The sequence below is a fragment of the Camellia sinensis genome, chromosome 3, assembly GCF_055761805.1.
Source record: "Camellia sinensis isolate YWXY chromosome 3, ASM5576180v1, whole genome shotgun sequence".
NCBI lineage: Eukaryota > Viridiplantae > Streptophyta > Magnoliopsida > Ericales > Theaceae > Camellia > Camellia sinensis.
Genome location: NC_138963.1, coordinates 3,504,509 through 3,576,597, shown reverse-complemented (window position 1 = coordinate 3,576,597; position 72,089 = coordinate 3,504,509).

Below are 72,089 nucleotides of genomic sequence, written 5' to 3'. Positions count from 1 at the left end.
CCCTAAAATCCCTCAAGATTTTAGTGGTGAGGAGGCCTTTTAGGGGTGAGGAGGCCCAAACACCAAGGTCTCGGAGCTTACACAAAATAGCACAAAATGGAGCCTTACAAGGCTTAAGAGGGGTCAAACAACCTCAAACCACAAAACACTCTAAACAAACTATTTACAGGGCCTAAAAATAGAACTTTTTTATATTATACACTAAGCTCAAAAATAGTTCTAAGATAGGCAAAAATAGTATGCAAAAATGGGGAATAAAGGAGTAAGATTCTTACCCTTGAAGACCCTCTTCACAAATGGTGGACCAGCCCCTTCTTTGAGCTCAAAACAGCTCCAAAGCTTCAAGAACAAACCTCTGGCCCTTCAAGAACCAAGAAAAGGTGTAACACTATGCGTTTGTGTGCAATAGTAAGACATAAACACACTTATACACACACAAAGGCCAAATGAGAGAGAGGTATAGAGATATAATATGTATGGAACCCTAAACCTAAAACCAGAGCTCTCACACAACTTTTCTCTCTAAAATGTCTAACCTAAAGCCAAGAGAGGAGGGCTCCTCTTATAGAGGAGCCAATCTTGTAAAGCTTACAAGGTAAGCTAACAAGGAAGCCATCCCTCCATACACGTGTATGGAGGGGAACAAAATGCCATACAGCTGTATTAAAATATCTGCAAAAGCAGATGAACAGTAGTCGGCTGCTCAAAATTGCCATTTTGATAAAATGTACTGCTGACCAGCAACAAAGAATGCCGACCGGCAATATACATTGTCGATGGCAACAAAACACCAGCCGGTGGCCTCCGGCCATGGCCGGTGATGTGTGGGGATGCCTCACAAGGCATTCCCTGCCCTTCCAAGGCAAAACACAAGTGTTCGGTGCAAAACCAGACACTGAACAGTCGAGTTCGGAGATCTTGAGGCAAGGCGCGTAGCCGAGACCTCCGGGAACTCCAAACGAACACAAACATGGATGATCACCGGGTGTTCAAACGGTGACGTCCAAGTCTTGAGAACGGTCAAAAATGGGGTGTCTACAGTAAGTGAACACCATAATTACATATCTAACATCATCCAAAGGGGTCCGAATAAGTGTCCGAGTGTTCGAACCGTAATGCACGAGAAATGGTAAGTAAACACCATAATTACATATCTGCCATCGTCCAAGGGGGTCTGAATAAGTGTCTGATTGTTCGAACCATAATGCCTGAGAAATGGTAAGTAAACACCATAATTACATATATGCCATCATGCAGGAGGGTCCGAATAAGTGTTCGAGTGTTCGAACCGTAATGCATGAGAAATGATATGTAAACACCATCATTACATATCTGCCATCACGCAAGGGTGTAGACACCCCAGTTTTGACCGTCCTCAAGGCTTGGACGTCACCGCTTCAACACTCAGTGATCATCCATGTTCGTGTTTATTTTGAGTTCTCGGAGGTCTCGGCTACGCGCCTTGCCTCAAGATCTCTCAACTTGGCTGTTTTGTACTTGATCATGGACCAAAACTTGTGTTTTTGCTTCTGACGGCAGAGAATGGCTTGTTGGTCATCCCCACACCTCACCGGCCTTGGCTTGAGGCCATCGACCCTATTTTGTTGCTAGCGGCCATTGGTGATGGCCGGTCGGCATTATTTTTGGTAGGCCGGCCATTTGTTTGGTCAATCGGCCATATTTTCTGGCCGAGGCTTCTTTTTTGCCTTTTTCTAGGCATTGTGCAGGCCTGCTATGCCAGCTGGAGCACACATACCTGTCCTCCATACACGTGTATGGAGGATTTACACCTTTTGCACCCTTTTGCTCTAGCTTCTTGAGGAAGCTTGAACCCTTTGCTCTAGCTTCCTCAAGAAGCTTGAACCTTTGTTTTAGCTTCCCCAAGAAGCTTGAACCTTTGTTCTAGCTTCTTGAGGAAGCTTGACCCCTTTGTCTTAGCTTCTCCAAGAAGCTTAGGCCCTTGTTTTGTTTTATAAATGAGGGCCTCTCCTTCGTTAGAAAAGGTTCCAGAGGTTCTCATTTTTTAGGTTAGAGATTTTGTATCTATCTATCTCTATAATTTCCTCTCTTTGCATTTGAGTGTGTGATTATAGTGCTCTAAAGGTGTTTTTGTTCTTAGTTTTGCACTAAGACACCTACTGTTACACCATACCTTGGAGCCGAGGTCCCTTGAGGCTGATTTTGGGGCTCTTGGGTTGATTTGAACTCAAAAAATCTGCTAGAGTGGTGTTCTTGAAGAGATTCTTCAAGGGTAAGAAACTTACCCCGTTATTTCCCATTTTTGCACAAGCTTTTAGCCTATCTTGCATACTGTTTTAAGCTTAGTGTATAACTGATAAAAGTTCTGTTTTTAAGTGCTTAAAATAGTTGTTTAGATCACTTTGGTGTTTGGGGTTGTTTACCCCCTCTTAGGCCTTGTTTGGCCTCTTTTTTTGTGCCCTTTTTGTGAGCTTCGGGACCACCTTGTATTGGCATTCTCACCACTAAAATCTAGAGGGATTTCAGTGGTGGGGATGGTATTTTGAGGTCCTAAGAAGGAGAGGGTCATCCCCACTCCTTGTTGTCTTCAACACTTGTCATATTTACCTCATATGTGAGCACCTTTGTTAATTTCATGTTGGCCATGTCTTAGCTGGTATTTGGTGTTATTTTTCCATGATACACCTCTGTTTTGAGTTGGTTTAGACATGCATGCATGCTTTGTTTACTTGTCTTGTAATCCCATAATTTGCCTTAACGTGCACCATGTTGTAGCATGTCTTTTTACCATGATTTTGGCTCAATCTCATGAAGCTTCTAGCTTTGTTTTAACATGCTAAAGCTCTAATTTTGGTTGTTTTGGTCATCCATGACTTGCTTTGTATAGCTACCATGTTATCTTGCTTGTTAGCTTCGAGTGTTGAATCCTCTAGCATGCTCTATTTGGATCATTTCAGTGGTTTGGCACCACTTATAACGCTATTTCAGTCCATATGTTATGCTTGTATGCTTGCATTTACAACTTCTTTAATGCTTTAAAGAGTTAGTGTTGAATGCCTCATGGATGTGTCAATGTGTATGACATGATGTCTAGGCATTTGGGATGCCATCTAAGTGGGTTTTTGGGCTCATTTTAGTGTGTCATATCTCTGATTTTGGTCACCTAAATCATGCCATGTTTGGTTGTCTGCGGTGTAATGTAGCACCTCATTGGTGGCCCTGTATGCCTCATGCCTTGCCCCTTTTGTTTTAGCTTGTTTTAGCTTTGGCCATTGTATGTTTTAGGCTTACTCTGGCATGATTTGGAACTGTTTTGGTCCACTTTGGTCATTTGCTTCATGGGTCACATGACCATGGTTTGAGCCTTTGGGCTAGTTTCAAGCTTTTTTTGGTGCATGACTTGTTTGCATTATTAGGTTAATTTGGCATCATCCTTTGCATGTTTTCAGAGCATTAAAATGCTTGCCATATGTCCATGTTTGTCCCTTTTAATTGTCCTTAAAAGTTTCCCTTTTATGCTTAAGTGTTGGACCATTTAGCATGCTTGTTTGTATGTACTTTTGTCCTTTATTTCATAGCATTTTGGCCGCTGATTTGGACCTATTTGAGGGCTGTCCATATTGGTTTAAGACCATCCTCGCATGTTGTTGCATGCATCTCTTTCTTGTTGTCGCATGCTTCCTCCATTTTGCCTTTTGTTGCATGCCATGCATGGTTGCATTGTTTAGGTCATAAGCTTATTGACATGTTGTAGCATGTTAGTTTAAATGTACCTTGTTGTATACTTGGCCCATGGCATGTTGTTGCATGCTTAAGTTGTGATGCATTTGGCATGCATTCTTCCTTTTGTTTTGATCGCTTAACATGTTGTCCATGTTGCATCTTGTGTGCTTGCATGCTTAAGTTGCATTTTGCATGCTTGTTAGCTTCCATCTTGTCATATGCTTGATATGTTGTCACATATTATTGTATGCTTGTCTATGTTGCATTGCATTTAGCATGCTTGTCGCCTTAACATGATCATGTTACATTAGTCTAGCTTGCATGCATGGATCTCTTGCCTCTTGAATCAAACATGATAGAGGTTGGAGGCCTCTTATTTGTCTTGCGTGCATTTCATTTGACATTGAAATTGCACACTTGGCCTCTTCGGCCATCATGCATCGAAACGCGTGATTGATGGCCCAAGGGTCGAGGACCACACTCCTTTGAGTTCATAACATGATAAGGAGGGTGTTTGTGCATATATTGCATTGGAAATGCTTTGTCATGCTCTGTCTGTCCTTTTCTGCTGTCAAATAGGATTCTACAGGAAGAAATGGCCGGTCGGCAACCTTCAATGCTGGCCAGCTATCCATATTTGTCCGAGAGCTTCATCTGTGGTTGATTACCACTTTTCCATGGCTAGTGACCATTTCTCTTCGCTGGTGATATCCCACAGTGTTCAGGGAGTGTTTCAGAACCAACCTTGGGACTTGTGCAATTTTCAGAGGCATACAACAGTGCAAACAGAGACAGCATGAGTATGGCGTTGGATTTTCGAGCGGAGTCGAGCATGCGTGCATTTATCCCTCTTCCTGAGGCTGCTTTATCGCTGTATTAGCTTAGTTAATTTGCTTAACTAGTTAAGTGGTCTGTAATAATTAATTAGTTAGAGTAGTTAATTATTTATTTGGTTTGTACTATTCTTTCGGACCCTCCGTCGAGAGGGCGAATTTGTAATAAGTGTGCGTGCGTGTGTGAATGTCTTCCAACCCTACGTCTTTCTTCCTTTTATTTCCTAGCTTTTGATTGTTAGTTTAGGACATGTTTCAATTAGCATACTTATGCTCGCATGTTTGCATTATTCATCTATTTTTGAATGCACCGGGCTCGGCGCATCATGCTAACTGCATTGTGTTTCATTTCCAACTTGAATACGTGCATCAAGTTGCCACATTTCACATGTCATTCTTAGAATAGCCGAGCCGATTTTAGTTGCATTTTGCATGTGTTGCATTAGCCATCTTAGCCATCTTGTTTTGGCTCGGAGTACTAGGTAAGTTTTTAGGCTTTAGCATCTTACATGAGTGTGATTTTTGCCATGATAGCATGCTTACCATGAGGCTATCTGCTTACGTGATATAACTGCCTGAATGCTTGTGGGTGAAGGTTGGGTTGCTTGAAATGGAATAATTCGTCGAAACTCGTGTTTTTAGCCTACTTGCGAGTAGCAAACTTCAATCCATTTTCAAAACAAACGGATATGCAATGCCTTGTTCCAAATTAGGCAATCTAGTCTATACTTGTATGTTGTGCGCATCACATAGTAATTCTAGGTTAATAACCGGAATAAGAACGCATAATGTTTTCAAAACTCGATATCATGGTTAGTTGAGGCCGATCTTTGATTGGGTGAGCGGGGGTGCTCACGAAGTGACCTTCCCCAATCGTACCCAAGTTCCCGAGCCGAGGCAACTCTGGTGATGACGGACAGGTGGCCTTAGGCACGAGTCAGGGTTTCCTAAATTCCTCTAAAATAAAATATTTAGGTGGCGACTCTGTATCTGGCAAAAGCAATCCATGTTTGGCACTTCTTTACAAAAAATCTGTTTTCAAAACGATTGGACAGATTTGGACTCTTTGATGATTCATCAGTCTCGCATTGCACTCTGCGAGATTAGATACAGGACCGTGACATTGAGTCCGAGCTGTAATAAGCCCCAATAAACAAAACGGGATTTGTCCCGGGACGTTTGGGGACATCTACAAAGGGCGTCCGAATAAGTGTCCGAGTGCTCGAACCCTAATGCATGAGAAATGGCAAGTAAATACCATAATTACATATATTTCATCATGCAAGATAGTCCGAATAAGTGGCCGAGTGTTCAAACCCTAATGCATGAGAAATGGAAAACAAACACCACAATTACATATCTGCCATGATCCAAGAGGATCCGAATAAGTGTCCGAGTGTTCGAACCCTAATGCATGAGAAAAGGTAAGTAAACACCATAATTACATGTCAGCCATCATGCAACAGAGTCCGAATAAGTGTCCGAGTGTTCAAACCCAAATGCATGAGAAATGGAAAGTAAACGCCATAATTACATATCTTCCTAGATGCAAGAGGGTTTGAATAAGTGTCCGAGTGTTCGAACCCTAATGCATGAGAAATGGTAAGAAAATAACATATTTACATATCTGCCATCATGCAAGAGGATCTGAATATGTATTCGCGTGTTCGAACCCTACTGCATGACAAACGGTAAGTAAACACCATAATTACATATCTACCATCATGCAACAGAATCCGAATTAGTGTCCGAGTGTTCAAACCCTAATGCATGAGAAATGAAAAGTGAGCACCATAGTTACGTATCTGTCATGATGCAAGAGGGTCCGAATAAGTGTCAGAGTGTTCGAACCCTAATGAATGAAAAATGGTAGGTAAACACCATAATTACATGTCTGTCATAATGAAAGAGAGTCTGTATATGTGTCCGAGTGTTAAAACCCTAATGCATGAGAAATGGAAAGTAAACACCATAATTACACATCTGCCATGATGCAAGACGGTCCGAATAAGTGTCCGTGTGTTCGAACCGTAATGCATGAGAAATGGTAAGTATACACCATAATTACATATCTGCTATCATGCAAGAGGGTCCGGATAAGTGTCCGAGTGTTCGAACCCTAATGCATGAGAATTGGTAAGTAAGAATCATCATTACATATCTGCCATGATGCAAGAGGGTCTGAATAAGTGTCCGTGTGTTCAAACCCTAACGCATGAGAAATGGTCAGTAAACACGATAATTACATATCCGCCATCATGCAAGAGTGTCTGAATAAGTGTCCGAGGGTTCGAACCGCAATGCATGAGAAATGGAAATTAAACACCATAATTACATATCTACTATCATCCAAGACGGTCCGAATAAGGGTCTGAGTGTTCGAACCCGAATGCTTGAGAAATGGTAAGTAAACACCATATTTACATATCTGCCACCATGCAAGAGGATTTGAATATGTGTCCAATTGTTCGAACCCTAATGCATGAGAAATGGTAAGTAAACACCATAATTACATATCTGCCATGATGTAAGAGGCTCGGAATAAGTGTCTGTGTGTCCGAACCCTAACGCATGAGAAATGGTAAGTAAACACCATAATTGCATATCGGCATCATGCAAGAGGATCCAAATAAGTGTCCGAGTGTTCGAACCCTAATACATGAGAAATGGATAGTAAACAACATAATTACATATCTCCCATCATCCAAGACGGTCCGAATATGGGTATGAGTGTTCGAACCCGAATGCTTGAGAAATGGTAAGTAAACACCATATTTATATATTTGCCATAATGCAAGAGGATTTGAATATGTTTCCGATTGTTCGAACCCTAATGCATGATAAATGGTAAGTAAACACCAAAATTACATATCTGCCAACATACAAGGGGGTCCGAATAAGTGTCCGAGTGTTCGAACCGTAATGCATGAGAAATGGTAAGTAAACACCATAATTACATATTTGCCATGATCCAAGGGGGTCCGAACAAGTGTCCGAGTGTTCGAACTGTAATGCATGAGAAATGGTTGGTAAACACCATCATTACATATTTGCCATCACGCAAAAGCGTCTGAATAAGTGTCCGAGTGTTCGAACCCGAATGCATGAGAAATGGTAAGTAAATACCATAATTACATATATGTCATCATGCAAGAGAGTCCGAATAAGTGGCCGAGTGTTCAAACCTTAATGCATGAGAAACGGAAAATAAACACCATAATTACATATCTGCCTCGATGCAAGAGGGTCCGAATAAGTGTCCGAGTGTTCGAATCCTAATGCATGAGAAATGGTAATTAAACACCGTCGTTACATGTCAGCCATCATCCCACGAAGTCCGAATAAGTGTCCGAGTGTTCAAACCCAAATGCATGAGAAATGGAAAGTAAACGCCATAATTACATATCTTCCTTGATGCAAGAGGGTTCGAATAAGTGTCCGAGTGTTCGAACCCCAATGCATGAGAAATGGTAAGAAAACAACATATTTACATATCTGCCATCATGGAAGAGGAACAAAATATGTATCCGAGTGTTCGAACCCTACTGCATGACAAACAGTAAGTAAACACCATAACTACAAATCTACCATCATGCTAGAGAATCTGAATTAGTGTCCGAGTGTTCAAACCGTAATGCATGAGAAATGGAAAGTGAACACCATAATTGCATATCTGTCATAACGCAAGACGGTCCAAATAACTGTTAGAGTGTTCGAACCCTAATGAATGAAAAATGGTAAGTAAACAGCATAATTATATATTTGCCGTAACGTAAGAGGATTTGAATATGTGTCCGATTGTTTGAACCCTAATGCATGAGAAATGGAAAGTAAACACCATAATTACATATATGCTATCATACAGGAGGGTCCGAATAAGTGTTCGATTGTTCACCATAATTACATATTTGGCATCATGCAAGAGGGTCCGAATAAGCGTCCGAGTGTTCGAACCCTAATGGTTGAGAGTTGGTAAGTGAACACCATAATTACATATCTGCCGTGATGTAAGACGGTCCGAATAAGTGTCCGTGTGTTCGAACCCTAATGCATGAGAAATGGTACATAAACACTAAAATTACGTATCTACCATCATGCAAGAGGGCCTGAATAAGTGTCCGAGTGTTCGAACCCTAATGCATGAGAATTGGTAAGTAAACATCATAATTAAATATCTGCCATGATAAAAGAGGGTCTGAATACGTGTCCGTGTATTTGAACCCTAATGCATGAGAAATGGCAAGTAAATACCATAATTGCATATATTTCATCATGCGAGAGAGCCCGAATAAGTGGCCGAGTGTTCAAACCCTAATGCATGAGAAATGGAAAATACACACCATAATTACATATCTACCATGATCCAAGAGGGTCCGAATGACTGTCCGAGTGTTCGAACCCTAATGCATGAGAAAAGCTAAGTAAACACCATAATTACATGTCAGCCATCATGCAACTGAGTCCGAATAAGTGTCCGAGTGTTAAAACCCAAATGCGTGAGAAATGGAAAGTAAACGCCATAATTACTTATTTTCCTTGATGAAAGAGGGTTTGAATAAGTGTCCGAATGTTCGAACCCCAATGCATGAGAAATGGTAAGAAAACAACATATCTACATATCTGCCATCATGGAAGAGGATCTGAATATGTATCCGAGTGTTCGAACCCTACTGCATGACAAACGGTAAGTATACACCATAATTGCATATCTACCATCATGCAAGAGAATCCGAATTAGTGTCCGAGTGTTCAAACCCTAATGCATGAGAAATGAAAACTGAACACCATAATTACGTATTTGTCATGATGCAAGACGGTCCGAATAAATGTCAGAGTGTTCGAACCCTATTGAATGAAAAATGGTAAGTAAACACCATAATTACATATCTGCCATAATGGAAGAGAGTCCGAATAAGTGTCCGAGTGTTAAAACCCTAATGCATGAGAAATAGAAAGTAAACAACATAGTTGCATATCGGCCATGATGCAAGACGGTCCGAATAAGTGTCCGTGTGTTCGAAACCTAATGCATGAGAAATGGTAAGTAAACGCCATAATTACATATCTGTCATCATGCAAGAGGGTCCGAATAAGTGTCCGAGTGTTTGAATCCTAATGCATGAGAATTGGTAAGTAAAAATCATCATTACATATCTGCCATGATGCAAGAGGGTCTGAATAAGTGCCACTGTGTTCAACCCCTAATGCATGAGAAATGGTCAGTAAACACGATAATTACATATCCGCCATCATGCTAAAGTGTCTGAAGAAGTGTCCGAGGGTTCGAACCCCACTGCATGAGAAATGAAAATTAAACACCATAATTACATATGTGTTATCATCCAAGACGGTCCGAATAAGGGTCTGAGTGTTCGAACCCGAATGCTTGAGAAATGGTAAGTAACCACCATATTTACATATCTGCCATCATGCAAGAGGATTTGAATATGTGTCCAAATGTTCGAACCCTAATGCTTGAGAAATGGTAAGTGAACACCATAATTACATATCTGCCATGATGTAAGAGGGTCTGAATAAGTGTCTGTGCGTCCAAACCCTAATGCATGAGAAATGGTAAGTAAACACCATAATTGCATATCGGCGTAATGCATGAGGATCCAAATAAGTGTCTGAGTGTTTGAACCTTAATACATGAGAAATGGATAGTAAACACCATAATTACATATCTCCCATCATCCAAGACGGTCTGAATATGCGTATGAGTGTTCGAACCTGAATGTTTGAGAAATGGTAAGTAAACACCATATTTATATATTTGCCATAATGCGAGAAGATTTGAATATGTGTCCAATTGTTCGAACCCTAATGCTTGAGAAATGGAAAGTAAACACCATAATTACATATCTGCCATGATGCAAGATGGTCCGAATAAGTGTCCGTGTGTTTGAACCCTAATGCATGAGAAATGGTACGTAAACACTAAAATTACGTATCTGCCATCGTACAAGAGGGCCGGAATAAGTGTCCGAGTGTTCGACCCTAATGCATGAGAAATGGCAAGTAAACACCATAATTACATATCTGCCATCATCCAAGGGGGTCCGAATAAGTGTCCGAGTGTTCGAACTGTAATGCTTAAGAAATGGTTGGTAGACACCATCATTACATATCTTCCATCACGCAAAAGCGTCTGAATAAGTGTCCGAGTGTTCGAACCCTAATGCATGAGAAATGGTAAGCAAATACCATAATTACATATACGTCATCATGCAAGAGAGTCCGAATAAGTGGCTGAGTGTTGAAACCCTAATGCATGAGAAATGGAAAATAAAAACCATAATTACATATCTGCCTTGATGCAAGAGGGTCCCCATAAGTGTCCGAGTGTTCGAATCCTAATGCATGAGAAAAGGTAATTAAACACCGTCATTACATGTCAGCCATCATGCAACGGAGTCCGAATATGTGTCCGAGTGTTCAAACCCGAATGCATGAGAAATGGAAAGTAAACGCCATAATTACATATCTTCCTTGATGCAAGAGGGTTCGAATAAGTGTCCGAGTGTTCGAACCCTAAAGCATGAGAAATGGTAAGAAAACAACATATTTACATATCGGCCATCATGGAAGAGGATCTGAATATGTATCCGAGTGTTCGAACCCTACTGCATGACAAACGGTAATTAAACTCCATAATTACATATCTACCATCATGCTATAGAATCCGAATTAGTGTGCGAGTGTTCAAACCCTAATGCATGAGAAATGGAAAGTGAACACCATAATTACATATCTGTCACGATGCAAGACGGTCCGAATAACTGTCAGAGTGTTCGAACCCTAATGAATGAAAAACGGTAAGTAAACACCATAATTACATATCTGCCATCACGCAAGAGAGTCCGAATAAGTGTAAGAGTGTTAAAACCGTAATGAATGAGAAATGGAAAGTAAACACCAAAAGTACATATCTGCCATGATGCAAGATGGTTCGAATAAGTGTCAGTGTGTTCGAACCGTAATGCATGAGAAATCGTAAGTGAACACTACAATTACGTATCTACCATCATGCAAGAGGGTCTGAATAAGTGTCCGAGTGTTCAAACCCTAATGCATGAGAATTGGTAAGTAAACATCATAATTACATACCTACCATGATGCAAGAGGGTCTGAATAAGTGTCCGTGTGTTTGAACCCTAATGCTTGAGAATTGGTAAGTAAACACCATAATTATATATCTGCCATGATGCAAGAGGGTCTGAATAAGTGTCCGTGTGTTCGAACACTAATGCATGACAAATGGTAAGTAAACACCACAATTACATATCTGCCATCATGCAAGGGTGTCCGAATAAGTGTCCGAGGGTTCGAACCCTAATGCATGAGAAATGGAAATTAAACACCATAAATACATATCTGCCATCATCCAAGACGGTCTGAGTAAGGGTTTGAGTGTTCGAACCCGAATGCTTGAGAAATGGTAAGTAAACACCATAATTACATGTCGACCATCATGCAACAGAGTCCGAATAAGTGTCCGAGTGTGCAAACCCAAATGTATGAGAAATGGAAAGTAAACGCTATAATTACATATCTTCCATGATGCAAGAGGGTTCCAATAAGTGTCGAGTGTTCGAAACCTAATGCATTAGAAATGGTAAGAAAAAAACATATTTACATATCTGCCGTCATGGAAAAGGATCTGAATATGTATCAGAGTGTTCGAACCCTACTACATGACAAACGGTAAGTAAACACCATAATTACAAATCTACCATCATGCTAGAGAATCCGAATTACTGTCAGAGTGTTCAAACCGTAATGCATGAGAAATGGAAAGTGAACACCATAATTACGTATCTGTCATGACGCAAGACAGTCCGAATAACGGTCAGAGTGTTCAAACCCTAATGAATTAAAAATGATAAGTAAACACCATAATTACATATCCGCCATCACGCAAGAGAGTCTGTATAAGTGTCCGAGTGTTAAAACCGTAATGCATGAGAAATGGAAAGTAAACACCATAATTGCATATCTACCATGATGCAAGACGGTCCGAATAAGTGTCCGTGTGTTCGAACCCTAATGCATGAGAAATGGTAAGTAAACACTAAAACTACGTATCTGCCATCATGGAAGAGGGCCCGAATAAGTGTCCGAGTGTTCGAACCCTAATGCATGGGAATTGGTAAGTAAACACCGTAATTACATATTTGCCATGATGCAAGAGGGTCTGAATAAGTGTCCCTGTGTTCGACACTAATGCATAAGAAATGGTAAGTAAACACCATAATTACATATCTGCCATTATCCAAGACGGTCCGAATAAGGGACTGAGTGTTCGAATCCGAATGCTTGAGAAATGGTAAGTAAACACCATATTTATATATTTGCCATCACGCAAGAGGATTTGAATATGTGTCCAATTGTTCAAACCCTAATGCATGATAAATGGTAAGTAAACACCATAATTACATATCTGTCATCGTGCAAGGGGGTTCGAATAATTGGCCGAGTGTTCGAACCGTAATGCATGAGAAATGGTAAGTAAACACCATAAATACATATCTGCCATCATTCAAGGGGGTCCGAATAAGTGTCCGAGTGTTCGAACTGTAATGCATGAGAAATGGTTTGTAAACACCATCATTACATATCTGCCATCACGCAAAAGCTTCTGAATAAGTGTCCGAGTGTTCGAACCCTAATGCATGAGAAATGGTAAGTAAATACCATAATTACATATATGTCATCATGGAAGAGAGTCCGACTATGTGGCCGAGGGTTCAAACCCAAATGCATGAGAAATGGAAAACAAACACCATAATTACATATCTGCCTTGATGCAAGAGGGTCCGAATAAGTGTCCGAGTGCTCGAATCCTAATGCATGAGAAAAGGTAATTAAACACCGTCATTACATGTCAGCCATCATGTAACGGAGTCCGAATAAGTGTCCGAGTGTTCAAACCAAAATGCATGAGAAATGGAAAGTAAACGCCATAATTACATATCTTTCTGAATGCAAGAGGGCTCGAATAAGTGTTCGAGTGTTTGAACCCTAATGCATGAGAAATGGTAAGAAAACAACATATTTACATATCTTCCATCTTGGAAGAGGATCTGAATATGTATCCGAGTGTTCGAACCCCACTGCATGACAAACGGTAAGTAAACACCATAATTACATATCTACCATCATGCTAGAGAATCCAAATTAGTGTCCGAGTGTTCAAACCCTAATGCATGAGAAATGGAAAGTGAACACCGTAATTACATATCTGTCATGATGCAAGACGGTGTGAATAACTGTCAGAGTGTTCGAACCCTAAAGAATGGAAAATGGTAAGTAAACACCATAATTACATATCTGCCATCACGCAAGAGAGTCCGAATAAGTGTCCGAGTGTTAAAACCCTAATGCATTAGAAATGGAAAGTAAACACCATAATTACATATCTGCCAAGATGCAAGACGGTCCGAATAAGTGTCCGTTTGTTCGAACCCTAATGCATTAGAAATGGTAAGTAAACACTGCAATTACGTATCTGCCATCATGCCAGAGGGTCCGAATAAGTGTCCGAGTGTTCGAACCCTAATACGTGAGAATTGGTAAGTAAACATCATAATTACATATCTACCATGATGAAGAGGGTCTGAATAAGTGTCTGTGTGTTCGAACCCTTTTACATGAGAATTGGTAAGTAAACACCATAATTACATATCTGCCATGATACAAGAGGGTCAGAATAAGTGTCCATGTGTTCGAACCCTGATGCATGAGAAATGGTAAGTAAACACCATAATTACATATCTGCAATCATGCAAAAGTGTCCGAATAAGTGTCCGAGGGTTCGAACCCTACTGCATGAGAAATAGAAATTAAATACCATAATTACATATCTACCATCATCCAAGACGGTCCGAGTAAGGGTCTGAGTGTTCGAACCCCAATGATTGAGAAATGGTAAGTAAACACCATGTTTACATATCTGTCATCATGCAAGAGGATTTGAATACGTGTCCAATTGTTCGAACCCCAATGCTTGAGAAATGGTAAGTAAACACCGTAATTACATATCTGCCATGATGCAAGAGGGTCCAAATAAGTGTCCGTGTATTCGAACTCCAATGCATGAGAAATGGTAAGTAAACACCATAATTACATGGCAGCCATCATGCAACAGAGTCCGAATAAGTGTTCGAGTGTTCAAACCCAAATGCATGAGAAATGGAAAGTAAACGCCATAATTACATATCTTCCATGATGCAAGAGGGTTCGAATAAGTGTCAAGTGTTCGAACCCTAATGCACGAGAAATCGTAAGAAAACAACATATTTACATGTCTGCCACCATGGAAGATGATCTAAATATGTATCCGAGTGTTCGAACTCTACTGCATTACAAACGGTAAGTGAACACTATAATTACATATCTACCATCATGCTAGAGAATCCGAATTAGTGTCCGAGTGTTCATACCCTAATGCATGAGAAATGGAAAGTGAACACCATAATTACGTATCTGTCATAATGCAAGACGGTCCGAATAACTGTCAAAGTGTTCAAGCCCTAATGGATGAAAAATGGTACGTAAACACCATAATTACATATCTGCCATCACGCAAGAGAGTCCGAATAAGTGTCAGAGTGTTAAAACCCTAATGCATGAGAAATGGAAAGTAAACACCATAATTACATATCTGCCAAGATGCAAGACAGTACGAATAAGTGTCCGTGTGTTCGAACCCTAATGCATGAGAAATGGTAAGAAAACACTAAAATTACGTATCTGCCATCATGCTACAGAGTCGGAATAAGTGTCCGAATGTTCAAACCCAAATGCATGAGAAATGGAAAGTAAATCCCATAATTACATATCTTCCTTGATGCAAGAGGGTTCGAATAAGTGTCGAGTGTTCGAACCATGATCTGCCGTCATGCAAGAGGATCTGAATATGTATCTGAGTGTTCGAACCCTACTGCATGACAAAAGGTAAGTAAACACCATAATTACATATCTACCATCATGCAAGAGAATCTGAATTAGTGCCCGAGTGTTCAAACCCTAATGCATGAGAAATGAAAAGTGAACACCATAATTACGTATCTGTCATGATGCAAGACGATCCGAATAAGTGCATAGTGTTCGAACCCTAATCAATGAAAAATGGGAAGTAAACACCATAATTACATATCTGCCATCATGCAAGAGAGTCCGAATAAGTGTCCGAGTGTTAAAACCCTAATGCATGAGAAATGGAAAGTAAACGCCATAATTATATATCTGCCATGATGCAAGACGGTCCGAATAAATGTCTGAGTGCTCGAACCCTAATGCATGAGAATTGCTAAGTAAAAATCATCTTTGCATATCTGCCATGATGCAAGAGGGTCTGAATAAGTGTCCGTGTTTTCAAACCCTAATGCATGAGAAATGGTCAGTAAACACCATAATTACATCTCCGCCATCATGCAAGTGTGTCTGAATAAGTGTCCGAGGGTTCGAACCCCAATGCATGAGAATGGAAATTAAACACCATAATTACATATCTGCCATCATCCAAGACGATCCGAATATGGGTCTGAGTGTTCGAACCCGAATGCTTGAGAAATGGTAAGTAAACACCATATTTACATATCTGCCTTGATGCAAGAGGGTCTGAATAAGTGTCTATGTGTCCGAACCCTAATGCATGAGAAACGGTAAGTAAACACCATAATTGCATATCGACATCGTGCAAGAGGATCCGAATAAGTGTCCGAGTGTTCGAACCCTAATACATGAGAAATGGATAGTAAACACCATAATTACATATCTTCCATCATCCAAGAAGGTCCGAATAAGAGTATGAGTGTTGGAACCCGAATGCTTGAGAAATGTTAAGTAAACACCATATTTATATATTTGCCATAATGCAAGAGCATTTGAATATGTGTCCGATTGTTCGAACCCTAATGCATGGTAAATGGTAAGTAAACACCATAATTACATATCTGCCATGATGCAAGGGGGTCCGAATAAGTGTCCGAGTGTTCGAATCGTAATGCATGAGAAATGGTAAGTAAACACCATAATTACATATCTGCCATCATCCAAGGGGGTCCGGATAAGTGTCCGAGTGTTCAAACTGTAATGCATGAGAAATGGTTGGTAAACACAATCATTACATATTTGCCATCACGCAAAAGCGTCCAAATAAGTGTCCTAGTGGTCGAACCCTAATGCATGAGAAATGGTAAGTAAATACCATAATTACATATATGTCACCATGCAAGAGAGTCTGAATAAGTGGCTGAGTGTTCAAACCCTAATGCATGAGATATGGAAAATAAACACCATAATTACATATCTGCCTTGATGCAAGAGGGTCCGAATAAGTGTCCGAGTGTTCGAACCCTAATGCATGAGAAAAGGTAATTAAACACCGTCATTACATGTCAGCCATCATGCAACGGAGTCCGAATAAGTGTCCGAGTGTTCGAACCCTAATGCATGAGAAGTGGTAAGAAAACAACATATTTGCATATGTACCATCGTGCAAGACGATCTGAATATGTGTCCGAGTGTTCGAACCTTACTGCATGACAAATGGTAAGTAAACACCATAATTACATATCTACCATCATGCAGGAGAATCCGAATTAGTGACCGAGTGTTCAAACCCTAATGCACGAGAAATGGAAACTGAACACCATAATTAAATATCTGCCATGATGTAAGACGGTCCGAATAAGTGTCAGAGTGTTCGAACCCTAATGAATGAAAAATGGTAAGTAAACACCATAATTACAAATCTGCCATCACGCAAGAGAGTCCGAATAAGTGTCCGAGTTTTAAAACCCTAATGCGTGGGAAATGGAAAGTAAACACCATAATGACATACTGCCATGATGCAAGACAGTCTGAATAAGTGTCCGTGTGTTTGAACCCTAATGCATGAGAAATGGTACGTAAACACCATAATTACGTATCTGCCATCATGCAAGAGGGTCCGAATAAGTGTCCGAGTGTTCGAACCATAATGCATGAGAAACGGTAAGAAAATGACATATTTAAATATCTGCCGTCAAGGAAGAGGATCTGAATATGTATCTGAGTGTTCGATCCCTACTGCATGACAAACGACAAGTAAACACCATAATTACATATCTGCCATCACGCAAGAGAGTCCGAATAAGTGTCCGAGTGTTAAAACCCTAATGCCTGAGAAATGGAAAGTAAACACCATAATTACATATCAGCCATCATACAAGACGGTCCGAATATGTGTCCGTGTGATTGAACCCTAATGCATGAGAAATGGTAAGTAAACACTACAATTACGTATCTGCCAGCATGCAAGAGGGTCCGAATAAGTGTCCGAGTGTTCGAACCCTAATACATGAGAATTGGTAAGTAAACATCATAATTACATATCTACCATGATGCAAGAGGGTCTGAATAAGTGTCCGTGTGTTCGAACCCTAATGCATGAGAATTGGTAAGTAAACACCATAATTACATATCTGTCATGATGCAAGAGGGTCTGAATAAGTGTCCATGTGTTTGAAACCCAATGCATGAGAAATGGTAAGTAAACACCATAATTACATATCTGCCATCATGCAAGAGTGTCCGAATAAGTGTCCGAGGGTTCGAACCCTAATGCATGAGAAATGGAAATTAAACACCATAATTACATATCTGCCATCATCCAAGACGGGCCGAGTAAGGGTTTGAGTGTTCGAACCCGAATGCATGAGAAATGGTTAGTAAACACCATATTTACATATCTGCCATCATGCAAGAGGATTTGAATACGTCTCCAATTGTTCGCACCCTAATGCATGAGAAATGGTAAGCAAACACCATAATTATATATCTGCCATCATGCAAGAGGATTTGAATACGTGTCCAATTGTTCGAACTGTAATGCATGAGAAATGGTAAGTAAACACCATAATTACATATCTGCCATGATGCAAGTGGGTCCGAATAAGTGTCCGTGTGTCCGAACCCTAATGCATGGGAAATGGTAAGCAAACACCATAATTACATGTCAGCCATCATGCAACAGAGTCCGAATAAGCGTTCGAGTGTTCAAACCCAAATGCATGAGAAATGGAAAGTAAACGCCAGGATTACATATCTTCCTTGATGCAAGAGGGTTTGAATAAGTGTCGAGTATTCGAACCCTAATGCATGAGAAATGGTAAGAAAACAACATATTTACATATCTGCCCTCATGGAAGAGGATCTGAATATGTATCCGAGTGTTCAAACACTACTGCACGACTAACGGTAAGTAAACACCATAATTACATATCTACCATCATGCCAGAGAATCTGAATTAGTGTCCGAGTGTTCAAACCCTAATGCATGAGAAATGGAAAGTGAACACCATAATTACGCATCTGTCATGATGCAACACGGTTCGAATAATTGTCAGAGTGTTCGAACCCTAATGAATGAAAAATGGTAAGTAAACACCATAATTACATATCTACCATCATGAAAGAGAGTCCGAATAAGTGTCCGAGTGTTAAAAGCCTAATGCATGAGAAATGGAAAGTAAACACCATAATTACATATCTGCCACGATGCAAGACGGTGCGAATAAGTGTCCGTGTGTTCGAACCCTAATGCATGAGAAATGGTAAGTAAACAACACAATTACGCATCTGCCATCATGCAAGAGTGTTCGAATAAGTGTCCGAGTGTTCGAACCATAATGCATGAGAAATGCGAAGAAAACGACATATTTAAATATCTGTCGTCATGGAAGAGGATCTGAATATGTATCCGAGTGTTCGAACCCTACTGCATGACAAACGGTAAGTAAACACCGTAACTAAATATCTACCATCATGCTAGCGAATCCGAATTAGTGTCCGAGTGTTAAAACCCTGATGCATGAGAAATGGAAAGCAAACACCATAATTACTTATCTGCCATGATGCAAGACGGTCCGAATAAGTGTCCGTGTGTTCGAACCCTAATGCATGAGAAACGGTAAGTAAACACCACAATTACGTATCTGCCATCATGAAAGAGGGTCCGAATAAGTGTACGAGTGTTCGAACCCAAATGGATGAGAAATGGTAAGAAAACGACATATTTAAATATCTGCCGTCATGGAAGGGGATCAGAATATGTATCCGAGTGTTCGATCCCTACTGCATGACAAACGATAAGTAAACACCGTAATTACATATCTGCCATCACGCAAGAGAGTCCGAATAAGTGTCCGACTGTTAAAACCCTAATGCATGAGAAATGGAAACTAAACACCATAATTACATATCTGCCATCATACAAGACGGTCCGAATAAGTGTCCGTGTGTTCGAACCCTAATGCATGAGAAATGGTAAGTAAACACTACAATGACATATCTGCCATCATGCAAGAGGGTCCGAATAAGTGTCCGAGTGTTCGAACCCTAATACATGAGAATTGGTAAGTAAACATCATAGTTACGTATCTACCATGATGCAAGAGGGTCTGAATAAGTGTCCGTGTGTTCGAACCCTAATGCATGAGAATTGGTAAGTAAACACCATAACTACATATCTGTCATGATGCAAGAGGGTCTGAATAAATGTCCGTGTGTTCGAACCGTAATGCATGAGAAATGGTAAGTAAACACCATAATTACATATATGCCATCATGCAAGAGTGTCCGAATAAGTGTCTGAGGGTTCGAACCCTAATGCATGAGAAATTGAAATTAAACACCATAATTACATATCAACCATCATCCAAGACGGTCCGAGTAAGGGTCTGAGTGTTCGAACCCGAATGCTTGAGAAATGGTAAGTAAACACCATACTTACATATCTGCCATCATGCAAGAGGATTTGAATAAGTGTCCAATTGTTCGAACCCTAATGCATGAGAAATGGTAAGCAAACACCAAAATTACATATCTGCCATCATGCAAGAGGATTTGAATACGTGTCCAATTGTTCGAACCCTAATGCATGTGAAAGGGTAAGTAAACACCATAATTACATATCTGCCATGATGCAAGAGGGTCCGAATAAGTGTCCGTGTGTCCGAACCCTAATGCATGGGAAATGGTAAGTAAACACCATAATTACATGTCAGCCATCATGCAACAGAGTCCGAATAAGTGTCCGAGTGTTCAAACACAAATGCATGAGAAATGGAAAGTAAACGCCATAATTACGTATCTTCCTTGATGCAAGAGGGTTCGAACAAGTGTCGAGTATTCGAACCCTAATGCATGAGAAATGGTAAGACAACAACATATTTACATATCTGCCCTCATGGAAGAGGATCTGAATATGTATCCGAGTGTTCGAACCATACTGCACGACTAACGGTAAGTAAACACGATAATTACATATCTACCATCATGCTAGAGAATCCGAATTTGTGTCCAAGTGTTCAAACCCTAATGCATGAGAAATGGAAAGTGAACAGCATAATTACGCATCTGTCATGATGCAAGACGGTCCGAATAACTGACAGAGTGTTCGAACCCTAATGAATGAAAAATGGTAAGTAAACACCATAATTACATATCTACCATCACGCAAGTGAGTCTGAATAAGTGTCCGAGTGTTAAAACCCTAATGCATGAGAAATGAAAAGTAAACACCATAATTACATATCTGCCATGATGCAAGACGGTCCGAATAAGTGTCTGTGTGTTCGAACCTTAATGCATGAGAAATAGTCTGTAACACTAAAATTACGTATCTGCCATCATGCGAGAGGGTCCGAATAAGTGTCCCAGTGTTCGAACCCTAATGCATGAGAATTGGCAAGTAAACATCATAATTAAATACCTGCCATGATGTAAGAGGGTCTAAATAAGTGTCCGTGTGCTCGAACCCTAATGCATGAGAAATGGTAAGTACACTCCATAATTACATATCTACCATCATGCAAGATTGTCCGAATAAGTGTCCGAGGGTTCGAACTCGAATGCATGAGAAATGGAAATTAAACACCATAATTACATATCTGCCATCATTCAAGACGGTCCGAATAAGGGTCTGAGGGTTCGAACCCGAATGCTTGAGAAATGGTAAGTAAACACCATATTTACATATCTGCCATCGTGCAAGAGGATTTGAATATGTATCCAATTGTTCGAACCCTAATGCATGAGAAATGGTAGGTAAACACGATAATTACATATCTGACATGATGCGAGAGGGTCCGAATAAGTGTCCGTGTATCCGAACCCTAATGCATGAGAAATGGTAAGTAAACACCATAATTACATGTCAGCCATCATGCAACAGAGTCCGAATAAGTGTCCGAGTGTTCAAACCCAATTGTATGCGAAATGGAAAGTAAACTCCATAATTACATATCTTCCTTGATGCAAGAGGGTTCGAATAAGTGTCCGAGTGTTCGAATCCTAATGCATGAGAAATGGTAAGAAAACAACATATTTACATATCGGCCATCATGGAAGAGGATCTGAATATGTATCCGAGTGTTCGAACCCTACTGCATGACAAACGGTAAGTAACACCACAATTACATATCTACCATCATGCTAGAGAATCTGAATTAGTGTCCGAGTGTTAAAACCCTGATGCATGAGAAATGGAAAGTGAACAACATAATTACGTATCTGTCATGATGCAAGACGGTCCGAATAACTGTTTGAGTGTTCGAACCCTAATGAATGAAAAATGGTAAGTAAACACCATAATTACATATTTGCCATCATGCAGGAGAGTCCGAATAAGTATCTGAGTGTTAAAACCATAATGCATGAGAAATGGAAGGTAAACACCATAATTACATATCTGACAAGATGCATGACGGTCCAAATAAGTGTCTGTGTGTTCGAACCCTAATGCATGAGAAATGGTAAGTAAACACCACAATTACGTATCAGCCATCGTGCAAGAGGGTCCAAATAAGCGTCCGAGTGTTCGAACCCGAATGCTTGAGGAATGGTAAGTAAACAACATATTTACATATCTGCCATGATGCAAGAGGGTCCGAATAAGTGTCCGTGTGTCCGAACCCTAATGCATGAGAAATGGTAAGTAAACACCATAATTCCATATATGCCATCATGCAAGAGGGTCCGAATAAGTGTCCGAGTGTTTGAACCCTAATACATGAGAAATGGAAAGTAAACACCATAATTACATATCTCCCATCATCCAGACGTTCCGAATAAAGATATGAGTGTTCGAACCCGAATGCTTGAGAAATGGTAAGTAAACACCATATTTACATATTTGCCATCTTGCAAGAGGATTTGAATATGTGTCCGATTGTTCGAACCATAATGCATGATAAATGGTAGTGTAACACGTCCGCGAGGGACCCCGCTACAGTTCGGACTCGATTTGTGTCACGGTTCTTAATCTGAACCAAAGAGTCCAAATCCGTCAAATAGCTTTGAGAAACAGATTTTTTGAAAAGAAGTGCCAAACATGGACTGCTTTGCCAGATACAGAGTCGCCACCTAAATGTTTTGTTTTGGGGAATTTAGGAAACCCTGACTCGGTGCCAAAGGCCACGTGTCCGTCATTACCAAAGTTGCCTCGGCTCGGGAACTTGGGTACGATCGGGGAAGGTCGGCTATGAGCACCCTCTCTCGCCCGATCCGAAGATCGGCCTCTACTAACCATGATATTCGATTTTGAAAACGTTATGTGTTTTTAATCCGGTTATTAGTCTAGAATTACTATGTTATGTGCACAGCACAAAAGTATAGACTAGATTGCCTAATTTGGGAATAAGCATTGCATATCCGATTGTTTTGGAAAAATGTTTTGGAATTTGCTACTCGCAAGTAGGCTAAAACACGGATTTCAATGAGTCATTCCGACTCAGACAATCCAACCTTCACCCACAGGCATTCAAGCAGTTGTATCACATAAGCAGCTAGCCTCATGGTAATCATGCTATCATGGCAACACTCACACGCATGCAAGGATGCTAAAGCATAAATACTTACATCGTACTCCGTGCTAAAACAAAGAACTCGTTAGTAATCAATGCATGATCCAAGTCCATGTTTAAATGCCTAATGCAACGCATACGGAATGTCACTAGAGTAGGCTCGGCTAGTCTATGAATCACATGTGAAAATGCACAAGTAGCATATATTCAAGTTAGATTTGAAATACTAATGAAGTTAGCATGATGCGCCGAGCCCGGTGCATGCAAGACTGATGAATGATGCACGCATGCATAGCATAAGGTATGCTAAATTAAACATGACCTATTACTAACCATCAAAGCAGGTAAGTAAAAGGGAGAAAGAAGTCGGGGTTGGAAGACATGCACAAACTCACCCACACTTATTACAAATTCGTCCTCCCTCGGAGGGACCAAAAGAATAATACAATTCGAATAATGAATTAACTATCCTAGCTAATTAATTATTACAGACCAACTAAATTAATTAATTTAAGAAAGCAAGAAAAAGGGCCTCGGGAAGAGGGCTCAATGCACGCATGCTCGGGTCTTGCTCGGAAATCCACTGCCATGCGCAAGCTGCCTCTGTTTTCCCTGCTCTGCTTCTCTGAAGACTGCCAAATTCTCAGAATTGCTTCCCTGGACATTGGGAGACACCACCGGCTGGAGGGAATCATCATCGGCTGTGATTTGGTGGTCATCGGCCACAAATGAAGCAATCGGCCACTAATGGATTGCCGGTCGGCACTCTGTGCAGTCGATCGGCAAAAAGTTCCTGCAGAATCTGTTTGACAGCAGCAGAGGACAGGGCTTTGCATGGCAATGCAATTCAAACAATGTATGCACCGACCATATCCCTTATCATGTTTATGACTCAAAGGGCCATGATCCTTGGTTCTTGGACCATCAATCGCGCATTTCAATGCGTGATGGCCCAAGAGACCAATTTATGCATGTTGATTTCAAATGCAATGCAAACCAACAAACAGGTGAGGAGCTCAACCTCAATCATGGATAATCAAGAGGCAAAGCATGCATGCAATGCAACCTAAGCATGTTAACTAGGCATGCAACATGGTAATGCAAACAAGCATACAAGGCATGTGACAACTATGCTAGTTACTCAAGCATGCAAGTATGCAAAGCATGCAACATGTTAGGTAATTCCAACTAAGAGAAATGCAAGCCAAATGCAAAGTCACTTAGACATGCCACAACATGTGATAGACCAAGCATGCGATCAACACACAAGGTAAGCATGTCACAACATGCAAGAATGGACATAGACTAATTTAGGCAGCCCTCAAACTAACCTAAAACAGTGGCCAAAGTGCCCAAAAATGAAGGACTAATGGCATGCAAGCATGCATGCAAATGATCTCCAACACTTCAAGCATTAAAGAGCAATTCTTAAGCACACTTAACAGGATGCAAACATGGACATATGGCATGCACACGAGCTTTGAAAATCAGGTTAATGATGGTGCTAAACCAAGCAAACGAGACAAACAAAGCGTGCAATTGGTCCAAATACTTGAGGCAAGGCAAGGAGACTTAAACCATGGCCAAGCCAACCAAGCCCCACAAGGCCAAGAAGACTTAAAACATGTTCAAGGCAGACCTAAACAATGTTAAGGGAACACCTAGATGGCATCCAAGTATCCTAAAAATGGAAGCATGCAAAAGAGACCAAACATGGAGCATTCAATGCAAGCTTTTAAAGCATCAAAGAAGCATCAAGAAGCAAGCATGCAAGTATGTTATGAGGACTGAAATAGCATGGCAAGTGGTCCCAAACCACTGAAAATGATGCAAGTAATGCATACCACACAATCACACACTTGAGGCCAACAAGCCAAAATGCAAAGGGACTACGCAATACATGCTAAAATCAATCCAAACAACTAAGGACAGACCTTAATCATGGCAAAATAAACATGAAAGCTTCACAAAGCCAAACCTAAAACAAGCTAGAACAATGGTTTACAACCTAAGGCATGTTAAGGCAACAAAATGGCATTACAAGGCATGTATGCTAAGCAAACATGGTGTACCAAAATCAACTAAAAATAGAGGCATATTATGACATAATAAGCACAAAAATCAGCTAAGGCATGGTCAACATGAACCTAAGCTAGGTGCTCCCTCAAGAGGCAAAAAATGGACCTTTTCAAGGACAACAAGGAGAGGGGGTGGCCCTCTCCTTCTTGGGACCTCAAGGCACCATCCTCACCTCTGAAATCCCTCAAGATTTCAGTGGTGAGGAGGCCCAAACACCAAGGTCTCGAAGCTCACTTAAAATGGCACGAAATGGAGCCTTACAAGGCTTAAGAGGGGTCAAACAACCCCAAAGCTTGAAGAAACCTCAAACAACTATTTAGAGGGCCTAAAAACAGAACTTTTATGTATTATATGCAAAGCCAAAAAATAGTTGCAAGATAGGTAAAAGTAGTGTGCAAAAATGGGGTAAAAAGGGACTAGTTTCTTACCCTTGAAGACTTTCTTCACAAATGAAGCTCCAGCAGCTTCTTTAGCTCCAAACCAGCTCCAAGAACTCCAAGAACCCTTCTTTGGCCCTCAATAACCAAGAAAAGGTGTAATGGTGGGTGTTTGTGTGCAAAAGTAAGACCAAACACACACTAAACTAACAAGAGAGGGAAATATAGAGATGGAATAGATACAAATTCCTAACCCTAATATCAAAGCTCTCTAAAGATGTTGTCTAACCCTAATTCCAAGAGAGGAGCCTTCTACTTATAGGCAACTCCCTCTTGTAAGGCTTCCAAAACAAGCCATCCAAGAGGAAAATCCCTCCATACACGTGTATGGAGGGGAACAGAGTGGGTGCCAGCTATCACAGCTGGCACAAAATATCTACTAAAAGTAGATGAACAGTGATCGGCCATTCAAAATTTCCATTTTCGCAAAAATAAATGGCCGACCGACAATATACATTGCCGATGGCACAAAATCACTGGCCGGTGGCCTCAAGCCATGCCCGGTGATGTGTGGGGATGCCTTACAAGGCATTCCCTGTCCCTTCAAGGCAAAACACAAGTGTTTGGTGCAAAACCAGACACAACACGGTCGAGTCGAGAGATCCTGAGGCAAGGCACGCAACCGAGACCGCCGGGAACTCAGGACGAACACAAACAAGGGTAATCACCAAGTGTTCCAATGGTGATGTCCAATTCTTGAGGACGGTCAAAAATGGGGTGTCTACAGTTGCCCCTCTTTGACAGAACTCGAAAGTCATAACAATAACGGGAGTGAATGTCAAAGCCCAGAGACGACCCATTTTTGACAAGGCCGAAGACTCAGACAAACATGCAAGACAAACAAGATATGCGCCCGATGGCAGGGTCAAAATCCAAGACAATGCACAGAGCCGGACATAACTTATGATCATGCAAAGAAAGCTGTAATGAAGCACACATGCGACAGTTTTAAGCTAGCATACACCAAACTACACTATAATGCAGAAAGGATGTAAGAGAATTATGCAATTCTCGATACGTCTCACGCAGAGGATACAATAGCTGTGCGGTTCGTCTGGTTGCACCAGCCTCAAATGAACTGTACATACAATATCGTGCCTGAAAAAGAAAGCAAACTTAACAGGTACAATATTGTTAGCAACATGCATGACAATGCAAAAATGAATGCAAAATGATATGCAATATATACAAAACTATGTATAAATAATGCAAATGAAAATGCAACGTAATTGAAACAATGCAAACTATATGCAAAGCAATTGAATCATGATCCAATCATGAGCGGTTCGAAACCACACCTATGTCAAATAGATTGATGGAGGTAACAAGTCCGTCTACCATAGAACGATCAACTGAACTATGAGTAATGTAGACGGACACAAGAACAAGTACTGGGGGGAGATGACAAAGGTGGGGAAACGACCCGCTGGGGAAAGGACTATGATCCTAATGCTGGATGCAACAATTACACTACAATGTAATATATAATGAAAATGCTGGGGAAATGGCAATGGATATGGCATGCGGGCTAAACCAAATCTTGCCTAGGCAAGGCATGTACACATACAAGCCGTGTCTAGCATAGAACGGTCTACTGAACTATGTTTCGACGTGAGAAGTATGGGGCACATACCGGACCAAGCTCAACATGGAAAGGCGCAAGCCATAGACGGTGGGTGATGCAATGAATGCATGCAAATTACAATGCAATATCTAAAAATATGCAATGGAATGGAAATGCAATATAATGGATATGGCCTGCGGGCCAAACCAAATCTTGCCTAAGAAAGGCATGTACACACACAAGCCGTGTCTAACATAGAACGGTCTACTGAACTATGTTTCGACATGAAAAGTATGGGCACATACCAGACCAAGCTCAATCATGGAAAGACGCGAGCCATAGGCGGAGGTGATGCAGTGAATGCATGCAAGCTACAATGTAATGTACACTATATTACAATGATGCATGACAATGCAACTATTTACGATGATGCATGACAATGCAACTATATTTTTTGTTTTGTTTTTGTTTTTGAAATGCAAATGCATGATGATGCATGATTTTGAAGTGCGCGACAACGCGCGGCTTTTACGATACATGACAATGTAAATGGACTGTACACATCAATGCACTAAAGGTCTTGCACCTTCCGAGGATTTAAGGTCTCCTAGACCATGGAAATTCTCGATATGGCTCACTCGGAGTATACCATACCCGTCCGGTTCGTCTGGTTGCACCAACCTTAAATGAACCGTACATACAATATCGTGCCTGCAAAGAAAACAACTTAACAGGTACGATGTTATTAACAACACGCATATTAATGTACTTGAAAATGCGTGACAACGCAAAGCAAGTGGGAAGCATAACAATGCTGTGAAGGCACAAACATGTAAGTGGAGCACGCGGTCTACGCAGGCAACGAAATTGATCATAAGCATGCGGTCTACGCAAGTAATGAAATTGAACATAAAAATACGGTCTACGCAAGCAGAACATGCGGTCTACGCAAGTAAAACATGCGGTCTACGCAGGTAATGAATTTGAACACAGGAATGCGGTCCACGCAAGCAGAACATGCGGTCTACGCAAGTAAAACATGCGGTCTACGCAAGGAAAACATGCGGTCCACGCAAGCAAAACATGCGGTCTACGCAAGCAAAACATGCAGTCTACGCAAGTAATGGAATTGATTATAAACATGCGGTCTACGCAAGCAAAACATGCGGTCTACGCAAGCAAAACATGCGGCCAATGCAAGTAATGAAATTGATTACAAACATGAGGTCTACGCAAGCAAAACATGCGGTCTACGCAAGTATTGAAATTGATTACAAACATGCGGTCTACGCAAGCAAAATATGCGGTCTACGCAAGCAAAACATGTGGTCTACGCAAGTAATGGAATTGATTATAAACATGCGGTCTACGCAAGAAAAACATGCGGTCTACGCAAGTAATGGAATTGATTATAAACATGCGGTCTACGCAAGCAAAATATGCGGTCTACGCAAGCAAAACATGCGGTCTACGCAAGCAAAACATGCAGTCTACACAAGCAACACATGCGGTCTCGCAAGCAAAACATGCGGTCTACGCAAGTAATGGAACTGATTGTAAACATGCGGTCTACGCAAGCAAAACATCCGGTCTACGCAAGTAGCGGAATTGAATGCATGCAAAATGCAATGAGATGCGCAAAATAGCGCGATGTATTTAGACAACGCGAGTGCACAAGACAGTGCGATTGATTTGAAATGCACAAGACAGTGCAATTGACATGTGATGCACATGGGGTAACTTTTGAGTTTCGTAAAAGCCAAAAGGATACGGAAAGGATACACCTTGCACGAATTCGAGTGCCACGCACAGAAGACACGACCCGAGGTGAAAATGGAGGCCGATTGAGCGTCAGAGATGCACGTTTCTTGCATTGTCTTGAGCAATGAAACCCTGAACCACACACATAACCCAAAAAGGATGTAGGAGGCTCCCAAACCACTATAGGAGACCACAGGATATCCACCGGCTATCAGAATGCATCACCGGCCATCCATCGGCCATCATACAATTTCCATCGGCAAACTATTTTGCCGACCGGCAAAGAGTGTGACCGACCGGCAAAAAGTCCCTGTATCGGGGTAGTTCAGTCATTTGGCCACGGGTCTTTTAAAATAGGGCTTCTTCACTTCCCCTTGCTCGAAATTTCTCCCCCTCTCTCTCAAGATCATTTTCCTCCTTTGATTTCCTCATTTTCTTGCGTTCCAGCCTCCATTTCGTCGTCCGATTTGCGAATACCTTCGCGGTTCGAACGTTTTGAACCGAACTAAACTTCGTTTCGGTGTCTCGTTTTTTATTTCTGCCACTCGGGGCTTGTTTCCCTCGAGTTTTTCCCGATGTCTGTGCCTTTTCCGTACTTCGACTTTTTCGGCCTTTTTCGGCCCTTTTGGGGTTGACTTTTTGTTGACTTTTCACATTCTCGCCTGGTTTTTCGTCTTCCGGCCATTTTCACATTCTCTTCAAGATGGCGGACGATCTTCCACAGGGCGGGACCCCTCCAGAGCTCGAGATGGATCCCGAGGCCGACCCTTTGCCACTTCATATCAGGCCGTTCGATCCGAAGACCTACAGGTCTGCGGTTCATGTGATGCTCCCCGATGGACTACGCCAGTTCTGGAGCTTCGAGAGGGGTGTGGCACCCGAGCTTCTCCTGCGTGAGCCTACTTCCCATCTGTCCTTCGGCGCTTCTGAGGTAACATTCTTTCTTTTGTTTTATTATTTTCCGCAATGTAGAACATAACTGCCATTAGTTGATTCTGTTCTCTAATTGCTTAGCCGGATTTACCGATACACTATACACTGTAGTTGATTGCAAACAAACTTACAACCGATATCTGTTTGAAACTTACACGTGCACACACACTGCACTGACCCTGAATCACTCAAACACACGGTGCATACTGTATTTTACTACATACACACTGGTACCCGGTATTTGCTTGGGTCTGAAAACATGCACACATGCCGTATTTGCCCTGAACCACTCAAACACGCTGACACATCACACGTTGTAGTTCACTGTAAGTACACCGGCACCCGATGTCTGTTCGAATTTGAAAACATGCACGCATGCTGTATACCTGTATGCTTCTTAAAACTGTGTTTTGAATATTGCCTCGCAATTGTTGTTTTTGATTACAGGGGGATTCCCATACCGTCCGCGGGTATGGGAATATCGTCGCTCGGGATTGGTACATCGAGCTGCCAGACGCAGTTTGTCATATCGTTGACGAGGCCGGTTTCGGCATCTTCTGCAGGGGGCTCTCCCGGCTTACGACCTGTAGGCCCTTGCTCGCCGCTTTAGTGGAGAGGTGGTGGGATACCACCAACTCCTTCCACTTCTCCGCTGCGGGGGACATGATGATGACCCCTTATGATTTCTCGATGCTCACCGGCATCGGGGTAGGGGGTGATCTGATCCCCTTCGAGACCGATATGGGTGAGTGGGACGCCGCCCAGCTGTACCTGTTCGGCACTCAACCTTCCCTCGCTCGAGCAGGGTTTGTCAGGTACTCTTGGTTCGAGAGCCATTTCTGGATTCAGCCAGCCTTGGTGGAGGAGGCGCAGATGACCCCAGAGGAGGTGCATCAGTATGCGCGGGGCTTCATCATATTCCTTTTCGGGATGACTCTTTTTGCCGACCGGGCGAACACCGTGCCTCTATGTCTGTTGAGCGCACTGGTGGATGTCAAGCGGATCCGCCGCTATGACTGGGGTGGCGCCGGCTTAGCCACTTTGTATGGTTACATGAGTTCTTCTTCCCGCCTCAGCGGACAGCTTCTCAGTGGCTACTGGCGAGCTTGGGAGGTACATCTTTTTCCCCTTTTACATTTTTGCTTCACGTTTTCTGTATTCTGTACACTACACACACCACGGTCTGCCTCTCACTGACTATATACTGCACACGCGGCACCCATACACTCTGCTTTACTTTGACTGTATACTGCACACACTGTATACTCTGTACAATACACTGCACAACACACGGCTCTACCATTTCTGCTTTATTCTGTATTTTGCTTTATCTAATAGTCATACTCATGTCTGTTCTGCAGTTACGGGTGTATGCCTACTTTCCCAGGCTTGCCCCAGTACCTGATGTGGAGACCCCACTCGGCGTCCCCTTTTCTCATCGCTTTGACGTGCGATGCGTGCGGAGGCCACGGGAGTCTTTTATTTTCTTCTGCCGCTACTTCGACACCATCACCGTCGCGGAGGTATGTTCAACTTTAGAATTTTCTTAGGCTTCGCTTAGCACTGTTTGTTTTCAATAACAGTGGATAACAAACTGCATTTCATTTCCAGATCACCCGGCAGCCTTGGGCTCCGTTGCCAGCCGTGGTGAGGGATCACTACGAGGGCGCAGAGGAGACTGCCCGTTGCCGGATTCTGTTGGAGGGCCCGGTCTGTCGGGCTTGGTACCTGGGCGAGCGTTTCTTGCGTCAGACCCTGGGTTTACCGGAGCAGATAGTTCCGAGTCCGCCTCCTACACACATGAGGCATACAGAGGGGTTCTCTTTTGAGCACATGAGGGACTATACCGTCGACTGGGGTGCAGAGTGCCACAGAGGCGAGGCGACTACGCAGAGTACGTCTGGACCTACATTATGCGGCCTCCGAGCGGTGGTCGCCGAGCTGAGAGAGGGGGACCTACGGCGCCAGCAGCTGGAGCGGGAGCAGGAGCGGGGGCTGGAGCAGGAGCATCGAGGAGAGCTCGAATCCGCGGTAGGGGTGGAGTTCAAAAAGGGCGGGGGACCAGCTGGCCTGCTCTGCCCACTTTATTGACATACAGAGGGCAGGATGGGGCGACCTACCAGATCCCCTTTGCTCCTCCCCCGGCTGATCATGAGTTAGCCGGTATCCCCGACTTGCCTCCGGTATGTATTACTTCATTTTGCATCTTGCATTGGCATTTCATTTCAGTTTATTTGATATTCCGCGGAATACTGATACATCTTGTACTCTTGCAGGCGTCCTCCGAGTACACCCGGCAGTCCGTGGAGTTGAATGCCTCCATGATAGGGATGCTAGAGCGGACTTTCGACCTCCTGGCCCTCTATAGTATTCCGGTAAGTCCTTCTGACGACGGTCTCAAACCATTCATAAGCTGATTCAGGTAATCTGATGCACAACACAACACCTAACACACTGATCTCACAGCATCTGATACACTGCATACAGTGCATTTATACACTGTGCTCTGCACTGATAAACTGCTCACGACATTCATACACTGTACTCATACACCGCATTTTGCACTGATAAACTGCTCATGGCATTCACACACTGTACACTGCATTCTGCACTGATACACCGCTCACAGTATTCTGATGTATTTGCCTTTTGTGCTTTTCAGCCTCCCTTCCAGATTCTCCGGTGGGTGGTGCTCCGGCTGGGCCCTCTATTCCTGCTCGAGGAGGGCGTGGAGACACTGTACGTCCCCGTACCAGGGCGGGGCGTGTTCATATGAGGAGTAGCTCTCTGGCGCCGACCGCTGATGATAACGATGATGATGATGACGAGTCCGAGGCAGAGGCAGAGGCCGGGTCATCTGAGGAGGTTGGAGACGACTCAGGCTCAGGCTCAGATGACGATGCTGATGACGATGCCACTGGACCTTCGTCCAGGAAGAGGGTGAGGAAAGATCCCCGGACTCGAGACTACTGATAGTAGACGCGCCCTCTGGGCCTCGCTACAGTTCGGACTCGATTTGTGTCACGGTTCTTAATCTGAACCAAAGAGTCCAAATCCGGCAAATCGTTTTGAGAAACTGATTTTTTGAAAAGTAGTGCCAAACATGGACTAATTTGCCAGATACAGAGTCACCACCTAAATATTTTTTAATGGGGAAATTTAGGAAACCCTGACTCGGTGCCGAAGGCCACATGTCCGTCATCACCGGAGTTGTCTCGGCTCGGGAGCTAGGGTACGATTGGGGAAGGTCAGCTATGAGTACCCCCTCTTGCCCGATCCGAAGATCGGCCTCTACTAACCGTGATATCCGTTTTTGAAAACGTTATGTGTTCTTATTCTAGTTATTAGCCTAGAATTACTATGTTGTGCACACAGCATACAAGTATAGACTAGATTGCCTAATTTGAAAATGAGCATTGCATATCCGTTTGTTTTGAAAAGTGCTTTAGAATTTGCTACTCGCAAGTAGGCTAAAACACGGATTTCAACGAGTTTTTCCAACTCAAACAATCCAACCTTCACCCACAGGCATTCAAACAGTTTATCACGTAAGCATTTAGCCGCATGGCAAGCATGCTGTCATGGCAACACTCATACGCATGCGGGATGCTAAAGCATAAATACTTACATCGTACTCCATGCCAAAATGGTAAACTAGTTAGAAAACATGCATGTCCTAGTTCATGTTGAATTGCCTAATGCGACACACACAGGATGCAATCAAAGTAGGCTCGGCTAACCTAAGCATGGCATGTGAAATGCGATCAATTGATGCACGTATTCAATTTAGAATCGAAGTACAAATGCAGTTAGCGTGATGTACCGAGCCTAATGCATGCAATACAAATGCATGAATGCACGCATGCATTGCATAAGGTATGCTAATTTAAACGTGCCCTAATACTAACCATCAAAGCAGGTAAGTAAACGGAAAGAAAGAAGTGGGGATTGGAAGACATACACACCACTCACACACACTTATTACAGATTTTCCCTCGCTCGGAGGGACCAAAAAATAATACAAATTAATTAATTACGCAAGCTAATTAAATAATACAAATCAACTAAATTAGTTAAACAAATTAACTAATCTAGGGAAAATAGATAAATCGCCTCGGGAAGGGAGCTAGATGCAGCGCATGCTCAGGTCCTGCTCGGAAGTGCACCGCCATGCATAGTCTGTCTCTGTTTTCCCTGCTTTACTCCTCTAGAGGCTGCCAAAACCTCAAGGATGCCTCTCTGGATACTGGGAATCACCACCGGCTGAGTAGAATGCCCACCGGCAGTGTCATGTGGTCACCGACAGAAAATGAATCCATCGGCTGGCTATTAACTGCCGGTCGGCAATCTATACTGCCGGTCGGCAAAGAATGCCTGCAGAACCTGCAACTCACAGCAGCAGAGGATAGAACTTGCATGGCAATACAATTCAAGCATATATGCACCAATCATGTCCCTTATCATGGTAATGACTCAAAGGGGCATGTGTCTCGATTCTCGGACCACCAATCATGCATTTCCATGCATGATGGCCCAAAGAATCAAGTGTGCAACTTTCATGTCAAATGAAATGCAAACCAAACAAATGAACCAAGGCCCAATTCCTATCACCAAGTCAAGGAACAAGGCATGCATGCAAGATGCAATGCAACCTAGGCATACAAGCTAAGGATGCAACATGACATGGCAAGACACTTATGCAAGCATACAAGCAAACATGTGGCCATGCAAATGGATAAAAAGATGGACTTAAACATGATTTAGGCAACTCCAAATAGGCCTAAAACAGTGGCCAAAGTGACCAAAATAAAGGACCAAAACACATACACACATGCACATGTTAAAGGGCCAACACTTAGGCACAAGTGAGGCAACTCTCAAGCGCACTTGAATGAGGATATCATGGAAAATTAGCATGCAACATAAGCTCTGAAAATCATGTTAAAACATGGTGCCAAACCAAGCAACAAGGCAAGCTAAACATGCAACAATGGTCCAAGTATTTGAACCGAGTCAAAGGGACTTGAACCATGGCTAAGCCAACCAAGCCTCATAAGGCTAAGAGGGCTTAAGATAGGTTCAAGACAGACCTAGACTACGCAAAGGGGGCCCGCTAGATGGCATCTAAGTGGCTCAATTTCAAAGCATGCATAATGGCCAAAACATGAAGCATGCTACACAAGCTTTTAAAGCGTTAAAGATGCGTCCGAGGCAAACATATAGGCTTGCAAATGGGACTGAAATGACACGGTGGATGGTTCCAAATCACCAAATCAATGCAAAAATGTCATGCTATACATTCACACACTTAAGGCCAACAAGCCGGAATGCAAAGGGGCTATACTAAGCATGCCAAATCCGACCCAAACAACCATGGACAGACCTAAGACATGGAAAAATATGCACAAAACCTTCACAAGACTAAGCCTAAAACATGCTTGAACAAAGGCTAACAACCTAAGGCATATTAAGGCAATAACAAGGCATTACATGGTACGTATGCTAAGCATGCATGGTGTACCAAAACCAACAAAAAACAAAGGTATGTTATGACATATTAAGCATGAAAAACAGCCAAGGCATGGTCAACATGAAGCTTAGCTAGATGCTCCCTCAAGAGGCCAAAAACGGTTCATTTCAAGGACAACAAGGGAAGGGGGTGGCCCTCCCCCTTTGGAGACTTCAAGGCCCATCTTCACCACTGAAATCCCTCAAGATTTCAGTGGTGAAGAGGCCCAAACACCAAAGTCTCGAAACTTGCACAAAATAGCACAAAATGGGGCCTTTCAAGGCCTAAGAGGGGTCAAACACCCTCAAACAACAAAACACTCTAAACAAACAATTAAGAGGGATAAAAAACAGAACTTTTTTGTATTATACACTAAGCACAAAAACAGTTCTAAGATAGGCAAAAACAAGATGCAAAAATGGGGTAAAAAGAGGTAAGATTCTTACCCTTGAAGACCTCTTCAACAATGATGCTCCAACAGCTCCTTTTAGGTTGAAAACAGCTCCAAAACTTCAAAACCAACCTCTTAGAACCTCAGTAGCTAAGTGAAGGTGAAACACTATGTGTTTGTGTGCAATAGTATGGACTAAAACACAATTTAACACACACAAGAGGGAGATATAGAGATAGAAAGTGTATGGTTTCTAACCCCAGAACTCAAAACCCTAAAAATGCCTGTCTAAACTCTCTAAAATATCTCAAGTGTCTAACCCTTGCAACAAGAGAGAGCCCCTCTCTTTGTAGAGCTTATTGTCTTGTAAAGCTTACAAGACAAGCTTCTAAAGAGAGAGATCCCTCCATACACATGTATGGAGGGGAGCCAAATGCAAGACAGCTGCCTTAAAATATCTGCAAAAGCAGATGCACAGTAGTCGGCCGGCCAAAGATGCCATTTTGGCAAAAAAGAGTGCCGACCGGCACTAAATAGTGCCGACCGGCAATATACATTGCCGGTGGCAGCGAAAACCAGCCGGTGGCCTCTGGTCATGGCCGGTGGTGTGTGGGGGTGCTCACAAGGCATTCCCTGCCCTTCCAAGGCAAAATGCAAGTGTTTAGTGCAAAACCATACACTAAACGGTCGAATTCGGAGATCCTGAGGCAAGGCACATAGCCGAGACCTCCGGGAACTCCAAATGAACACAAACATGGATGATCACCGAGTGTTCAAACGGTGACATCCAAGTCTTGAGGACGGTCAAAAATGGGGTGTCTACAGTTGCCCCTCTTTCACAGAACTCGAAAGTCATAACAATGACGGGAGTGAATGTCAAAGCCCAGAGACGACCCATTTTTTACAAGGCCGAAGACTTAGACAAACATGCAAGACAAACAAGGTATGCGCCCGAAGGCAGGGGCAAAATGCAAGACAATGCACGAGGCCGAGCATAACTTATGATCATGCAAAGAAAGCTGTAACGAAGCATAACATGCGACAGTTTTAAGCTAGCATACACCAAACTACACTACAATGCAGAAAGGATGTAAGAGAATTATGCAATTCTCGATACTTCTCACTCGGAGGATACAATACCTGTGCGGCTCGTCTGGTTGCACCAACCTCAAATGAACCGTACATACAATATCGTGCCTGCAAAGAAAACAATCTTAACAGGTACAATATTGTTAGCAACATACATGACAATGCAAAAAATGGATGCAAAATGATATGCAATATATACAAAACAATGTATACACAATGCAAATAAAGATGCAATATAATTGAAACAATGCAAACTATATGCGAAGCAATTGAATCACGATCCAATCACGAGCGGTTCGAAACCACACCTATGTCAAATAGATTGATGGAGGTAACAAGTCTGTCTACCATAGAATGGTCAACTGAACTATGAGCATCGTAGACATACACAAGAACGAGTATTGGGGGGGATTGACACAAGTGGGGAAACGACCCGCTCGAGAAAGGACTACGATCCTAATGCTAGATGCAAGAATTACACTACAATGTAATAAATAAAAAAAATGCTGGGGAAATGGCAACAGATATGGCACGCGGGCCAAACCAAATCTTGCCTAGGAAAGGCATGTACGCATACAGGCCATGTTTAACATACAACGGTCTACTGAACTATGCTTCGACATGAGAAGTATGGGTACATACCAGACCAAGCTCAACATGGAAAGGCGCAAGCCATAGATGGGAGGTGATGCAACGAATGCATGCAATCTACAATGCAATGGATATGGCACACGGGCCAAACCAAATCTTGCCTTGGAAAGGCATGTACACAAACAAGCCGCGGCTAACATAGAACGGTCCACTGAACTATGCTTTGACACGAGAAGTATGGGCACATACCAAACCAAGCTCAATCATGGAGAGGCGCAAGCCATAAATGGAAGTGATGCAATGAATGCATGCAATCTACAATGCAATATTTACAAATATGCAATGGGATGGAAATGGATATAATGGATATGGCACGCAGACCAAACCAAATCTTGCCTAGGAAAGGCATGTACACATACAAGCCTCGTCTAACATAGAACGGTCCACCGAACTATGTTTCGACGTGAAAAGTATGGGCACATACCAGACCAAGCTCGATCATGGAAAGGCGCAAGCCATAGGCGGAAGGTGATGCAATGAATGCATGCAAATTACAATGCAATATGCACTATGTTGTAATGATGCATGACAATGCAACTATTTACGATAATGCATGACAATGCGTGTTTTTTTTTTTTTGTTGTTTTTTGTTTTGGAGATGCAATGCAAATGATGTATGATGCATGGAATGCGCGACAACACGAGGCTTAAGATACATGACAATGTGACTAACCGAAAGTCGTTCGGGCTCGACAAACACCGAAGGACTTACACCTTCAGAGGATTTAGGGTCTCCTAGACCGTGCGTGGTTAAGGTCTCGCCAGACCACGGAGTGCACAAGACAGTGCGATGCAGAGTGAATGCACAAAACAGTGCTCAAACAGATGCACAAAATAGTGCGATGCGCAAAATAGCGCGAATGAGATACAAAGTGTAAGTGCACAAGATAGTGCGAGTGAATGCATGTTCTATGTAAATGAGGTGCACATGCCGATGAAAATGACACAAATGAGACACGCATGCCCCATTGGATGCCAAAATGAAACAAATGAGACACACGTGCCTCATAAGGTGCAAAATGAAATAAATGAGACACGCGTGCCTCATAAGATGCAAAATGAAACAAATGAGACACGCGTGCCTCATAAGATGCAAAATGATGCCCAGTGTGACACGTATGCCACACGGAATGTAAAATGATGCCCAGTGCGACATGTATGCCACACGGAATGTAAAATGTAAACAGACTTAAATGCGTAACAACGCACGTGTTTCGGAATGCATGACAATGCATGGTAAGGGAATGCACGACAACGCGAACAATGCGCGAGGCGACGTATGCATTGAAATGCGTGACAATGCTTGTAATAAAAAGGCAATGACAATGCATGAGAGATGTGCATGACAATGCAAGGGGTGTGTGTTACAACGCATGTAGTATGCATAACAATGCAACTGTGAGGCGCGTAATAGCGCGATATAATGCACCGAAATAGTGCGATGAACGCGTGCAACGCACACGGGGTAACTTTTGGATCTTGTAAGAGGCAAAAAGGATACCAAAGGATACAACATTGTATGAGTTGGAGTGCTACGCACAGAAGCCGCGGTCCGAGGTCAAAACGGAGGCCGGTTGAGCATCGGAGATACACTTTCTTGCACTTTCTTGAGCCATGAAGACCAAAAACTTCTCATATGGCCTAAACAAGGTTGTGGGAACACCACCGGCCGGGAGGGGAGGCCACCGGCTGTCCACCGGCTGCAAAATAACTCCATCGGCACAATATACTGCCGGCTGGCACAAAATATTGCCGACCGGCAAAAAGTTGCTGAGTCGGGGTAGATTCGACATTTCACCTCGGGTGTTTTAAAATAGGGTTTCCAAACCCTATTCTTCACTTCCTCTCCGCCGAAAACTCACACACTCTCTCTCTAGAGCGTTTTTCTCTCTTTTTTTTGCCCGTTTATTCGCGTTCTACGCCCGTTTCGTCGTCGGATTCGCGATTTTCTTCGCGTTTCGGACATTTTCAACCGAACAAATCTTTGTTTCTGTGCCTCGTTTGGCGTTCCCACCTTTTCGGGGTTTGTTCCCCTCGGTTCCCTCTTGATTTCCGTACCATTTCACATTCTGGCCTTCCCGGCCATTTTCGACCTTCTCGGGAGTTGACTTTTCGGTTGAATCTTCATATTCTAGCCCGATTTTCCTTGCTCCGGCTATTTTCTCATCACTCTTGACATGGCGGACGACATTCCACGCGGCGGGACTCCTCCGGATCATGAGATGGATCCCGGGGTCGAACTCCTACCTTTGAGCGAGCGCCCGTTCGACCCGGCGACCTATCGGCCGGCGATTCACGTTCTGCCCCCTGACGGACTCCGCCAGTTCCGGAGCTTCGAGAGGCACGTACCACCCGAGTTGTTACTGCATGAGCCTACCTCCCACCTATCCTTCGGCGTTTCCGAGGTAACTCTCTTTTCTCTACTTTACTTTCTGCGATGTAGGGCACAAAAACTGTCGTAGCTTGTTTATGCTCTTTAACTGCTTTAGCTCAGATATCCTGTATACTGTAGTTATTCGCAAACATACGTGCCACTGATATCTACTTGAGACTGACACATGCACACACACTGCACTAGCCCTGAATCACCCAAACACACTGTATTTTACTGCATACACACTGGTACCCAGCACTTGTTTGAGTCTGAAAAACTATACACACATGCTATATTGTACCGAACCACCCGAACACGCTGACGCATCACACGCTGTAGTTCACTGTAAGCACACCGGCACCCGGTATTTGTCTGAATTTGTCAAACTTGCACACATGCTATATCTGTATGCTTCTTAAAACTGCATTTTGAATGTTGTCTTGCAATTGTTATTTTCTGTTTACAGGAGGATTCCCATACCATCCGCAGGTATGGGAACACTGGCGCTCGGGAGTGGTACGACGAGCTTCCTGACGCGGTCCGTCGCATAGTGGACCCGGGCGGGCTTCGGCCGAGGACTCTCCAGGCTTACTACATGCAGACCTCTCCTCGCCGCTCTGGCGGAGAGGTGGTGGGACACAACCGATTCATTTCATTTCTCCACAGCAAGGGACATGACGATGACCCCTTACGATTTCTCGATGCTCACTGGCATCGGGGTAGGGGGTGATCCGATCCCCTTGGATATCGACATGGATGAGTGGACCGCCGCTTAGGTCCATCTGCTGGGTGAGGCGCCACCTCTCGCTCGTCCAGGCTTTGTCCGGTACTCCTGGTTCGAGGTGCAGTTTAGGGCCCAGCCCACTCTTGTTGATGCAGCCCCGATGACCCCGGAGGCCGTGGAGAGGTATGCCCGCGGCTTCCTCATGTTCTTATTCGGGACAACCATCTTCGCCGACCGGGCGAACACCGTGCCTCTCTACCTACTCAGCGCACTGGTGGACGTCTTGGACATCCTGCATTACGACTGGGGTGGCGCCGCTCTGGCCACTCTCTACGGGTACATGAGCTCAGCTTCCCGCGGCAGCGAACAGTTGCTCAGAGGCTACTGGCGGGCTTGGGAGGTACATTTCTTCTCCGCTTTTCATTTCTGTCTTCTGCTTTCTGTACTCTGTACACTGCACACACTGTAGTCTGCTTTATACTTGCTGTATACTGTACACACGACACACACATACATTCTGCTTTACACTGACTGTACATTGCTCACACTGTACACTGTACACAATACACTGCACAACACACGGCTCTGCCATTTCTGCTTTATTCTGTATTCTGCTTTATCTGATAAATGTGCTGGTATTTATCTTACAGTTGTGGGTTTACGCCTACTTTCCTAGGCTTGCTCCCGTACCAGTCACGGAGACTCCTCTAGTTGTCCCATTATCGCGTCGCTTTGACGGGAGATGCACCCGGAGGCCGCGAGAGACTTTCAGCTTCTTCCGCCGTTACTTCGACACCATTACCCTTGCCGAGGTATGTTTTACTTGCAGTTCATTCAAGCTTCGCTTTTCCACTGCATATTTCAAAAACAGTAGATAACAAACTGTATGTCACTTTCAGATCACGTGGCAGCCTTGGGCTCCATTGCCGGCGGCGATGCGGGACCGGTTTGCCGGTGCCGAGAAGACCTCGTGTTTTTGGATCTTGCTGGAGGGCCCGGTCTGTCGGGCTTGGTACCTGGGTGAGATAGTCCCGGTTTACCCTCCTGCGGATATGAGGGAGACCGAGAGGCTCACCACCGAGCAGATGGCCGATTTCACTATCGGCTGGGAGGAGACCCGCTTTAGAGGCATCGGCGACTACCGAGAGTACGTGCAGACGTACCTTATGCGACCTCTGAGCGGCGACCGTCGAGTGGAGGGAGCCAGGCCCGTGGCGCCAGCGGCTGGGGCAGGAGCGGGAGCTGGAGCAGGGGCTTCGAGGAGGGCTCGAGTCCGTGGCAGGGGCGGAGTTCAGGGAGGACAGGGGGCTGGCTGGCCCGCCCTGCCTGCTGTACTGACTTTCCGGGGGCAGGGTGGGGCGACCTATCAGATCCCCTTCGCCCCTCCGCCAGCTGATCACGAGTTCGTCGGTGTCCCAGACTTGCCTCCGGTATGTATTACTGCATTTTTGTACAGTCATTTCATTTCAGTTTATTTGATATTCCACAGAATATTGATGCATCTGATACTTTTGCAGGCTTCTTCTGAGTATACCCGGCAGTCATTGGAGATGAATGCCTCCATGATGGGGATGCTTCAGCGGACTTTTGACCTCCTAGCCCTCTACAGCATTCCGGTATGTTCTTTTAACACTGGCCTCAAACCATTCATACACTGCTTCATATAATCTGATGGACGGCACAACACCTGATACACTGATCTCACAGCATCTGATACACTGCATACGCTGCATTCTGCACTGTACTCTACACTAATAAACTGCTCACGGCATTCACACACTGTGCTCATACACCGCATTCTGCACTGATAAACTGTTCACAGCATACATACACTGTACTCATATACTGCATTCTGCACTGTTAAACTGTCCACAGTATACTGATGCATTTCTCTTTTTTTATGTACTTTTTCAGCCTCCCTTCCAGATTCCTATGGCAGGAGGTGCTCCAGCTAGACCTTTCGTCCCTGCCCGAGGGAGAGATGAGGAGGACAGAGCATTCCCCCGCACGAAGGTGGGGCGCACTCATGTCGGGAGTAGCTCGCGAGCTCCAGTCCCGGATGATGATGATGACGAGGAGTCAGAGGCGGAGGCAGAGGCGAAGTCAGAGTCATCAGAGGAGGAGACCGAAGGCGGCACTAGCTCGGGCTCTGACGACGATGCTGATGATGCTCCTAGACCCTCATCCAGGAAGAGGACTAGGACAGACTGATGGCCCCCCGGAGTGCTCGACATGGATGCAGATTTTTGTTATTTTTCTTCTTGTACTTTTCTTTTTTTGTTGGTAGTTAGATTACCTGTACTGCCGCAGGTAGATTTTTGTTTCCAAAACTTGTGTCTTTGAAAAGATGATGAAATGAAACAGGCTTTTATCTGAAAAAGTGTTTACATCCATATATCTTTTTCATTTCATACTTTGCATCGCATCACACCATACTACACCTCAATGTAAAAGAAATTGATTGGTTGTCTGAAAATTGAACACTTGCACTGTAATAATCAGATTACTAAATAGCCAACAGCAAAATAACCCAAGCAACCCACTGCCTGATTCTGGACACACAGCCCTTACTCTGCCGGGGATTAATCTGCATACAGCCCATAACACAGCGTTCGGTTCATTCTGCACACACAGCAAATCCAGAACAAACAGCCGAATCTAACAGGACGGACTTCAAAGGTGAAAATGGCTAGAGTTGAAACACAATCGAATATAGAGAATGGCACGACATTCTGAGCATAAACAATTAACTTTCGGAAAAGGGGTTCTCTTAACCGGGGTATCGAGCCTACAACTGAACACAGCAGGGAGGGCTCAAACAAAGAGGTACACGACCTAAAACACAACGAGACACGCTCGGAAGAGACGTAAAGCAAAGGTTGAGTTACGACAAAGACACGACACACAGACTCGTTGACGACGACGGGGGACCTCAGATCACGAGGAGCCAGTTCTTCTGGGTATTGTTTCCCACCCTTTCTGATCTGTGATTCTCACATTACTCTGGCACTCAAGCTCGGTTTTTCTCTCAAAACCCTCTGGCTCGCTTTTTCTCTCAACTTACACCTCTCTATTCTTTATTCTCTCGTTTTTCGTCCCTCCCCAAGGTGATTAATGAATGCATAGGAAGTTGCGGGTTCACGCCCGATGCCGTTAGCTCACAGCTATTTCTTCTGGTGGGTGGAGTGCCCTCCTAGCAAGTACGTCGATGACGGGGGAAAGAAAGAGCACTTGACTTAACTGTGCCCCTAGTTCATCACTTTGACCATTTTTTTTGGTTTTCTACTAAAACAGTTTTGATCAAAATGAGAGTCGGATTAACGTACTTGTTCGATTTTTGATTTGAAAGCCATGCAAGTCAGGCTGTAAGCACTGAAAATTTTGCTTTTTGGGTCCAAGAAAATGGTCCAGTTTTTGGAAAATGAACCTCAGTAAAAATTTTCAAAAACTATTTTGCAAACGGCTGATGCTCAACGAGCATGGAACTTACTCTTTGAGATGCGCAACCTCGGATCGGAGGCAATGGAAAATTGCCCCTGGCTTGAAGAACGCGGCATGGCAACGGAAAGTTGCCCCTGGTTTGAATGGCGGCTCACGACGACTCGTGGCAACGGAAAGTTGCCCCTTGTTCGGATGGTGCCGCAACAGTCCGCAGACAGTCTTCATTGGTGGTGGTCGAACTCTCGGACACAGAGATGACGAAGACGGTCACAACAGATATATGGACACAATCACCTTGGAAGGTGTTGGCGACCGGACTTTGGGATGAAATCAAAACCATTGCATGGACTGGGACGCTATGAAAGCGTTTGGGGCTCGACTTCAGGATGAAGTTGCCTACGTAGCCCAAACATGGGAATCAAGCCTTACGTAGTTCCGGTTAAGGTACACTCGGGTATTTTAACCTTCACTTTTCAGGCTCTAACTTTTGCCAAGGTGCCCGATGCGGGTTTTCGACCTTGCGAGCTTCTTTTCATTTTCTTTCTTTTCTTTTCTTTTTCTTTTCTTTTTGCATTGTATATATATTTTTTCTTTTCTCTTCTCTTTTTGTATTTTTTTGTATTTTTCTCTTGCTCTAACTGTTGCCTGGGTCGCCTTTTCGGGTTTTCGGCCCAGCGAGCCTCTCAAAGGGTAAAAGTGTAACAAGTCCATGTCAAATGGTTTCTAAAGTTGAAGCCTCTCTGTGTCTAGGAGAACGGCTGTTGCAATGATTTGCAGAAGAATCCATCCTGGTTGCTCCACGAGCTTCTTCCGGCGAGATCTACTCCTTCTGATTCGGCTTCGGTGCCTCTTGCTCGAGGGCTGCTTCTAATCTGGCCATACATACCTTACATGGCGTTTGACCGTTTAACTTTCTGAACGGGTTCAAGGTTCGAAACGGATGGGTTGAATCTTGAGGCTGAGAGCGATCCCAGGCTGCACAATTTCAAGAGCGGTTCCACACAGATCTTCGCAGGGCCGTGGAAAACATTTGTTTTTGAAAGTTCTTAAGAAAGCGACGACTCGCTCGCGCTGAAGATAGTGTGGAACCAATCTGGATCAAGCCAGGGTCCTTCCCAGTACTCACGCCGACAAGCATGGTTTCGTTCATTAAAAAAAAAAAGCTTAGCATGCTTCTCTTTCTCTCAAAATGATCAAAATTTCGCAAAACCCGAGGAATTCCTTCCTCTTCATTTTTATCACCGCAGTGTTAAATGGGGTTTTTGAAAAACTTAGGCTAATGCAATGAGTTTGGCGCTCAGGAGAGCAGGCGAGATGTACTGTCAGTCCATTCAAGTCCTCTGGCACTTATACTGAAAGCAAGCACGAAAGTGAGATAGCCACAGCTGTTTCATTCAGATTCGTTGGTATAACTGGCCCCTCGGCAGAAACAAACTTAAAAACAAAAGGCAGGTAATTACAAGACAGAATGGTGTTCGGGACAACAACCCCAGAATCACCTGGTATTCTATACAAAGGGGACTGACTCGATACAACAAGACAGACCCTTAAACAAAAAGACTGACTCAAAACAAAGAGACAGACTCAAAACAAAAGACTGACTCGATACCCAAGGCAGAATTTACAAAACTCAGTTTCTCCGATGCTCAAAAATGCGTGCCAGACGCCACATCCAAAATATACCGAAAGCCGCCCGCAGGTGGTTCACTTACATACTTGCAGCATCTGAGCCCTCAAAATCCAACAACTGGGTGGTAACGGACTTGGCTGAGGTGGGCGGGAGGATAACCTCGTTGTCGATCAAATCTTGCACCTCATGACGGAGACGGGAACAATTGTCGGTAGCATGACCTGTCTGCTGGTGGTACGTGCAGTACTGAGCAGGATCATGCGTGGCAGGGAGATTCTTCGGGAGAGGACGAGGCTCCAAGGGCTTAAGGTGCCCCTTCTCAGCAAGGATCTGAAGTGCCTTGGACAGAGGCATGTAGAGAGCATGAAAGGTCCTGCGTCCTCTGGGCAGGTATTTTGGAGTCTGAGCGTTCTTACAAGCAAAAGGGTCAGCAGGCGCCACTTTGGCTTTCTGATCTTTCCCGGGTGCAGGGGCGGGAACAGGAGGAATTGTTCTGGCATGACGGGGCCCATCCCGATTTTCCGACTGACTTGAACTCCTCTCAGGTGGAGTGGGGAAAGCATCCTCCACAGTTTTTGCCACAACTGCGGATATCTGTTGCTTGTTCATCCCCCCGGCTTTCAAAGCCTCGATTGCCCACAGCAGTTGTACGATGGGATCGGCGCCTACCTTTGCTTTGTCTTTTCCTCTGGCCTCAGCCTGATCGAGGGTTCGGGTCGATGTTGGCATGTCATTGCCATAACTGGAGGCCATCTCCGGTTGGCTAAGTTCGATCACAATTCGCCCCAACAGCGGGGGCTCCTGGGGTACAAAACTCCCGGCATATGGTGCGACTGGAGGTGAAGCTGACATCCCGTAGGCGAGATCCGCCACAGACCTCTGGAGATCACCTATCATCCCCATTAGTTCAAAGGTGGTGGGCTCACGAGCCTGATACAACTGGGGGGCCCAGACCGGGTACACAACAGGCGACCTGGGTGGATGTGGCATATCCATGTTGGTCTCACTTTGCAGAGTGATCCCTTGATCTAATGCAGTTGTCATAACCACGAACTCTTCTGAATTCTGCGTTGCCATAAGTCCTGCCTCAGCAAGGGGGAACACTGGCTATTCTGTATCAACTCTCCGACTCACTGAACTGAAAGGAAAAACAAACATCATTTCAGCCCAAACTGACCATCCACAGGTGTAGCCGAATAACTGCACTCTACTGCTGATCACTGTTCCCCAGAATCACTGTTCCCAAAACTAAACCTGATACCCGCAGATAACTGATTCTCAACAACACTGATACTGGTGCCCTCGGGTCTAATACTCAACCTTGCAAACTGATATGTACGTTCCTGTAGAGATACACTCTAAAAGCACATAGCAAGTAAAGAGAGCCAAAACACCCCTATGTTGGGGTAGGGTTTCCCTGTCCTATTTTGTCGGGAGCTAGGGTTCCACTATGCACGCAAAAGTTTCAAACAACCTATAATCGGGTAAGCAACCTGTCCTAGCTTGGAATGGTCACTATGGATCCGAATATGCACTAGGTCGAATGGTCGAAAAGGGTGCCCCGATAAAACCGGGGTTTGTGTTCCCATACTGTCAGAGCCCATAACCGGTCAGCCTTATGGTCATGCCTTGACAAGACAAGCCTCCAGCAAACCGTTCAGGAATGGCAGATAGCAAACACTGTGTTCCTAGGCGCACCAATGCACATGCAATGCAAAGAAACACATAAGCGAAATCAAAACAAGATATCACGAGTTCGAGTCAAGCTCTTTAAATCCCCAGTAGAGTCGCCAGAAACAGTAGACGCGCCCGTGGGCCTCGCTACAGTTCGAACTCGATTTGTGTCACGGTTCTTAATCTGAACCAAAGAGTCCAAATCTGGCAAATCGTTTTGAGAAACTGATTTTTTGAAAAGTAGTGCCAAACATGGACTGCTTTGCCAGATACAGAGTCACCACCTAAATATTTTTTAATGGGGAAATTTAGGAAACCCTGACTCGGTGCCGAAGGCCACATGTCCGTCATCACCGGAGTTGTCTCGGCTCGGGAACTAGGGTATGATTGGGGAAGGTCAGCTATGAGCACCCCCTCTCGCCCGATCCGAAGATCGGCCTCTACTAACCGTGATATCCGTTTTTGAAAACGTTATGTGTTCTTATTCCAGTTATTAGCCTAGAATTACTATGTTGTGCACATAGCATACAAGTATAGACTAGATTGCCTAATTTGGAAATAAGCATTGCATATCCGTTTGTTTTGAAAAGTGCTTTAGAATTTACTACTCGCAAGTAGGCTAAAACACGGATTTCAACGAGTTTTTCCAACTCAAACAATCCAACCTTCACCCACAGGCATTCAAACAGTTTATCACGTAAGCATTTAGCCGCATGGCAAGCATGCTGTCATGGCAACACTCACACGCATGCGGGATGCTAAAGCATAAATACTTACATCGTACTCCGTGCCAAAACGGTAAACTAGTTAGCAAACATGCATGTCCTAGTTCATGTTGAATTGCCTAATGCGACACACAAATGATGCAATCAAAGTAGGCTCGGCTAACCTAAGCATGGCATGTGAAATGCGAACAATTGATGCACGTATTCAATTTAGAATCGAAGTACAAATGCAGTTAGCGTGATGTACCGAGCCTAATGCATGCAATACAAATGCATGAATGCACGCATGCATTGCATAAGGTATGCTAATTTAAACGTGCCCTAATACTAACCATCAAAGCAGGTAAGTAAAAGGGAAGAAAGAAGTGGGGATTGGAAGACATACACACCACTCACACACACTTATTACAGATTTGCCCTCGCTCGGAGGGACCAAATAAATAATACAAATTAATTAACTACGCAAGCTAATTAAATAATACAAATCAACTAAATTAATTAAACAAATTAACTAATCTAGGGAAAACAGATAAATCGCCTCGGGAAGGGAGCTAGATGCAGCGTATTCTCAGGTCCTGCTCGGAAGTGCACCGCTATGCATAGTCTGTCTCTGTTTTCCCTGCTTTACTCCTCTAGAGGCTGCCAAAACCTCAGGGATGCCTCTCTGGATACTGGGAATCACCACCGACTGAGTAGAATGCCCACCGGCAGTGTCATGTGGTCACCGGCACAAAATGAATCCATCGGCTGGCTATTAACTGCCGGTCGACAATCTATACTGCCGGTCGGCAAAGAATGCCTGCAGAACCTGCAACTCACAGCAGCAGAGGACAGAACTTGCATGGCAATACAATTCAAGCATATATGCACCAATCATGTCCCTTATCATGGTAATGACTCAAAGGGGCATGTGTCTCGATTCTCAGACCACCAATCACGCATTTCCATGCATGATGTCCCAAAGAATCAAGTGTGCAACTTTCATGTCAAATGAAATGCAAACCAAACAAATGAACCAAGGCCCAATTCCTATCACCAAGTCAAGGAACAAGGCATGCATGCAAGATGCAATGCAACCTAGGCATACAAACTAAGGATGCAACATGACATGGCAAGACACTTATGCAAGCATACAAGCAAACATGTGGCCATGCAAATGGATAAAAAGATGGACTTAAACATGATTTAGGCAACTCCAAATAGGCCTAAAGCAGTGGCCAAAGTGACCAAAATAAAGGACCAAAACACATACACACATGCACATGTTAAAGGGCCAACACTTAGGCACAAGTGAGGCAACTCTCAAGCGCACTTGAATGAGGATATCATGGACAATTAGCATGCAACATAAGCTCTGAAAATCATGTTAAAACATGGTGCCAAACCAAGCAACAAGGCAAGCTAAACATGCAACAATGGTCCAAGTATTTGAACCGAGTCAAAGGGACTTGAACCATGGCTAAGCCAACCAAGCCTCATAAGGCTAAGAGGGCTTAAGATAGGTTCAAGACAGACCTAGACTATGCAAAGGGGGCCCCCTAGATGGCATCTAAGTGGCTCAATTTCAAAGCATGCATAATGGCCAAAACATGAAGCATGCTACACAAGCTTTTAAAGCGTTAAAGATGCGTCCGAGGCAAACATATAGGCATGCAAATGGGACTGAAATGACATGGTGGATGGTTCCAAATCACCAAATCAATGCAAAAATGTCATGCTATACATTCACACACATAAGGCCAACAAGCCAGAATGCAAAGGGGCTATACTAAGCATGCCAAATCCGACCCAAACAACCATGGACAGACCTAAGACATGGAAAAATATGCACAAAACCTTCACAAGACTAAGCCTAAAACATGCTTGAACAAAGGCTAACAACCTAAGGCATATTAAGGCAATAACAAGGCATTACATGGTACGTATGCTAAGCACGCATGGTGTACCAAAACCAACAAAAAACAGAGGTATGTTATGACATATTAAGCATGAAAAACAGCCAAGGCATGGTCAACATGAAGCTTAGCTAGATGCTCCCTCAAGAGGCCAAAAACGGTCCATTTCAAGGACAACAAAGGGAGGGGGTGGCCCTCCCCTTTTGGAGACTTCAAGGCACCATCTTCACCACTGAAATCCCTCAAGATTTCAGTGGTGAAGAGGACCAAACACCAAAGTCTCGAAACTTGCAAAAAATAGCACAAAATGGGGCCTTTCAAGGCCTAAGAGGGGTCAAACACCCTCAAACCACAAAACACTCTAAACAAACAATCAAGAGGGATAAAAAACAGAACTTTTTTGTATTATACACTAAGCACAAAAACAGTTTTAAGATAGGCAAAAACAAGATGCAAAAATGGGGTAAAAAGGGGTAAGATTCTTACCCTTGAAGACCTCTTCAACAATGATGCTCCAACAACTCCTTTTAGGTTGAAAACTGCTCCAAAACTTCAAAACCAACCTCTTAGAACCTCAGTAGCTAAGTGAAGGTGAAACACTATGTGTTTGTGTGCAATAGTATGGACTAAAACACAATTTAACACACACAAGAGGGAGATACAGAGATAAAAAGTGTATGGTTTCTAACCCTAGAACTCAAAACCCTAAAAATGGCTGTCTAAACTCTCTAAAATATCTCAAGTGTCTAACCCTTGCAACAAGAGAGAGCCCCTCTCTTTATAGAGCTTATTGTCTTGTAAAGCTTACAAGACAAGCTTCTAAAGAGAGAGATCCCTCCATACACGTGTATGGAGGGGAGCCAAATGCAAGACAGCTGTCTTAAAATATCTGCAAAAGTAGATGCACAGTAGTCAGCCGGCCAAAGATGCCATTTTGGCAAAAAAGAGAGCCGACCGGCACTAAATAGTGCCGACCGGCAATATACATTGCCGGTGGCAGCAAAAACCAGCCGGTGGCCTCTGGTCATGGCCGGTGGTGTGTGGGGGTGCCTCACAAGGCATTCCCTGCCCTTCCAAGGCAAAATGAAAGTGTTTGGTGTAAAACCATACACTAAACGGTCGAATTCGGAGATCCTGAGGCAAGGCACATAGCCGAGACCTCCGGGAACTCCAAATGCACACAAACATGGATGATCACCGAGTGTTCAAACGGTGACGTCCAAGTCTTGAGGACGGTCAAAAATGGGGTGTCTACACTGATGATGATCCGGATTGCTGTTTTTCTTCTTTTTTGTACTTTTTCTTTTTCTTTTTTTTTCTTCTCTTTGCTGGTAGTTAGATTACCTTGTATGGCAGATTTTTGTTTTCAAGGCTATGTACTTGAAAAAGATAATGAAATGAACAAACTTTTGGCTTAAAAAGTATTACGTTTACATATCTCATGTATTGCATCGCATCACATCATGTTACACCTCAATGTGAATGGAATTGACCTGTTGTTTGAAAAATCGAGCATTTGTACTATAATGATCAGATAACCAAATGGCCTCATAGCAAAACAGCCCAAGCAACACACTGCTCAAACTGAACGCACAACCCATACTCTGTTGGGGATTAGTCTGCATGCAGCCCCTATCATCACACTCGGTTCATTCTGCACACAACAAATCCTGAACAAACAGCCCAATCTCACAAGACGGAACACAATGATGGAACCAGTTGAAGTTGGAGCACGCTCAGAAGCCCCAAATTTCTTTCTTCTTTTGCTTCGCACAGATGTAGAGAATGGCACAGCACTCTGAGCATAAACGATTTTCGAAATAAAAAAAGATTTTCAACCGGGGTATCGAGCCTACAACTGAACACAGCGGGAAGGACTCAAACAAAGGTATGCGACCTAAACACAACGAGACACGCTCAGAAAAGACTCAAAACAAAGGTTGAGGTAAACAAAACAAAAGACACGACATACAGACGCGTTAACGAAGACGGGGACCTCAGATCATGAGGAGCCAATTCCTCCGGGTACATTTCCCACCCTTTCTGATTTGTGATTCTCACATCACTCAGCCCTCAGGCTCGGTTTTTTTCTCTCAAAACCCTTTTTCTTACTTTTCTCTCAACTTACACCTCTCTATTTTTTTAGTCTCTCATTTTTCGTCCCTCCCCAAGGTGATTAATGAATGAATAGGAAGTTGCGGGTTCATGCCCAATGCCGTTAGCTCACAGCTATTTCTTCTGGCGGGTAGAGTGCCCTCCTGGCAAGTATGTTGACGACGGGGGAATGACAGAACGCCGGACTCAACTGTGCCCCTAGTTCATCATTTTGACCATTTTCTTTGTTTTGGTTTCTACGAAAACAATTTTGACCAATATGAGAGTTAGATTAACATGCTTGTGCGGTTTTGATTTGAAAATCATGCAAGTCAGGCTATGAGCACTGAAAATTTTCCTTTTTTGGGTCCCAGAAAATGGTCCAAGTTTTGAAAAATAAAACAATTTTCAAGAAAACTAGTCAACCTCAGTAAAAATTCTCAAAAACAATTTTTGCAAATGACCGGTGCTAAACAAGTGCGAAACTTACCCTCGAGATGCGCAACCTCGGATCAGAGGCAATGGAAAATTGCCCCTGGCTTGGAAGGGGGAATGGCAACAGAAAGTTGCCCCTCGTTTGAACAACGACATCATGGCAACGGAAAGTTGCCCCTTGTCTGGATGACGTCGTAGCATTTGGTAAACAGTCTTCGTCAGTGATGATTGCAAACAAACTCTCGGATGCTGAGAAGATGGAGATGGTCAAAACCAATATATGGACACAGTCACTTTGAAGGTGCTGAGGGCTGGACTTCAGGACGAAGTTGCCTAGGTACTCCAAACATGGGAATCAAGGATGATTAAAAACCATTGCATGGACTTAGTCGCTATGAGAGCGTTGGGGGCTGGACTTCAGGACGAAGTTGCCTACGTATCCCAAACATGGGAATCAAGCCTTAAATAGTTCCGGTTAAGGTACACTCGGGTATTTTAACCTTCACTTTTTAGGCTCTAACTTTTGCCAAGGCGCCCGATGCGGGTTTTCGACCTTGCGAGCTTTTCTTTCTTTTTACTTTTTTCTTGATTTTTTTTGTATCTTTTCATTCTCTTTTTTTTCTTTTTTTTCTTTTTTTTTGCATTATTATTTTTTTCTTTTTTTTTGTATTTTTCTCTTGCTCTAACTTTTGTCTGGGTCGCCCCTCCGGGTTTTCAGCCCAGCGAGCCTCTCAAAGGGTAAAAGTGTAACAAGTCCATGCCAAATGGTTTTTGAAGTTGAAGCCTCTCTGTGTCTAGGAGAACGGCTATTGCAATGATTTGCAGAAGAATCCATCATGGCTGCTCCACGAGCTTCTTCTAGTGAGATCTAATCTTTTTTATTCAACTTTGGTGCCTCTTGTTCGAGGGCTGCTTCAAAACTGGCCACACAGGCCTCCTCTGACAGTTGACCGTTGAATGTTCCGAATGAATTCGAGGTTCAAGACAAACAGGTCGAATCTTGAGGCTGAAAGCGATCCTAGGCTGCACAATCTCAAGAGCGATCCCACACAGGTCTTCACAGGGCTGCGTAAAACAATTGTTTTTGAAAGTTTTTAAGAAAGCGACAAATTGCTCGCGCCGAAGATAGTGTGGAACCAATCTGGATCAAGCCAGGGTCCTTCTCAGTACTCACACTAACAAGCATGGTTTCATTCATGAAGGGCTTGGCATGCCTCTCTTTCTCTCAATTGATCAAATTTTTGCAAAACCGGAGGAATTCGTTCCTCTTAGTCTTTTATCACAATGTTGAAGAGGTTTTGAAAAACATAGGTCAATGCAATGATTTTCAAGGCACAAGAGAACAGGTGGAATGCACGGCCGTTTGATTCAAATCCTCTGGCACAACTAGCCCAAAACAAACAATAAGCACGGAAACATGATAGCCGCAGCTGTTTCATTCAGGTTTCTCGAATGTAACTGGCTCCACAGCAGAGACAGACTCAAAAAGAAAGCAAAAAGGTTAACTACAGAAACGGTGTTCGAGGCAACAACCCTGGAATCACCCGACATCCTATACAACGGGACTGACTCGGTACCACAAGACAAACCCAAAAAAAAATAGACTGACTCAAAGCAAAGAGGTAGACTCAAAACAAAACAGAGAACTGACTCAAAACCCAAGCCAGAAGCTACAAAACTGCATTTACAAATGCTCAAAAGTGTGCGCCAGACGCCATATCTGAACTACACCGAGCATCGCCCGCAGGTGGTCCAACCCCTGATCACATACTCGCAGTATCCTCAAAGTCCAACAGCTCGGTGGTAACAGACTTCGCCGAGGTAGGTGGAAGAATGACCTCATTATCGATCAGATCCTGCACTTCATGGCGAAGGCGGAAACAATTGTCGGTGGCGTAACCGGTCTGTTGGTGGTACGCGCAGTACAAAGCAGCATCATGTGTGAGAGAGAGATTCTTCGGGAGAGGCCGAGGTTCAAGAGGTTTGAGGTGCCCCTCTCGGCAAGAATCTGAAGTGCCTTAGACAGAGGCATGTAGAGAGCATGAAAGATCCTGCGCCCTCGGGGCAGGTACTTTGAAGTCTGAGTATTCTTACTAGACGAACTAGCAAAAGGGTCGGCAGGCACTACTTTGGTTTTCTGATCTTTCCCAGGTGCAGGGTTGGGAATAGGAGGAACTATTCTGGCATGACGGGGCCTATCCCGATTTTCTGACTGGCTTGAACTACCCTCAGGTGGAGTGGGGAAAGCATCCTCCACAGTTTTTGCCACAACTGCGGATATCTGTTGCTTGTTCATCCCCCCGGCTTTCAAAGCCTCGACTGCCGCAGCAGTTGTTCAATGGGATCGGCATCTGCCTTCATTTTGTTCTTGCCTCTGGCCTCAGCCTGATCGGGGGTTTGCATTACTGCATCAGAGCAATGCCCAGTTGTTGCTGACACGTCGTTACTGTAGCTGGAGGCAACCTCTGGTTGGCTGATCTCTATCACAATCCGCCCCAGTAACGGGGGCTCTTGTGGTATGAAATTCCCGGCATACGGTACCGCTGGCGGCGAAGCCGATATTCCATAGGCCAGATCGGCCACGGATCTCTGGAGGTCACCAATCATTCCCATCAGCACGAATGTAGTGGGCTCACGAGCCTGATACAACTGGGGAGTCCGGATCGGGTGCGCGATAGGTGACCTTGGCAGATGCGATACGTCAACATTGGTTTCATCCTGCAGGGTGATCCCTTGATCTAGCGTAGCTGTCATAACCACAATCTCTTCTGAATTCTGCGTCATCACAAGTCCGCTGTACTGAACGGTGACTGACAGATCAGATATCTGTCTTGCCTCAGCAAGGGGGAACACTAGCTACTCTGTATCAACTCTCTAAACCTCTGAACCTTGAAAGGAAAAACAAACAGCATTTCAGCCCAAACAGATCAAACACGGGTGTAGCCGAATAACTGCACTCTACTACTGATGTTCCCCAGAATCACTATTCCCAAAACTAAACTTGATACCCGCAGATAACTGATTTCTCAACAACACTGATACTGGTGCCCTCGGGCCTGATACTCAAACTTGCAAACTGATATGTACATTCCTGTGGAGGTGCACTCTAAAAGCACATAGCAAATAAAGAGAGCCAAAACACCCCTATAGAGGGGTAGGGTTTCCCTGTCCTATTTTGTCAGGAGCTAGGGTTTCACTATGCATGCAGCAGTTTCAAACAACCTATAATCGGGTAAGCAACCTGTCCTAACTTGGAATGGTCACTATGGATACGAATATGCACTAGGTCGAATGGTCAAAAAGGGTGCCCCAGTAAAAACCGAGGTTTGTGTTCCCATACTGTCAGAGCCCATAACCGGTCAGCCTTATGTTATGCCTTGACAAGACAAGCCTCCGACAAACCGTTCAGGAATGGCAGATGGCAAACACGGTGTCCTAGACACACCAATGCATATGCAATGCAAAGAAACACATAGTGTAATAAAAACAGGATATCACGAGTTCGAGTCAAGCTCTCTAAATTCCCCAGCAGAGTCGCCAGAAACTGTAACACGTCCGTGAGGGACCCCGCTACAGTTCGGACTCGATTTGTGTCATGGTTCTTAATTTGAACCAAAGAGTCCAAATCCGGCAAATCGTTTTGAGAAACAGATTTTTTGAAAAGAAGTGCCAAACGTGGACTGCTTTGCCAAATACAGAGTCGCCACCTAAATGTTTTGTTTTGGGGAATTTAGGAAACCCTGACTCGGTGCCAAAGGCCGCGTGTCCGTCATTACCAAAGTTGCCTCGGCTCGGGAACTTGGGTACGATCGGGGAAGGTCAGCTATGAGCACCCCCTCTCTCCCGATCCAAAGATCGGCCTCTACTAACCATGATATTCGATTTTGAAAACGTTATGTGTTCTTAATCCGGTTATTAGTCTATAATTACTATGTTATGCGCACAGCACAAAAGTATAGACTAGATTGCCTAATTTGGGAAGAAGCATTGCATATCCGATTGTTTTGGAAAAATGTTTTGGAATTTGCTACTCGCAAGTAGGCTAAAACACGGATTTCAATGAGTCATTCCAACTCAGACAATCCAACCTTCACCCAAAGGCATTCAAGTAGTTGTATCACATAAGCAGCTAGCCTCATGGTAACCATGCTATCATGGCAACACTCACACGCATGCAAGGATGCTAAAGCATAAATACTTACATCGTACTCCGTGTTAAAACAAAGAACTCGTTAGTAATCAATGCATGATCCAAGTCCATGTTTAAATGCCTAATGCAACGCATACGAAATGTCACTAGAGTAGGCTCGGCTATGTAGACACCCCATTTTTGATAGCCCATAAGACTTGGGCATTACTGATGGTTTACTTGGTGATAAAAGGTGTGTAGGGCAAAGATCCAGTTTCTTCAGCAAGGAGAGAGACAAGTCTCAAATTCACACCCCGTTTTGGACCAAAGCTATTTTGGGTGGTTTTTAGACCTTAAAACCCTCTCTTTCAAAACTTTTTTGAAATAAAGTTTCTGCAATGTTCCGAGGCTCGCATTTTGTCAAACGTTGCACTTTTCGGTAAACCGAGCAGGGACAAAGTGGAAATGAATGAAAGAGAGATGAAATCTGTGAAAAATCTTTCAAAACACCTTGCTTAGGGGTTTGAAGTTGAAGAAAGGAGGGGAAGAGACAAGAAACCAAGTTGGAGGAGAAGACAGGCATGAATCTGGGTAGAAGGGAGTCGAGCAGTCCTCGCTGAATTGGGCTTATTAATCTGCATACTTCGATTTTAGCTATGGGTCCACCACCATCAGAAAGCTCACTTCCGGGGCTTCATTTTTCACTCAAGAATCTCTTAAAGCCAAGTCCGGGTGGGGGAGATATGATCAATTGAAGTTGGGCATCATCCCGGTTGGATCGAATCTGCGTGGCTTCACCAAAAAGGGCATAACTTTTTGCACAGGAGGACTTTTAATGCAAGGTTTGCGCCATTAGAAAGCTAACTTCCAGGGCCTCAATCTAGACACCCACCGGCCACTTTTTGACCTTGGAAGCATCTGTCAGAAATATATTTATCCGACCAGCAATTTATTGTGCCGACCGGCCATTTATTTTGGCCGACAACCTCCTTTTCTGTCCGGTTTGACCTTTTTACACCTTCCAGGCATGGTGCATGCCAGCTGTGCCAGCTGGGATGCACAAACCCGTCCCCCCATGCACACAGGTGGTTGTTTTGAGCCCTTGAACCCTTTTTTTGCACCCTTCGCTGAAGGCTTCTTGAGGAAGTCTTGACCCCTTATCTTGGCTTCCTCAAGAAGCTTACCAGCTGTCCTAGCTTCCTCAAGAAGCCTTGACTCCTTTGCCCCTTTCACTTAGCTTCTTTGAGAGGCTTAGAGCCATTTCCATTGCCTATTTAAGGGCCTCTCCTCCTCCATTGTTAAGGGTTAGAGATTTTGAACAAAAAACCAGAGATTATACATATATACATCTGTCATATACTCTCTCTCTCTATATTTCCCTCTCTCTCATCCTTAGTGTGTGTTTGGAGGCCTAGAAAGTGTGTTTTGACCTTATTTTTGCACTAAGACACACACCATTACACCTTGCTTCGACCTTGAGGGGCTTTGAGGGTTTGTTTTTGAAGTTTTGGACTGATTTTGGTCAAAAGAGAGTGGCTAGACCAGTTGTTCTTGAAGTATTCTTCAAGGGTAAGACTTTTGCTTTATTTTTCCCAATCTTGCATTAGTTTTTGACCTGCCTTGCATGCTGATTTAAGCTTAGTGTATAACTGAAAAAAGTCTTGTTTTTAGCTCCTTTTCAAGTTTGTTTAAGAACACTTTTGTGTTTGGGGTTGTCCACCCCCTCTTAGGCCTTGTTTGGCCTCATTTTTATGCATTTTTTGTGGGCTCCGGGACCACCATTGTTTAGGCCTCCTCACCGCTAAAATCTTAAGGGATTTCAGTGGTGAGGAGGGTGTCTTAAGGTCCTAAGAAGGAGAGGGCCATCCCCTCTCCTTATTGTCGTCATTGCATGCATTTTTTGCCCTACAAAGGGGCCTATGTTTGCACACTTCTTGAGCTCGGTTCAGGAATTTTTTAGTGGGTTTTAGGACTCTCAAAACTCATTTTCAGAGTTGATTTGATCTTGCTAAATGTCTATCTTGCATGTGCTTAATAACTCCTTGCGTGGCCCCTAAAGTAACTCAACATTTTTGCATGCCATGGTTGCATATCAGTGGTTATTTAGGCCTATTTTCACATGTGTTTATTCACTAATTTTTGATGATTTGGTGAGATTCCATGTGCATCATATACTTGCCATACAACCCATGTTTGTTAGTCAAAGTTGCATGCTATTTTAGTCCATCTTGCTAACATCTTTTGGCCATTCTTTGAACTGGAAATATGCATGTTTTGGGACTGCCTTGACTCTGTCTTCATGCTTCATGATCAAATAATGCATGCTTTGTATAGCTGTAAGCCATCATATGTGCCTAGTTTTGAGTTCCGGGGCTCATCTCACGCATCGAGTGCCATATTTCCATGATTCGGGACTATTTTGTATCATATTTCAGTGCTGAAACTTGCATGTTTGTATGCCATATTTCGTGCCTTGCCATGCCTTGTTAGAGTGGCATCTATGCCTTTGGTTTGGTGCTTGGTTTGCGTGCATGCGTGCACGCATTTCGAGTGTCTCATTTTCATCTAATGGCCACTGATTTTGGCATGCTTGCGAGCTATCCATGTTAGTTTAAGTCCATCATCGCATGTTGTTGTATGCCATGTTTGCTTACATGTTTAGGTTGCGCGCCTAGTATACATTGCTCATTTGCATGTTCATGTTGCATACTTAGCCTCTATGCCTAGGTTGCATTTCATTGAGCATGCATCCCTTGCCTCTTGATCAATCATGATAGGGGTTGCCTCTTGATCAATCAAGATATCAAGTCAAGTGCGAAGCACAAACAAATCTGGTCACATCCGAACTGGCCAAGGACGTCATCAACCGATGTCAGCTGCAGATTTGCTACACACCCAGTTGTAGCGCAACCCCTTTCTGAGAAAGTTCATTGTTGTGAGCAGGAGAAGAAGAATCTAGCAGAATGTTAGGGACAAGAGCTCACAACTTTCTGTTTATCCATCAACCACCTAGGGGAGGGATAAAAAATGAGAGATTGAATAATAGAGAGATGTGCACTGAGAGAAAAAGTGAGAAAAGGGTTTTTTTTTAGAAAAGCAAAGCCTGAGGGCCGAGTGATGTGAGAATCACAAATGAGAAAGGGTGGGAAGCAGTACTTCGAGAAACAGGCTCCCTGTCCACGTCTGAGTATCGTGTGTGTTGTTTTGATCGTCTCGATTCTTGTCTTAAGTCATTTTGAGTGTCAATAGATGTGTTTAGGTTGTTTACCTTTGTTTTCCATTGTTGAGTCATAATGCACTGTGTTCAGTCGTAGGCTCAATACCCGGTCGAGAACTCATTTCTCAATTTCAAAATGATTTGTTTTGTGCTCAGAGTGCTATGTCATTCTCTACATTTGTGCAAAATAGGATTTGTTCTTTCATAAAACTACAGAGTTCAACCCAGGTCATGTCAGAACAGTAAAACCAGGACCTATCTGAAGCTATTTAGGTTCTGGACTGCAAAGCAAAAGAAAGGAGGGAAAATGTGGAGCATCTTAGCATGTTTCAATTTCAGTAAATTCCGAGACTGCATTCCAGGTGCACTTTCTCAAGCCTTGCCATTTCTTTGGAGTATGAGTGTATCTCGACCACAAGCTTAAGCCTGCTTCAAGTCAGAATGGCAATCTAAGCAGCACCTGTGGTTTTCACATGCAGATGTTATCTCTTGCCAATATAGACAGGGCGTTCCCTTTTGAGCTGAGTGTGTTGCAAAGCCCTCCGAGAGATAAATCGGAGGCACCAGAGTACATGTTTGATGCCCCTCTATTGCATAGAATGTACACTTTCATATACACTTCTGTTGCATGCGTGCTGCGCATCGTTATGTTTCATGCATAGAACATGCTTGCTTTCGATTCCGCATAGAATGTGCTTTGCATTCAATCATGCGTAGAATATGCTTTCAATGTTGCATAGAATATGCCTGTCTCATGCATAGAATATGCTTTCAATATTGCATAAAATGCACTCTTCCATACTTGCATAGAAAATGCTTGGATCTTTTGCATAGAAAATGCTCGTATCTTTTGCATAGAAAATGCACGTCATTTGCATAGAACATGCATTTCATCGCACTTTTTTTGTGCACCTTACTTGCATAGAACATGCATTTTATTGCACTTTGGTGTGCAGCTTACTTGCATAGAAGATGCATTTTATCACACTCCTTTTGTGCACCTTCCTCGCACCGTCTTGTGCACTTACACTTTGTATCTCACTCGCACTGTCTTGTGGTTGTGTTTCACTTGAACTATCTTGTGCATTGCATTACACTCACGCTGTTTAGCGCATCGCACTGTTTAGTGCATTTCAAATCACTCGCGCTGTTTAGCGCATCGCACTGTTTAGTGCATTTCAAATCACTCGCGCTGTTTAGCGCATCGCACTTTTAGTGCATTTCAAATCGTTCACGCTGTTTAGCGCATCGCACTGTTTAGTGCATTTCAAATCATTCGCGCTGTTTAGCGTATCGCACTGTTTAGTGCATTTCAAATCACTCGCGCTATTTAGCGTACCGCACTATGTAGTGCATTTCAAAATCACTCGCGCTTTCTTGCGCATCGCACTGTTTTGTGCAGTTTACATTCGCGCTATTTTGCGCACCTCAATCGCATTGTTTTGTGCAGTTTATCATTCGTGCTATTTTGCGCATCGCACTGTTTTGTGCAGTTTACATTCGCGCTATTTTGCGCATTGCACTGTTTTGTACAGTTTATCATTCGCGCTATTTTGCACATTGCATTGTTTTGTGCAGCTTACATTCGTGCTATTTTGCGCATCGCACTGTTTTGTGCAGTTTACATTCGCGCTATTTTACGCACCTCAATCGCACTTTCTTGTGCATTTCGAATCACTCGCACTGTCTTGTGCATTTCAAATCACTCGCGCTTTCTTGCGCGTCACACTGTTTCGTGCAATTTACTTTCGCGCTTTCTTGCGCATCGTACTATTTTGTGCATCACATTGTTTTATTTGCACTATTTTGTGCATCGCACTATTTTGTGCAGTTTACACTCGCACTCTCTTGCACATCGTACTATCTTGTGCATTTCATTACATGCTCTCTCCCATCTTGCATAGAAAATGCTTGTAGCATTTGCCAGTGCATTATGTCGCACTGTTTTGTGCACCTTACTTGCATTTTGCATGCATCCTATCGCGCTATCTTGCGCACCTCACTTGTACTTGTTAGTACATTGCATTGTTTTGAATACAAACGCGTAGCGTATAAGTCCAATTGTCAAAGTCTTCTTTCATATCATTTGCATCCTACCCCTGAACTACGCTGGTTTGATTCCTTGCAAAGGGATACGTAGGCAGCCTGCGGGCACAACCATTCATTCATTTGTATTTTGTTTGTTTGTCCAAATCTTCGGCCTTGTCAAAAATAGGTCGTCTCTGGGCTTTGACATTCACTCCCGTCATTCTTATGACTTCCGAGTTCTGTCAAAGAGGGGCAACTGTAGACACCCCATTTTTGACAGCCCATATGACTTGGGCGTTACTGATGGTTTACTTGGTGATAAAAGGTGTGCAGGGCAAAGATCCAGTTTCTTCGGCAAGGAGAGAAACAAGTCTCAAATTCACACCCCGTTTTGGACCAAAGCTATTTTGGTTGGTTTTTAGACCTTAAAACCCTCTCTTTCAAAACTTTTTTGAAATAAAGTTTCTGCGATGTTCCGAGGCTCGCAATTTGTCAAACGTTGCGCTTTTCGGTAAACCGAGCAAGGACGAAGTGGAAATGAATGAAAGAGAGATGAAATCTTTGAAAAATCTTTCAAAACACCTTGCTTAGGGGTTTGAAGTTGAAGAAAGGAGGGGAAGAGACAAGAAACCAAGTTGGAGGAGAAGACAGGCATGAATCTGGGTAGAAGGGAGTCGAGCAGTCCTCGCTGAATCGGGCTTATTAATCTGCATACTTGGATTTTAGCTATGGGGCCACCACCGTCGGAACGCTCACGTCCGGGGCTTCATTTTTCACTCAAGAATCTATTAAATCCAAGTCCGGGTGGGGGAGATATGATCAGTTGAAGTTGGGCATCATCCCGGATGGATCGAATCTGCGCGGCTTCACCAAAAAGGGCATAACTTTTTTCACAGGAGGAATTTTAATGCAAGGTTTGCGCCATTGGAAAGCTAACTTCTGGGGCTTCAATTTAAACACCCACCGGCCACTTTTTATCCTTGGAAGCATCTGTCGACAATATATTTATCCGACCGGCAATTTATTGTGACGACCGGCCATTTATTTTGGCCGACGACCTCCTTTTCTGGCCGGTTTGACCTTTTTGCACCTTCCAGGCATGGTCCATGCTAGCTGTGCCAACTGGGATGTACAAACCCATCCCCCCATACACACAGGTGGTTGTTTTGAGCCCTTGACCCCTTTTTTTGCACCCTTTGCTCAAGGCTTCTTGAGGAAGCCTTGACCCCTTATCTTGGCTTCCTCAAGAAGCTTACCAGCAGTCCTAGCTTCCTCAAGAAGCCTTGACTCCTTTGCCCCTTTCACTTAGCTTCTTTGAGAAGCTTAGAGCCATTTCCATTGCCTATTTAAGGGCCTCTCCTCCTCCATTGTTAAGGGTTAGAGATTTTGAACAAAAAACTAGAGATTATACATATATACATCTGTCATATACTCTCTCTCTCTATATATATTTCCGTCTCTCTCATCCTTAGTGTGTGTTTGGAGGCCTAGAAAGTGTGTTTTGACCTTATTTTTGCACTAAGACACACACCATTACACCTTGCTTCGACCTTGAGGGGCTTTGAGGGTTTGTTTTTGAAGTTTTGGACTGATTTTGGTCAGAAGAGAGTGGCTGGACCAGCTGTTCTTGAAGTATTCTTCAAGGGTAAGACTTTTGCTTTATTTTCCCCAATCTTGCATTAGTTTTTGACCTGCCTTGCATGCTGATTTAAGCTTAGTGTATAACTGAAAAAAGTCTTGTTTTTAGCTCGTTTTCAAGTTTGTTTAAGAACACTTTTGTGTTTGGGGTTGTCCACCCCGTCTTAGGCCTTGTTTGGCCTCATTTTTATGCATTTTTTGTGGGCTCCGGGACCACCATTGTTTAGGCCTCCTCACCACTAAAATCTTAAGGGATTTCAGTGGTGAGGAGGGTGTCTTAAGGTCTTAAGAAGGAGAGGGCCATCCCCTCTCCTTATTGTCTTCATTACTTGAATTTTTGGCCCTACAAAGGGGCCTATGTTTGCACACTTCTTGAGCTCGGTTCAAGCATTTTTCAGTGGGTTTAAGGACCCTCAAAACGTATTTTCAGAGTTGATTTGGTCTTGCTAAATGTCTATCTTGCATGTGCTTAATAACTCCTTGCATGGCCCTCTAAAGTAACTCATCATTTTTGCATGCCATGGTTGCATATTTGGGCCTATTTTCACATGTTTTATTCACTTATTTTTGATGATTTGGTGAGATTCCATGTGCATCATATACTTGCCATACAACCCATGTTTGCTAGTCAAAGTTGCATGCTATTTTAGTCCATCTTGCTAACATCTTTTGGCCATGCTTTGAACTAGAAATATACATGTTTTGGGACTGCCTTGACTCTGTCTTCATGCTTCGTGATCAAATAATGCATGCTTTGTATAGCTGTAAGCCATCATATGTGCCTAGTTTTGAGTTTCAGGGCTCATCTCACGCATCGGGTGCCATATTTCCATGATTCGGGACTATTTTGTATCATATTTCAGTGCTGAAACTTGCATGTTTGTATGCCATATTTCGTGCCTTGCCATGCCTTGTTAGAGTGGCATCTATGCCTTTGGTTTGGTGCTCGGTTTGCGTGCATACGTGTACGCATTTCGAGTGTCTCATTTTCATCTAATGGCCACTGATTTTGGCATGCTTGCGAGCTATCCATGTTAGTTTAAGTCCATCGTCGCATGTTGTTGCATGCCGTGTTTGCTTACATGTTTAGGTTACGTGCCTAGTATACATTGCTCATTTGCATGTTCATGTTGCATACTTAGCCTCCATGCCTAGGTTGCATTTCATTGAGCATGCATCCCTTGCCTCTTGATCAATCATGATAGGGGTTGGGGCCCTTTGATGTGTTTTGTGCTTGCATTTCATTTGATATTGAAGTTTGGCCTCTTAGGCCATCATGTATAATTGATGGCCCGAGGGTCGAGGGGCATACTCCCTTGAGTCCATTACATGATTGGGAGAGTGGCCATGCATACATTGCTTTGAAAATTCCATGACATACATTGCTTGCCCTCTGCTGCTGTCAATTGCAGGTTCTGCAGGAAGTTTTGGCCGGTCGGCTACATATAGTGCCCACCGGCCAGGAATTTTTTTCAGCTGATATATCAAAATGCAGCCGGTGATCATTCCCCGCGGCCGGTGACCATTCCTCCTAGCCGGTGGTGCTCCAAGGTGTGCAGAGAACCTATTCCAAGACTTGTACAGTCTTCAGAGGAGCTAGGGCAGTGTAAACAGAGGCAGTAGTGCTATGGCGGCGAGTTTCCGGGCAAGACGAGTCAAATATGCATCATTTGCGCATTCCGAGGCACGGCTGCGGCCACCTTCTTTCTGTATTTATTTTGTTAATTAATTAAGGGCCTGTAATAATTAATTAGCTAGGATAGTTGATTTGTTATTCGGACTGTATTATTCTTTTGGACCCTCCGAGCGAGGGCAATTGTGTAATAAGTGTGCGTGAGTGTGTGTATGTCTTCCAACCCCACGTCCTTCTTCCCTTTTATTTACCCGCTTATAATGGTAGACTAGGACATATTTAAATTAGCATACCTTATGCTATGCATGCGTGCATTCATACATTTGTCTTGCATGCACCGGGCTCGGCGCATCATTCTAACTGCATTTGTATTTCAATTCCAAATTGAATACGTGTTAGTTGTAGCATTTCACATGTCATTGTAGATTAGCCGAGCCTATCATAGTTGCGTTTTGCTTGTGTTGCATTAGTCATCTTAACATGAACTAGGATCATGCATATGATTACTAACTAGTTTTTGTTTTGGCTCGGAGTACTCGGTAAGCATTTATGCTTTAGCATACCGCATGCGTGTGAGTGTTGCCATAACAGCATGATTACCATGAGGCTAGCTGCTTCTGTGATATAACTGCTTGAATGCCTGTGGATGGAGGTTGAATTACCTAAATTGGAAAAATGCATTAAAACTGTGAGTTTTAAGCCCACTAGATAGTGGCAAAACCATCTTTTCTAAAAGCCCACTTGAGGGTGGCAAAACCTGCATTTTAGCCTACTTGCGAGTAGCAAACCATTTTCAAAACAAACATGCTTTGTTTTATTCCAATTTAGGTGATTTGGTCTATACTTGTTTGCTGTGCGCATAACATAGTAATTCTAGGCTAATAACCGGAATAAGAACGCATAACGTTTTCAAAATTGGATATCATGGTTAGTAGAGGCCGATCTTCAGATCGGGCGAGAGGGGGTGCTCATAGCTGACCTTCCCCAATCGTACCCAAGTTCCCGAGCCGAGGCAACTTTGGTGATGACGACACGTGGCCTTTGGCACCGAGTCAGGGTTTCCTAAATTCCCCCAAAATAAAATATTTAGGTGGCGACTCTGTATCTGGCAAAGCAGTCCATGTTTGGCACTTCTTTCAAAAAACTGTTTTTCTCAAAACGATTTGTCGGATTTGGACTCTTTGGTTCAGATTAAGAACCGTGACAATTCGAGAGTCCGAACTGTAGTGAGCCCAAATGAACAGAACGGGACTCATCCTCCCGGGGCGTTCGGGGACGTCTACAGGCTAGTCTGTGAATGAAATGTGAAAATGCACAAGTAACATGTATTCAAGTTAGATTTGAAATACTAATGCAGTTAGCATGATGCGCCGAGCCCCGCGCATGCATAGCATAAGGTATGCTAAATTAAACATGACCTATTTCTAACCATCAAAGCAGGTAAGTAAAAGGGAGAAAGAAGTGGGGGTTGGAAGACATGCACACACTCACCCACACTTATTACAAATTCGTCCTCGCTCGGAGGGACCAAAAGAATAATACAATTCGAATAATGAATTAACTATCCTAGCTAATTAATTATTACAGACCAACTAAATTAATTAAACAAATTAATTAATTTAAGAAAGCAAGAAAAAGGGCCTCGGGAAGAGGGCTCAATGCACGCGTGCTCGGGTCTTGCTCGAAAATCCACTGCCATACGCAAGCTGACTCTGTTTTCCCTGCCCTGCTCCTCTAAAGACTGCCAAATTCTCAGAATTGCTTCCCTGGACATTGGGAGACACCACCGGCTGGAGGGAATCATCATCGGCTGTGATTTGGTGGTCATCGGCCACAAATGAAGCTATCGGCCACTAATGGATTGTCGGTCGGCACTCTGTGCAGTCGATCGGCAAAAAGTCCCTGCAGAATCTGTTTGACAGCAGCAGAGGACAGGGCTTTGCATGGCAATGCAATTCAAGCAATGTATGCACCGACCATATCCCTTATCATGTTTATGACTCAATGGGCCATGATCCTTGGTTCTTGGACCATCAATCGCGCATTTCAATGCGTGATGGCCCAAGAGACCAATTTATGCATGTTGATTTCAAATGCAATGCAAACCAACAAACAATTGAGGAGCTCAACCTCAATCGTGGATAATCAAGAGGCAAAGCATGCATGCAATGCAACCTAAGCATGTTAACTAGGCATGCAACATGGTAATGCAAACAAGCATACAAGGCATGTGACAACTATGCTAGTTACTCAAGCATGCAAGTATGCAAAGCATGCAACATGTTAGGTAATTCAAACTAAGAGAAATGCATGCCAAATGCAAAGTCACTTAGACATGCCACAACACGTGATAGACCAAGCATGCGATCAACACACAAGGTAAGCATGTCACAACATGCAAGAATGGACTTAGACAAATTTAGGCAGCCCTCAAACTAACCTAAAACAGTGGCCAAAGTGCCCAAAAATGAAGGACTAATGGCATGCAAGCATGCATGCAAATGATCTCCAACACTTCAAGCATTAAAGAGCAATTCTTAACCACACTTAAGAGGATGCAAACATGGACATATGGCATGCACACGAGCTTTGAAAATCAGGTTAATGATGGTGCTAAACCAAGCAAACGACACAAACAAAGCATGCAATTGGTCCAAATACTTGAGGCAAGGCAAGGAGACTTAAACCATGGTCAAGCCAATCAAGCCCCACAAGGCCAAGAAGACTTAAAACATGTTCAAGGCAGACCTAAACAATGTTAAGGGAACACCTAGATGGCATCCAAGTATCCTAAAAATGGAAGCATACAAAAGAGACCAAACATGGAGCATTCAACGCAAGCTTTTAAAGCATCAAAGAAGCATCAAGAAGCAATCATGCAAGCATGTTATGATGACTGAAATAGCATGGCAAGTGGTCCCAAACCACTGAAAATGATTGTAGACGTCCCCGAACGCCCCGGGAGGGTGAGTCCCGTTCGGTTCATCTGGGGTCACTACAGCTCAGGACTCGATTCGTGTCACGGTTCTAAGTCTGAACCAAAGAGTCCAAATCCGGCAAATCGTTTTGAGAAAACAGATTTTTGAAAGAAGTGCCAAACATGGACTGCTTTGCCAGATACAGAGTCGCCACCTAAATATTTTATTTTGGGAAATTTAGGAAACACTGACTCGTTGCCTAAGGCCACGTGTCCGTCATCACCAAAGTTGCCTCGGCTCGGGAACTTGGGTACGATTGGGGAAGGTCACTTCGTGAGCACCCCCGCTCGCCCGATCAAAGATCGGCCTCTACTAACCATGATATCTATTTTTGAAAACATTATGCGTTCTTATTCCGGTTATTAGCCTAGGTTACTATGTGATGCGCACAGCATACAAGTATAGACCAGGTCGCATGAATTGGAACAAAACATTTCATGTTTGTTCTTTTTGAAAGATGGTTTGCTACTCGCAAGTAGGCTTAAAATGCCGATTTTGCCACCCTCGGGTGGGCTTAGAAAAGATGGTTTTGCCACTATCTAGTGGGCTTAAAACAAACAGTTGATGATTTATTCCAATCCAAGCAACCCAACCTTCACCCACAGGCATTCAGGCAGTTTATATCACATAAGCATATAGCCTCATGGTAAGCATGCTATTCATGTCAGTCACTCACACGCATGCAAGGATGCTAAAGCATAAAACTCACCGAGTACTCCTAGCCAAAACAGAGACTACATTAGAAATCGTGCATGATCCTAAGTATACAGAAATGCCTAATGCAACACATGCAAAAATGCAACTATAGCAGGCTCGGCTATTCTAAACATGGCATATGGAATGCTACAGGTAACACGTATTCAGCTTTGAAATTGAAATACAATGCAGTTAGTATGATGCGCCGAGCCCGGTGCATGCAAAATAGATGAATGATGCAAACATGCTGTCATACTGTATGCTAATTAAAATATGCCCTAATCTAACCATCATAAGCGGGTAAATAAAAGGGAAGAAAGACGTGGGGTTGGAAGACATACATCACACTCACGCACACTTATTACAGTTGTGCCCTCGCGCAGAGGGTCCGAATAAATAATACAGTCCCGAATAAAAGAATATTACAGTCCAAATATTACAGTCCGAATAATATACAAATTCCTGATTAATTAACGAATTAACTAAGAAAACTGATAAAACTGGCATGCAAGCCAGGGACTGCCTTGCTTCTGATGGATGGTGCATGTCCGGGTTGTCTTGCGCGGAAATCTACCGGGATGCCCCAATTAGCCTCTGTTTAGCAGTTATCTTGGAAAGCGTGCCGATCTCTGAAAAGTTGCTGATTCTTCATTTTGCTACAACAGAGAGCAGGAAAGGGGCATAGCAATGTATTTTCACAAATATATGCATGCCTCGATCCTCGCGCCACCAATCACGCATATCGAGGCATGATGGCCGAGGAGTTGAATTGCACAATTCAATATAGGATGAATGCACATGAAAAACACAACAAGACCTAACTCCATCATAGGTGATCCGGAGTGTCGGTGACTGGGGAATTGAGACACATTTCGTCACTCGGAGTACGAAATGTACCGCGTTTCCCGTGCCCGGGCTAACTCCAATCCCGAACACGATGCAATATGCATGATATGCATGAAATGCGACTAACATACAATCCTAACATACACAATGCTATGGAAATGAGATGCCTCGAAATACGTGCACACGAGCACGTAAACCGAGAAAATGCATGAATGCGATCTAAGATACAACCTAGTATGCACTATGCTGTGAAAATGAGATACCTCGAAATGCGTGCGCACGAGCACGCAAATCAAGGAAATGCATGAATGCGATCTAAGATACAACCTAGTATGCACTATGCTGTGAAAATGAGATGCCTCGAAATGCGTGCGTACGAGCACGCAAACCGAGGCAATGGCATACGCAATGCAATATGGCTAAAATGGCATATAAAATGCAACATGGACTTATACTAACATGAGAGAGCCTCAGCCGCACTCACATAAGAGGCCGGTGGATGAAAATGAAGTGCCTCGAAATGCGTGCACACGGGCACGCAAACCGAGGCAATGACATACGCAATATAATATGGCTGAAATGGCATATAAAATGCAACATGGACTTATACTAACATGAGAGAGCCTCAGCCACACTCACATAAGAGGCCGGTGGATGGAAATGAAGTGCCTCGAAATGCGTGCACACGGGCACGCAAACCGAGGTAATGGCATACGCAATGCGTTGGCATGGAAAATGATATGAAAACATGCTAATGGAATTTCAGCACTGAAATGTGGGGAAAAACTGCCCCGAAATGAGGCGAAAGTACACCCGATGCATGGAATAGTCCCGAAACATGAATTTTGGCACCCGAAGTGGCCTACAGCTATACAAAGCATGCACAATATGGACATGCAATGAAAATACAGAAGCAAGGAAGCCCCAAAATAAGTACTTTTTCAGTTCAAAGCATGGCCAAACAGCAAACAAAAACCGGGCAGAACAAGCATACAAAAATGGCCCTAAATGTAAGGCAAAGAAACAACTCACAGCTGCTGACCCCAAACAGGTTAGGGGCCTTCTACAATATTGAAGAGGGGCCAAAAATATGATGTTTTTTAGAACTGTAAAAACCCCAAAAACAAACACAGGTATGGCTGCACTCCTATGCAAGAAAAGGGCCAAAACGTGGCCAAAGAAGGAAATGGTAGATGCAAAGTCCAAACAGAAAAAGACTCTTCTACAATACTGATGATGGACCACAAATAAGGCATTTTACAGTTGATGACCGGACCCAAAACAGTATACAAGTATGCTCAAAATGCCATGCAACATAGGGGCCAAAAGAGGTTAAAACACAAAGTATACAAAAAATTCATCAAACAGCCAAAGACCCTTAATGAAACATGAATATGGGGTCAAAATAAGACTATTTTCAGTTCTGTAAATCGTCCAAAAATGGAAGCAAGATAGGCTAACAAATCATGCAAAAATGGGGATTAAAAGAGAGATATAACATGAAGTGTATAAAAGATGCCTCAAACCATGAAAGGCCCTTAATGAAACATGAAGAATGGACCAAAATAAGACCTTTTCTAGATCTGTAAAATGACCAAAAACAGAAGCACAATAGGCTGCCAAGTCATGCAAGAATGGGGACCAAAAGATGGATATAATGACAAGTGGCACATGGAGGTCCCAAACAGTGATGAGCCCTTCTTAAATGTTGAAGAGGGGCTCAAAATAATCCTACTCACAGTTTACATCATGCTCCAAAACAGATCACATATAGACTAAAAATATCATGCAAAAAAATGGCATTCAGGAAGGATATTGAAGAAAGTGTAAGATGGGGGGCTCAAACAGGGTTGAGCCCTTAATCAAAAGTGAAAAGGAGCTCAAACTAAGGCCACTTTTAGTTAGGGCCGGAGCTCAAAACAGTAAGCATGCATGGCTTACAAAGGATACAAGGAATGGACCAAGAAAAGGGGAAATGCAACTCACCCTTGAAGACAAGCCTTTAGCAACTCTTGGCTTGAGTTTGTAGCACCCTTAGGCCTTGGAGAACACCTTCAAACTTCTGGAATGGAGGATGGAAGGGTGGGGGTTGATGGTGTAGAAGAAATGGTGGTGTAGGACTTGGAGGT